The 69930-nt window shown below is 38.6% G+C and overlaps 8 protein-coding genes and 2 long non-coding RNA genes across 27 annotated transcripts in view; 8 read left to right on the top strand and 2 right to left on the bottom strand.

Annotated features, from left to right (window-relative positions):
• Window positions 1-947, top strand: part of LOC112195947 (5'-nucleotidase domain-containing protein 4) — a 6003-nt gene extending 5056 nt beyond the window's left edge. The window contains exons 15-17 of one of the 2 annotated variants that reach the window (XM_024336186.2): window positions 17-79; window positions 212-290; window positions 612-947. In XM_024336186.2, the coding sequence (XP_024191954.1) occupies window positions 17-79; window positions 212-290; window positions 612-695 (226 nt within the window). In that variant the 3' untranslated portion in view covers window positions 696-947. Of the gene's footprint in view, window positions 1-16; window positions 80-211; window positions 291-611 lie in introns of those variants that run through there. The other variant, XR_002934855.2, reaches the window with a different exon arrangement.
• Window positions 948-1370: 423 nt separating this feature from the next.
• Window positions 1371-4026, top strand: LOC112200393 (protein TRIGALACTOSYLDIACYLGLYCEROL 4, chloroplastic). The gene is made up of 5 exons (XM_024341424.2): window positions 1371-1714; window positions 1841-2090; window positions 2188-2542; window positions 3054-3394; window positions 3668-4026. The coding sequence occupies exons 1-5, from the start codon at window positions 1452-1454 to the stop codon at window positions 3863-3865; spliced, it is 1407 nt and encodes a 468-aa protein (XP_024197192.1). The 5' UTR covers window positions 1371-1451; the 3' UTR covers window positions 3866-4026.
• Window positions 4027-4122: 96 nt separating this feature from the next.
• On the bottom strand, window positions 4123-6394 carry LOC112200394 (tRNA pseudouridine synthase A 1). Of its 2 annotated transcripts, none has more exons than XM_024341426.2 (6): window positions 6126-6394; window positions 5953-6040; window positions 5301-5440; window positions 4852-5214; window positions 4596-4643; window positions 4123-4447 (listed from the first exon to the last, which is right to left on the bottom strand). In XM_024341426.2, the coding sequence occupies exons 1-6, from the start codon at window positions 6213-6215 to the stop codon at window positions 4211-4213; spliced, it is 966 nt and encodes a 321-aa protein (XP_024197194.1). In that variant the 5' UTR covers window positions 6216-6394; the 3' UTR covers window positions 4123-4210. The 2 variants fall into 2 exon arrangements, with proteins under 2 accessions (XP_024197194.1, XP_024197193.1); XM_024341425.2 differs by having other exon boundaries at window positions 4596-4658; window positions 6126-6391.
• A 19113-nt stretch (window positions 6395-25507) lies between these two features.
• On the top strand, window positions 25508-26833 carry LOC112199533 (zinc finger BED domain-containing protein RICESLEEPER 2). Its single transcript, XM_024340538.1, has 3 exons — window positions 25508-26152; window positions 26346-26655; window positions 26754-26833. Exons 1-3 carry the CDS (start codon window positions 25508-25510, stop codon window positions 26831-26833), a joined length of 1035 nt encoding a protein of 344 aa, XP_024196306.1.
• Window positions 26834-27841: 1008 nt separating this feature from the next.
• On the top strand, window positions 27842-29241 carry LOC112200743 ((R,S)-reticuline 7-O-methyltransferase). Its single transcript, XM_024341751.2, has 2 exons — window positions 27842-28683; window positions 28837-29241. Exons 1-2 carry the CDS (start codon window positions 27904-27906, stop codon window positions 29134-29136), a joined length of 1080 nt encoding a protein of 359 aa, XP_024197519.1. The 5' UTR covers window positions 27842-27903; the 3' UTR covers window positions 29137-29241.
• A 14065-nt stretch (window positions 29242-43306) lies between these two features.
• Window positions 43307-44689, top strand: LOC112200742 (xanthohumol 4-O-methyltransferase). The gene is made up of 2 exons (XM_024341750.2): window positions 43307-44152; window positions 44275-44689. Exons 1-2 carry the CDS (start codon window positions 43373-43375, stop codon window positions 44572-44574), a joined length of 1080 nt encoding a protein of 359 aa, XP_024197518.1. The 5' UTR covers window positions 43307-43372; the 3' UTR covers window positions 44575-44689.
• An 8598-nt stretch (window positions 44690-53287) lies between these two features.
• On the bottom strand, window positions 53288-54883 carry LOC121052449. The gene is made up of 3 exons (XR_005809093.1): window positions 54718-54883; window positions 54550-54633; window positions 53288-53604 (listed from the first exon to the last, which is right to left on the bottom strand). It is a non-coding gene; the product is annotated as an uncharacterized LOC121052449 (long non-coding RNA).
• Window positions 54884-59266: 4383 nt separating this feature from the next.
• On the top strand, window positions 59267-62663 carry LOC112197059. The gene is made up of 3 exons (XM_024337588.2): window positions 59267-59414; window positions 59840-60189; window positions 60486-62663. Exons 2-3 carry the CDS (start codon window positions 59843-59845, stop codon window positions 62428-62430), a joined length of 2292 nt encoding a protein of 763 aa, XP_024193356.1. The 5' UTR covers window positions 59267-59414; window positions 59840-59842; the 3' UTR covers window positions 62431-62663.
• A 351-nt stretch (window positions 62664-63014) lies between these two features.
• Window positions 63015-64498, top strand: LOC112197060 (uncharacterized protein ECU03_1610). The gene is made up of 2 exons (XM_024337589.2): window positions 63015-63452; window positions 63745-64498. Exons 1-2 carry the CDS (start codon window positions 63125-63127, stop codon window positions 64305-64307), a joined length of 891 nt encoding a protein of 296 aa, XP_024193357.1. The 5' UTR covers window positions 63015-63124; the 3' UTR covers window positions 64308-64498.
• A 122-nt stretch (window positions 64499-64620) lies between these two features.
• On the top strand, window positions 64621-69728 carry LOC112200308. Of its 16 annotated transcripts, none has more exons than XR_005809736.1 (11): window positions 64621-65074; window positions 65882-66212; window positions 66300-66359; window positions 66687-66795; window positions 66880-67008; window positions 67823-67931; window positions 68211-68310; window positions 68591-68691; window positions 68789-68958; window positions 69252-69332; window positions 69468-69728. It is a non-coding gene; the product is annotated as an uncharacterized LOC112200308 (long non-coding RNA). The 16 variants fall into 16 exon arrangements; XR_005809733.1 differs by having other exon boundaries at window positions 64621-65177; XR_005809743.1 differs by adding an exon at window positions 68414-68478 and having other exon boundaries at window positions 64621-66212; window positions 67823-67906; window positions 68238-68310.
• The last annotated feature ends 202 nt before the right edge of the window (window positions 69729-69930 follow it).

The following is a 69930-nucleotide window of genomic DNA, read 5'->3' as shown; positions in this document are numbered from 1 at the left end:
ATCTGTTGTGCATTAGGTGGGGGTTTCTTTCCCGTGCGGGATTCTGGGATAAAAGCCATTTGATGAGACAAATTGAGAAGTATGTACTTTTTTATTTTACATGTTCATATTTCGGTAATCAGATCCCTAGGCATGGTCGCATGGAAGTGACAGTAGTTAAACTTTAAATTTCCCATGTCCTTATACCCATCAATTCCTTTTCATCTTGCAGGTATGCTGATATATATACCTCGAGGGTGTCAAATTTCTTACATTATACACCTTTCATGTATTTCCGCTCACAGGAACAGGTAACTAGAGTATCATGACTTTCTCTATCCTGTTTTGCATTAGAGAACCATGCAACACAAAAAGTTTAATCTGCTAGATGATAGGTCAAACCATGCATGTCAAGCTGATACCCTTCCCTCACATGCAATCTTACACATTGAAAGATTAAAAGGGAAGAACAGGCATTCTGCATCATGTACTAAATGAGTGGAATGAGGATTTGAGATTTCAAAAAGACAGTATATTTGATAACAATATAAAAGAAAAGAAAGATTAGTATTGCATTTGGTTTCATTTCTGTGGAACGAAGACTAAATGTCTTGTGCCTTTTACCTCTGCAGACTCTTGCTCATGATTCATATTCATACTACTGTTCGAAGATTTATGGGTCTGCTGCGGATAACGAAGTCAATTCTATGTCGTAAACGTGCAATTCCATTGTAAATGTTGCTTGCTAATTCTTTAGAGTATCCCCTATGTCTATGATGACCCAGCGGGTTGCATGTTAGAAGGTTTTGAATGAATAATGTGTAATTTGAGTCATGAGTGCCTCTCCAGTCTCCAGTGATCTGTGGCTTGTTTATGCCCCCACGAACTATTTATCGTTCTCAGCAGAGTAGCTGTGTGAATTGCCTAATTAATGATATATTGGTCGCAGATTAACCACTTCCACTCAATTCAATGTGTTCACTAATGCCACATTATGAACCATTCGAAGCTAATCGCTCAAAAAAAAAAAAATTCTTTCGCTTTTCTCATGCAATGAAAACCACGTACGCGACATCATTTACCATTGTAGATGTAGTTGTAAGATACTTTACGACTAAACACTGAATTAGTCTACGTTAAAGATAATTTGTAAGATACTTTTAAGTTACTTTGGGACTAAACTGAATTAGTCCACATCAGCATGCATTAGTAGACTAGTTACATGTAGTTGTAAGATAAGCTGAATTAGTCCACATCAAAATGCAGTGGTAGACAGTAACAGGAGTCGATTCATCACTATAAATTACTTTGATTTACTTTTTTACGGAAAATTAATGCAACTAATTAGTAATTGGCACACAAGCTCTTAAACGACACTAACCACAGTCATCAACGACTTGTCGTTCATCCCTTTTCATTGGTTTAAGGAGAAGTACGCACCAGAGCAGAAGCTGAAAAAGTTCAATCTGAAAATGGAGATGAAGAAGCTGAGATGGGCAATGGACGGAGCCTTCTGGGACCTGGACATCTCGACGCCGAGGACCCTCGACGGCCTGGGCCGCCCCGTTCCCGGGGACCCACTTCCTCTGGGCCTTTCTCGAGGCGCCAGGCTCTCCCGGCCCAAACAAATTGACTTCATGCAGCGTTTCATGACCGCCCCCTTCGTCCCTCCCTACACCGCCGCCAGTGGCTTCACTCTCCAGCGCGTCCTCACCATCCCCTTCGCCGATAACTGGTACCCCCCCGCCGCAATTCCCTCCAAAGTTTCCCTCTTTTACCTTCTTTTTTGTTTTTGTTTTCGATGTGGGATTGTTCAAAGTTTGAGTCTTTTTGATGATTGGTGAGTTTTAAAGCTCTGTAGGCTTGGGTCTTTACTGGGTCAGTTCAATTTCGAGAGGTTTGTATCCTCTGTGAAAAACAGTGAGGGCCCACCACCGGACTCTGCTTCTTCATGGATGAAAACCCTGGGAAAGCACCTCCAGGACAAGTCCTTGTATGCCCTTTCGTTCTGTTCTGACTTGCTGTTGACACCTGATGACACATTGCTTCTGAGTGTGGAGAGGTATGGTGATGATAAGAAGCCTCGAAATAAAGCACTGTTTCAGCACAGGGTAGGTGTTTTGGTTATGAAATTGTTAATTATGTGCTTCTTGTTGTTGTTGTTGTGGAGTTTAGTAATGAAGGTCTGGTTGGAATGAGCTTTTGCAGTTGCCTCATCACAATTTGTCAGTAGAGGCAGTTTGGCCAGGGCTTTTTGTGGATAAGGCTGGTGATTATTGGGATGTGCCATTGTCAATGTCGGTTGATCTGGCTACGGTTGCTTCCGATTCTGGTGCCAGTTATCGTGTGTGCGTGCATCATAACTCGGGGGCACCCGACCGCCTTGATAGTGGTCAGAGTGAAGGAATACCTGCTGGTTTACTTCCTGGTTTGGCTGTCAAGGGTGCTATTTCCTATAGGAAGAATATTGACCTTTGGAGAAGTAATGCTCCGAAGCTGAAAATGGTGCAGCCCTTTGATATATTCCTTTCAAATCCTCATGTTTCGGCTTCAGGGATTATTGGTATGGCACTGCCATTTTCATTTGCTGAGTTTGTAAGAGATCCAAGCTAGAAATCATTGGAGATAGGGGATTTTTATATGAGCATTAGTTAGACACCCTTTGCCTTCCATGAAAGAGAAGTGCTTTGCTGGACATATTAGAAAAGAACCGTTCAATTTTGTCTTCGATTGTGTGATAAGCTAGATCCCCTGGTGGTAACAATAATAATCTCTAATGTTTGCACAGAAACTGGGATTAGGTATACTGAATTTCAGTGTGTGTGTGGGTTGTTTAGTGGAATGCATGCTTAAGTTATAAAGGAGTAGGGGATGAATATTGCAATGTTGTTGCATAAATTTGCTCATTCTTGTCTGGATTTCTTGTGCATTTTTTAGCAATCCCGGACAGTGGGAGTAAGGTTCATTTAGTTGAGTAGCTTTATTGTTTTAGCATACCGACCATTGTGGATGTATATGCTTAATATACGCAACTCTTATTGATTAATACTTCAAATTTATTCTTCCATAAATAGGTGCTGCCATGACTGCCTGTTTTGGTGAGGGTGCGGCTAGGTCACAAATTGAGGATGATGATCCTCAGGGTTTTAGAGGCTTTAGTCTTCAGGCTCCTGCAGTGAAATCTGCCTTTCTAGCAGATTTTTTTGGGTCTGCATCATTTTCAGCACAGCATGGAAACTTCCAAAGGCTATTTCTAGATCTTAGTCGTTTTCATGCTCGCCTGGATTTTCCTTCTGGAGCTAAATTTCTGTCGGGTGCCACACATCTAGCAGAAGATTATTTCAATTCTCAAAAGCCAAATTTGGAAGCTATTCAGGATATTTGCCCCAATGCCACCCTTTCTCTTCAGCAGCAGGTGACTATATATCTTATAAATCCTAATTTCAATTTCAGCAAAATACTTTCTATGACTTCAAGTTTGATTTCAGATGAAAGAAATACTTAGCTGATAAGTAACTAGTTTATTCAACTCTTGGAATATACTTTTCTCTCTTTGTTGAACTTGGACACTGCCATTGTTTTAAATTGTTTTGACAGTAACCTATCTCATGATTGTTTATTCTTTATACGGTGTTGGGATGAATGATAGCTTTATGCAACCTCTAACAAGTTCCAAATTTATGTGCAGATTGCTGGACCTTTCAGTTTCAGGGTTGATTCAAGAGTTGCGGTTGAACTAAGGAACCAAAACTGGAGTATACGTGTGGATGAGCCTATATTTGCCCTCGAGTATGCACTGCAAGTCCTTGGTTCAGCTAAAGCTGTTGCTTGGTATTCCCCAAAGCACCAAGAAGGGATGATAGAGCTTCGTTTTTACGAGACATAAAATCATGTAACTTTAGTCTTGTAGAGTTATATTTTTGGGTCACATTGGCTTCAATTCCAGAAAACTACTTTCACCATTTCAGAGGTGATGTGTTATTGGAGGTTTTATTACTTAGAAATGCCATGATAATACTGGCCATTACAAGTTTGTTCGGGCTTCAAGCATTGTTTTCCGAAAGCATCATTCACTAAAATCAATTGCCTAGTGTCAAGATTTAGAGTCGACTACAAATTTACCAAACCCAAAGAGGACTGAAATTGCAACAGAAATTAAAAGCACTCACCATTGCATGAATCTTCGTTTTATAATATTTGAATATTTTTTTGGGTACAAGTACTGCAATCTTTAGTAGAATGGAAGCTTACAAGATTTTATAGTATAATGCCTACCAAAACTGGGGTTAGGGGAACCAGGTGGAAGCCGTAGATGGTCCTCGTTATACTCCACTGCCATAAGACAAAGCCCTTGGGGTGGAGCCAACAAGGAATATTTAGCAAGCTCCCTTCGATTTCGTGTTGCCAATATCTTGGGTATGATGTCAGTGGGAACTGCTTCCCTTCCGATTTGAAGTAGCAGAGCGACCTGCAATAGTGTATAAACAGAAAAATGCTTGTAGATGCAAAAGAGCAAAAATGGTATATTGACAATCATTTTGATCAGATACAAATATATGATGACACGGTGCTAAAACAATAAGTTATGATGAAGTTGGTGGAGATGAATTACTCACCATGTTCCGGACTTGTCTATATAAGAATCCCGAGCCTTCAACTTCAAGCTGTAAAAGAGCCCCCTAACAATGATGGGGTGATAATCAGTTACAAAACATTTTGTTCATAAACAAACTGAAAGAAAGCACATATAGACAAGTCCAGTAAGATGATTAGAGAAATCGACAACATGGAAATGAATTATCAATCCGTGAACAGCTAATGAGCAAGTGCAACGCCTAAAATTCAACCACTGATTGAGGGTCCGAATATTACCATTTGGACAACATCAAAACGGAATATATCCTTTACTGGATCCCGCACTCGCTCCTTCTGGGATGCATTTACAAAAGCAGAGAAATCATGCTTTCCAATAAAATACTTCGCAGCTTCTCTCATAACAGCAGGGTTCAGCTTATGAGCACTATGGTAAGCATTGTGACGCTGAAATGGGTCCATGAATGTGTCATTATATATTCTGTAATGATACACCTTCCTTTGGGCTGAAAAACGAGCATGGAATTCAGGCACAGCAGGACTAATTTCCCTAACACGGATATCCTCCGGAAGAGTACCATTGAGAGCTGCATGAATGCTTTCTATTCTGTCATAGTTGAACGGTGTGACAAAGTGTGCAACCTGAAAGCTGAAATGATAGTGAGTCTGTGAAATGTGGGTGGCATATCCTTGTTGAAGCTTGAAGGGAGTAAGAAACCTAGTCAGACCTGACCCCATGCATGCACACCCTTATCTGTCCTACTTGCACCAACCAAATGAAGATCCTTCCTTTCCAGCTTCGTTGCTCCCATTAGAGCTTTCTCCACATAGCGCTGTATGGTAGGTGGTGAACTCTGATATTGCCATCCTGAAACATTCAACATTTCCTACACTATTTCACTAAAATATTCAAATGGGCATCTCCAAAACTCAAATTGAGAGCAAATAACAACCTCCATTGCTATAATCATTCATAGAGGCATTATATCAAACACAATTCAAGCACACACTACCTAGCAGAGCTAATATTCACCTGAAACATTCACAATTCAACTGGGCATCTAAACAACTCAAATTGAGAGCAAACAACAACCTCCAGTTGTATACTCATTCACGGAGGCATTATATCAAACACCATTCATGCACATTTCCTAGCAGAGCTAATTTCTAACACAACCCAGAAGGAAAAGAAACCCACTTTCCTTCAACATTACCAACTGGGTTCACCACTGTGAATCAGCAATTTGGTTTCAACTTCCAAGCAAACATCTTTATCAGCAAAACCCAAAGTAGCCATAGATAACAAAGCAAAGCACAGCAAAGTTTGACAGGAAAAGAAGGCAAAGCTCAGAGCTTTAATGGGAAGCAATGAGAAAGAACCTGCATAACGGGTGCCGTCGTAAGCTATAACCAAACGCCACTTAAACCCATCAACCTTCATTACCAAATTGTCTCCATCCTTTGCGTTCTGCTCAAAACTTTCACCCATTAATTTATATCATCAAAAATTCACCATCATTATCAAAATGTGAAAAACACAGAGAGGCATTTACTGATGTATTAGTTGGAGTTGGAGAAGAAAGAGTGGCGTTAAGGTTTGGATGACAGGGAAGGCCTGCAACTAATACACTAGTGCTACTCATCTTCTAAACTCTCCATTCAAAACCCACAAACGCTCGTTTTGCAAAATCAAAACAAAACGTTGCCAATGCTACTCTTTTTGAGATTTGAGAACAAAGTGGATCGAAGCGGTGCGTTTTGCTGCTTCTTCAGCTAAAGTAGACATCTTTCTCTTTGGTAAATGGGGGTGAAAACTGAAAACCCATAGGATGACGCTTTAGGTGTGATATCACTCATCGGTTGTGCAGTCGCGTCCGTATCACCAAAGTAGCCAGATAAAGGATTTTGCTCAGCAAAATATTATGTGATTTTTTTTTTATAATCAATTGTTATATTGTGTAGTGTGATAACTGTGATTCACTTCTTTTTTTTTTTTCTTTTTGGTCCTTGACCAATAAGGTTTAAAATAAGGACATTTTATCGATTCAAACATGTCCGACAATAAGGTTTAAAATAAGGACTTTTTTTTTTAACATTTTCTTAGGCATAAAATACTCCTACCTACATGTATATGGCTAGAACATTGCTAAAAACAATTCAATACTGAAATATAATAAAATTATTTGTCTGACAATAGTTAAGAATAAGAAGTCCTTATTGTCTGACAAAAAAAAAAAAAAACTTAAAGTATTTTTAGCAAACTCTCTATTTTAGCTCATTAAATATTTTGGAGATCATTTTTATTTTTTGAAAGAAGGCAGAGCCAATATATTAATAAAAAACCAGAATGACCATTACATACCATTCTGCTGTCATTTAAACAGACAAGAATATGTGTTAGTACTTAGTAGCTACGGTGGTACATAGAATAGGTCACTCATTTGACATTAAATACATCGAAATAACAAGAATCCTCCTTCGGTACTATTATTGAAATTAGGTCCCTAAGAAATTAGGGAATTATTGAAAATAAAAACATTACTAACATTGGGTTCCTTTAACAAAGGAAATAATAGAAAGTAAAGACTAACTAATTAAAGCCTAATTGGCCCAAAGAAACAACAGAACCCTAGGCCCAACAACTTACCCAGCCCAGTTCCACCTCCACCTCCCTATGCTGAAAACGACGCATGCAAGCCCCGAACAGCCACTGCTGCCATGTCATGCCGCAACCATATCGCCGCCGCCCCGCTTCAAGGAACACTGCCAACCCACGCCGGACCACTTAGAGAACATCAGCGAAGCCGAAAACACCAGATCTGATTCAAGGATCCCCGTGCCCCAAAAAACGCCAAACTGCACCCGTCAGTGATGCTGCACTGCCGCCGCCCCTTGGACCGGAAATCACACCTGTCCAAGCCACAGAGAGGCTTCAAACCAGAAATAGAGCCAGATCCACTGTCAAACTTTAAGTCACTGCAGATCCAAGAAGCCAGACAACTATAAGTCACCGTCACCCATCCGGCAGCCTCACAACGACGACGAGGCAAGCCCCATACCAAGGAGGAGCGCTGCCGGATGGGAAGCGCTCAGCTAACCCTCGACCAAAGCTATGCGCGTGTTGTATACTATAATAAAGAGTTCGTCCTATTTTGGAGATCATGTCTAGCTTTTTATCTATTTTAATAACTGCACCAAACTCTCCATTATAGCTTTTAGTTATCTCGCTCCTAAATATAGAAAACAAGATGAGGTTTTCTCTAATTTTTATTAATTTAAAACCTTTATTTTGAGTTTGTACCTACATGTGCCGGAACGAGCATAATTAGCTATAATGAGCCACGCTCATGGTACCGCCGGAGGTACCGACTCTCACCAAGGAGGTGACCTGCGAAGGCACGGCCAGGCGGGCTACCGCTCGAGCCCTGGACCGCCCCCATATCACCGCTGACGCGCCGCCACGCGTCGCGTCAAGATAGCATCAGAAGCTCCAGATGCTGGGAATCGAAGCACATCAGTCCCACATCGGAAACAAGAAGAGGATCAACATCTTCCTTACCTATAAAAGGTCCTCTCCTCTCTCCTCATTAATTACGCAATTACTACTCATTTATTGTTATGTTGCCCATATACAGTGACTGACTTAGGCATCAGAGAAGTGAAGACCGCCCAACGTGGTCTCCCTCTGACGCCCTGTCTCTCGTGTTGCAGTAAACGGAAGTCATCTAATCCTTGGAGTAGTGGTCTGCCCACCGGACCCGCGTTAAACAAAGAGTCGGCTACTGCCGGACTTGAGCATTAACAGAGTTATTTTATGTAGGGTTTTTGTCCATTTACCCCGTTTCTAGGGATTTTTTTCCCACTTACCACATTAAGTGGCACATTTATTTTGGCATTACCGAAAGAAGTTAGACGACTATCATTGTTTTGTATTAGCTAACATTTTGGATTAGATTTTCTTTGGTCAAAGAGACAATGATGTAACTCCGTTGGCTTATGAATAAAATTTCGAGTTCTTTTCATTATGACTCCATTATGAGCATATGACTTTATGACTACGATGGCTAGGCCATCAGTATTAATTCAAGGACATGGAATAGCCCAAGTTCCCCTTGCCAAAAGGCACCTTGATTACTGTCGCAAAAACTCTCTACACTCCTAGGGCAAATCACACCTATGAGTAGCCAACGGATTTCATGAGAAAACGCATGTAGAGAATGGAAATGACACTACTACAATAACTTCCTATAAGGACACCCTACAAGGACGTCTTTTAGTTAAAGTGTCCTAAAATCCTTTTAAGGACGAGCCGAAAAAACAACAGGGCAACAGAAGCCCTTTTTTGGCCAAAATTAAACTTTCCCACACAAAGGCACCCATTTTTTGGGCCAAAAGTTAAACTCCCTCTCTCTCTCTCTCTCTCTCTCTCTCTCTCTCTCTCTCTCTCTCTCTCTCTCTCTCTCTCTCTCTCTCTCTCTCTCTCTCTCTCATTTCTCTCATCTGCCATCTCCTCTTGTCGAAGAACCAAATTGTGGAGCTCAGATTCTTTAGCTCTGAGCAAAAAAAATTCACTCACCACGAATGGGTAATTTTCTCTCTCTTTCTCTCGTTCTCGTTGATTAAAACAGCCGCCGATCTATCTCTGTTAGGTTTTCCAGTCCTTCAATTCCAGTGATTCAAAATTTAGTTGTGTGTAGGTGTAAATTTGATTTAGAAATTTGAGGAGGAGTTGTTGGAGAAGAAGGTGACGAAGGCGGCGGAGTCACTGTCGTCTCGCACACTTAAGCCCACGAACCCAACACACCCATTTCTCCAGAACGCCCTCAACTCCTCCATCGTTGATTTGAAGACCGGTGTGTCATTTCTATCAGTCCTGGCAGGGACTCAGCGATTTTTGGGATTTGGGGTGATCCCTCTCTTATGGCAGTCCCTCATTCTTAAGGTTTTGTTTGCCCAGATCCCTTCGCCTCTTTGTCTGTTTATTTTTGATGTTATATCATTATGATGCATTATTGTTAAACTTTTAGGGATGATAATGTTGCCTCTTTACTTTTTGGCAGGAAAAGGATGTTTAGTGCTCCAAAAAGAAAAGATATATCCATGACCCAACAGTAATATATGAGATATCAGGTTGTGTATTTTGGTTGAGTTGTTCTTCAGTGCTAATTGTGTTATGCCACATAATGGTGGTGGGAGCTTTATACTAGCTCCATTTTCTCTTTTTGTTTAGTTTATAGTTCAGAGGAAAATAAAAAATACTTCTATATTCCAGATAGTTTGCATCTATAGTTGATGTTTTGCTATTTTGTATATTATTTTGCTAAAGTGCTTTGTCCTTGATCGCATGATATCTAATCCAGCAAAACAAGGAAATACAGTCCTGATTCCTGAACCATGTCCTTCCAGCTTCACAATTGGCAAATGGTAATGGGATCCAGCAAAACAAGGAAACACACTCCTGAACATTGATGTTTATGCATATGGTATCATATTTGTCTTCTCTCCTTCTAAATTTTGTTTCTTTTTGTTGGTGAATTTTTCAAAGTTGTATAGGATAAGCTACACTATCAGCTCAGTCACTCAGTGTGTAAAATAGTCAAATTTTGCTTGCTTATTAGTTGGTTGTATATAATATATGTGATTTCAGCTTGTGCTAACTATGCGCGTTATTAGAGAATGTCAATAGAAATCTGTTGTAGCTTTAGATTAGTTAAGTAATGTAATTGGTTAGCAGACCAAGAGCTGTATTTTAGTTAAGTAATATTTGGCTTAGAAATCACAACTTCATGACTAGGAGCTGTATTTTAGTGTCCTGATTAAATAGCAGGTTGGTTTTTGAATTCATTGTTTTCTGGTATCTTGTGTTGTTGACCTTCTTTGCTAACACTATATGCAATATTAGTTCTTAGAGAGAAATATTGAATTCATTTGGATTGAAATTGAACTTCTCTATCAAGGTGACAGACCTAGCTTCTTAGATATCTACTTGTGCTCTATTTCTAAACATTTGTTCTGCTTATAGGAGAGCAGAGAGCAGATCAGAATCAATGGTAGCTTTGCTACAACTTGTTTCTATATATAGAAAGGTACATATATACAATATGTTTGGCAGTAGCGTTATGTTTTCAACTTGTTTGGCAGTAGCGTTATGTTTTCAACTTTTTTTTTTTTTTTTTATCAGTAACGTTATGTTTTCAACTTGTTTGGCACGGGTATAATGGTTTGTTTTCAACTACCTCCATCTTAAATATAAGTGAATGTCACTCAAGTTTTAAATTCTGATTGTGATGATAATGGACGCATTTAACTATAATGGTTTGTTTTCTAATGGATCATATGAAATGAAATTTTTTCTTCCCCAAATTTCACCACTGGAACCAAAGGTGGTTGATCTTGCTCGATTCTTGACTAAAAGTGGGACCTGTATATAAGGAGCAGAAAGCTAAAGTTACTTAAACTCCACAGCTAAACTTACTTCAACTTCACTGAACAACATGTATTTGATCTTTTCTTTGTGGTTGAATCTCTGTAAATCAATTAGTAGGTCCTTTTGCACTCATAGATAGGATTCATACTAAATGTAATTTTCTGGTGATTGTTTAGCTGATCAAGATGGAGGCTGATATCCTGCTATCTCTGAAATTTGAAATGGGAAGTCTCAATCTTATCCCCGCCCTTTTATTAATGCATTTCTTCCATTGGACATGATTGTGTATTTCCGTTGTTGTTAAAGGATTGATTCAACTTTGGTATATGTTGTTAGAGGAGTTAATTGCAACTTCTATGTTAGGGTCTCTGTTATTGATCAATACATTTTATTTATATGCCAATATGAGAAGTACTGCATGTCTTAAGGCCATCCAAAGTATAATACTTTCTGAATATTTGAATTGAAGGTATGTGACTCTGTGTCTATTGGGCGAGGAACTTTGAAAGACTGTAACAATGCTCTTTCCTTTCTTTTGCATGCATCTAATCTGTTGTATGTCGAACAACCTATTGGTATGGGATTCAGTTATAGTTCTGACAGACGTGATATTTGTCACTTTGAAATTTGACAGATGGTGTTAGTAATGACCTCTATGACTTCTTACAGGTGTGTCATTTAGCCTTCATTGTTAAAAAAAATGAAGTTCAGTGTAATTTTGTTGAGTTACTGAATTTTTAGTTTCTAAACCACTGAACTGATAGTTAAGTACTTAAAGTTGTTTATGGTATATGTAATAAATCTAAAACTTGAAGGTAGCATCTTTTTGGGAAAATCTGCTTTTTCACCTTTAGAATTTCGGTGGAGGAAAGCAAAATTTTAAGTTTATTAGTATTGACATATTGCGATCTCTCTATGATATCAGGCCTTCTTTGCTAAGCATCCTGAGTTGGCAAAGAATGACGTACTTTTACATAACTGGAGAATCATATGCTGGGCACTATACCCATATGATATAATTGGAGGAAGATTTCCAGACATTGGTTTGCATACAGTCTTTTATTCTTTATGCACTGTCTTTGTAATTATCATGGAAAGTTACACTGTTTTACATCTTTTTTATTAATGTGGCCTCTTTTTTGCTTCCCCAGCCCTGCAATGTGGTTTGCAGTAGCTATTTTTATGCTGAAGGATGTGTATGGTAAGAATACTTATTTCTTCTTGTTGATCATTTCCTTTAGTTTGTTTCTTTGCCACTTTCAGATCTGTTATTGATGGTGGTATCTGTAGTTTGGTAATTGTCACGATAAATTTAAGCTATTTCTTCTGTTTGCAGTATAGTTTACATATTTTCGTGGTCTGGATTCCATCAATGTCTTTTGGAAACTTTTGCAATGATAGTTGTTCTCATATTTACTTACATTCAACTATTTCTTGAATTGGAAGCATATAACTTGACATGTTCTTGCTTCGCAGGTTTACTAAATATCCTTTCGTAAGCTTCATGGCAACCATCTTTCTCAAATGATTGTAAACCAACACAACCCTTCACATACCTGAGATGACTGTAACAGAAATAATCAAATTTTCAGCCTGCTATTAATGTCTTGGAAGCAGAGCTGGTACATTCCTCATCTCTTTTGATATTTTTTTTGGGTTAGTTCTTTATTTCCATCATCGAGATGTGAAGTCAGAGGTTGATTTGGTCATGCAGATATAATGCGACAGGCCAGCAGGAGGGAAAAGAAAGAAGGAATTGCTGCTGATCCAAACATTGACACTAAAATGAAGGCAACCATAAAATTGAATAGTATTGCCTTTGATAAATTTATATTTCTGTCAAACATATAGACATTAACATATATAATGCTGGCAGACAATCTGAGTTGAAGGACAAAAGAAAAACCTCCAGATTCACTACATTTTGAAGTAAATTTCTGTACTAAATATTGATTTTCATATAGATATTTAAGCCCTGAAAACAATTAGCTGTCATGATTTCTCTCTGCTTTTGATCTTTCAATATGTTGCATAAAGTAATCAAATCACTTTGTGTAAATAAGAATAGAACTTGTGATTCATAGAAACATCTCCTTCACATCAATCAGCACTTCTTTCTTCATTTCATTCATAATAGACAACACCGTAGCAACATGCGGGCAATCTTTCTAGTTTGGTTGATATCTGACTTCTTGTTTATATGTACACACAGATGGGTTCACAGTTCAAGGGTGAGATACTAGAAGATAACATGGCTGGCATTCAAAAGCAATGGCACGGTGATGTGAGGAGGAAAAGGAAGAAGGAAGATCAAGAATCACAATCTGCACACGTCTTCTTCCATGGAATGGAGCTCCATGAGGCAAAGCATATGTATATGCAGATTTCTTGCTTCTGCTATGAATCAAATTAGTTATATATATTTGAAGCCTACTTAGTGTAACAGCAACTTTGAAGAATTGGTCAAAACAGTAGAGTAGGACATTTTGGATCTTTATTTCCCTTTAATGAGATGGACTTTTGGTGTATTGTAGAGTACTTGTATTGGATGTTTTTCTATATCAGTTCTCATATTATAAGGACTTGTTGATGTGTAATATGTATGCAAATTTGATGGGAATGTACAGTAGATAGGACACAAAATGCATTCCAATGTGTCCTAGTATAGAAAAGAGGACATATGGGAATGTGTTTTTTGTGTGCTCCTATTGATTTAAGGACTCCATTTTCAAATCTTTGAGGACACAATTTGAGTGGCCTAGAATAGAAAAGAGGACACATGAGAGTTTATTTTCTCTGTCCTCTTATAGATATAAGGACTCCATTTTCAGAGTTTTTAGGACACAATTTGTGTGTCCTTGTGTAGAAAAGAGGACACATATTATATAATATGAGGATGTAATTTAGGTGTCCTCTTATGGATATAAGGACACCATGATTGCAGACACATTTCCAGTGTCCTTGTTTGGGACTTATGATGACACCCGGATAGAGGACTCTTTTCTAAAGAGTCCTTGTATGTATTTAAGGACACGGTTTCAGTGTCCTTAAATCATGTTATTGTAGTAGTGTGAGTTCCTTTGCAATACCTCTAATAATTGCGAACAAAAGCATCTTAGAGCAATTTATGTGTCTCTCTAGTGGACTCTATGTCACTATTCGAGCTATTAAATCCAATAAAGTCATGAGAGAAGATCTCTTGGATTAGACTCATATTGACTTTGTCACGACATGATAGATCATCATAGTCATGATATGATGATCCGTTTACTAAAGACTTCACATGGACATCATTTCTTTCGAGCGAAACGAAGCATGAATCAAAAGTTGATTTCTGGACTAAGTGTGACCGACGCTGCTGCCTAGGGCACCGCCTCCGTCCACCACCAGCCTAGGGCTGGCACAGTCCCTATCCATGATGCCATGGATGGCGTCCATCATGGTGATGACGCCCTAGGTGATGCTGAAATCACCAACTTGCTTCAAATAGCGTTTCAGATGCTCAGGCCCAACCAAAATTCTCATTGGTTGCTTCTAAAGCCTCTCGCTTGTTTTACAAAGCCCGTTCATTAGGGAAATTAGGACTGAGACCGTCCTATGCAAAGGATATGAAAATACTCATAATGTTCTTATATAGAATCGGTGAGAATTTTGTGGACTAGTTCAACCAACTTGCAGACGTTTAAATATCTCATGATATTGGTTGAAACGCAAACACGCTGGTCACATGTTGTGCCATTGTCCACTTGTAATGTTGCTTATGATACACTCCTAGCAAATATCATATGACAACGGGCTCATTCCCCGAATCATCCTATTCCGTCAATTGGACTTGATGATGCTAAAGAGTTTACATCGAAGACTTTCTATGGATATTGCAATGGGACTGATGTTGGACATCATATTCTCACGAACACACCCAAATGGTCTCGCAAAAACGACTATGATGGTAGTCAGGACATTGGTAATGCGCACTAATCTCCTTATATTCGCTTGGGGTGATGCAATATCGCATGCAGCTATGCTAATTCATCTACGACCCACCGCCACTCAATCTACCTTTGCGTTACAGCTAGTAACTGGGTACAAGTATTTTGTACTTACGCACATTTGAGTGAGCCATTTATGTGCCAATTGCGCCGCCACAATGCTTTATGATGGGTCCTTGGAGACAAATGGACAATTATGTTGGATTTGAGATTCCAACAATCGTCCGCCACTTGATGCACTTGCTAGGCGATCTCCTTACTGCTAGATTTGCGGATGTCACTTTGATGAGACAATCTTTCCATTGTTAGGGGGAGATAAGAACACGGATGTTCAACATGAACGACAGGAATTGTCGTGGCCTGTCCCCAATATGTCTCATCTCGATCCCCGTTAAAGTGATGAGATCACACAAATATGCTGCAAACATGCCTGCAAGGATGGACGTCCCTACGAGAGGACGTAGCGCCACCCTACACGGACGTAGGCATGGCGCCAACGCCAAAGAGAGTGGCACTCTGGCGTTACAGGCCATAGCCCCAGCTAGGATGTGTGTGAGGCCCGTGGGTTCGAAGGATACTTTGGCACATTCCAATCCTTTGATCATCAAGACTCAAAATCCGTCTCATGAGAATCATCCAGGTTATGGTTATCATTGGAGGATGCCTCAATGTCAGAACCTATTCCTGAGAATATAGAGCTCTATGAAAATTACACTAGTGTACATGAGACGTGGGATAGAAACTCCATCATAATGATGATGTAGTTGCGCATGCGCATGAGTTTGTTGAGTCCGATGATATCGAACCATGCTCCGTTGATGAATGAATGCCAATGTAGAGAAATTTGGCCTAAATGGAAAGATGTGATCCAGGTTAAGTTGGATTCTCTAACGAAGAGGAAGGTTTTTGAGCCAGTGATGCCAACACCTCCTAACATAAAACCTATTGACTAATGGGTGATACGAGTATTTTTATACGACGTTTTAATAATTATTTCCTCATATTTTACTTAGTTATTTCCTTAAATAAGTAAATTTTAATTTATTTTTTATTTTCTACGTACATTGGAATAAATGGAGAAGAAATGAGCTGAAATGAAAACACATGGCGAAAAGAGAGGAGTCCTGATGGCACTAGGAAACCACATGGCTTAAAGCTGACGTTGGAGATATTATTGGGGAATTAACTCTGATTTTGCCATGGGAAATTATAGAGTTAATGTCAAAAAACAAGAGAGGATCAAGGATAATGATGCCATGGAGAGATTTAAGGGAGAAAAGGCCCAAAACAAGTCCAGATTCATTCATATTTTCACTCAAGATTATTTTGACCGAAAATTAAGAAAAAAATCAGATAAAATCTTGGGAAATCAGCAATATTATATTTGGAAAGATTATGGAATTATTTTGGAGCTTTTTGATTGGTTGAGTGACATGACAGAGCTGACGTGGCATTAATTCATTGGTTGGAGCTGTGTGGTGCAACCAGAAAATTCCTTAGAAATTAAATTCATGAAGCCTTGCCTTCCCCTATATAAACCCCCCTATGCTTGACGTTTAGACACACCACCACAACACACCACAACACACCTATCTCCATTAGAAAATAAACATTAGAAAAATTCTCTCCATTCTCTAGTCTTCAGAAGCTCTGCGTCTCAACCAAAGAGGAGAAGAAGTCATGCAATACATCAAGATCCTATCCGCCATCCACCCTTGTGTCGTCCCTAGAAGATTGCTTGCTTTCAAAGATTTTCAAGTTCTTCGTCTTAAGGCTTCATCATTCATCCTTCACGGTGTATTTCATCTTTTTCTTTTGTTTCCTTTGTTTGATTCGTAGAGTTATGAATTCTAGTTAACATGACGTTAAGGGCAAAGTTTAAAGCCCGTTTATATGTTTTGAAATAAAATTGTGATTTTTTAAAGTTGATTTATATGTTGCTTATGTGAGATTGCTTGATTGATTTTGGATTACAGAAAACTTTTATATGTATGTGTTCTTTGGTGGCCAACTTAGGATATATGCATGTAATTGGAGCTAATTTAAGTAGTGAAGGCTTTGGACAAAAGTCGAAATCAATTAAGGGGGATTGCAAATAGGTGAACTTATTCATAACTAGGTTGTGCACTTTGGTTGACATCCTTTCTTTGTTCTTCATGCATTGAATGTGTTCTTGATTAGCTAGCTTTCTAGACTATGATTGCATGTTCAGTAGGATTGATTTAGGTGCTTTCACTTAGATTAATTATTGAAGGAAAGTAAAATATGGGAAATCGTTTGCTTTCTAACATTTCACATGGTCAACTTTTTTCTCATGACATAAAAAATCAACTATAGGAATAGTGATTGGATTTCATTCATATAATTGTGGTTTTGATCTTTGTTCCTTGCGTTCCACCCTTATATATATGTTTTTACTTTTATTTTATTTATTTTAATTTTCAATTTTATAATTCTAAAACCCCCCTTATTTGTGTTTACTTGTATATATGTTTATTCTTTGTTTTGTTTTTGTAAATAATAATTTTTACTTTTACTAATTAATAATTTGTTTTTGCAATTATAGGTGTACCCTCAATCCCCGGTTAGAATGATCCCTATTTACCATATACTAATGATGACATTTTCAGGGTTAAATTCTGCGCTTCCTTTTTAGCGTATCAATGGGTCTTCATTAGAAAGTGTGGTGAGAAAAAGAGATGGCAATCTCGCCTTATGGCGCAAGGCTTCTCACAAAACGCCTTAGAATTGACTACGATGAGACATATTCTCTCGTAATGGATGTCATTGCACTCCACTACCCTGTCAGTTTGGTAGTTTCCGAATAACTGAACATGTTGCTTACAAATGTGGTCACTACGAATCTCTATGGGGATCTAGATATGGAATACACATGAAGGTTCATGGTGAACTTCATTTACCCACGTCAAGTGGCTTTAGACCACGGAGCGCGTTTACAATAAGGTTGAAACGCTCACTAAGATGACTACTTGATTGGGAAGGGATATGCCCATGTGTTTCCATAACAAGTTTCGGATTCTATCGCAGTTCATGTTAGACATGATCTTCATTGGAAGCCCTTAAAGAGTTAAGGGAAACCACTGAATACTTGAAATCCGAGTTTGAGATAAAGGATTTTGGGAGAACACGATTATGCCTCGGTTTGGAACTTGAGCACTGTGTTGATAGATGCTTAGCCATTTTGACAAGATCAAGCCTTCAAGCACCCCTAATATCGTTCGTAGTCTTGATCCTGAAAAGGATCCTCTTCGTCCAAAGGATGATGACGAAGATGTGCTAGAGGCAGGAGTGCCTTACTTGAGTACAATAGGCACATTATTATACTTAGCTCAATGTACAAGACCAGACATCTCATTTGCAGTGAACTTGAGATATAGCTAAGGTATAGCTTTGCGCCAACGCGACGCCATTGGATAGGTGTAAAAGATATCTTTCGGTACTTACGATTGATATGAGCATGTTTTGTCCCTATAGAGAGATGATGGATTCAGACCCATCACACACCAGAAACGCCGCCAACACTGGCCTGCGTCCACTATCCCCATCCCAAAACGACATATGTTTTGGAAGGTTTTGTTGATGTTGGGTATCTCTCTGACCCACACAAAGGTCATTCCCAAAATGGTTAAGTGTTCACATGGGTAAAGACCGTGATATTTTGGAGGTCTACAGAATAGACCCTAGTTGCTATATCTTCGAACAATGCAGAGATTATTATTCTTCATGAAGTGGTTCATGAATGTATATGGATTGGATCCATAGTTACGCATGTTCGAACAGTTGTGGTTTGAAGGCTACTACAGATGAGCCTACAAGCATTTAGGATAATGTTGCTTGTTTTGAATAAATGAATCAAGGCTACATCAAAAGCGACAACACCAAGCATAATAAGCAATAGCAGACTCTCCTCAAGATTAAAGTGAACTAGGTTCAATTTGAGGACAGTGCGGCAGACTTGCTCACTAAGTCATTGCCTAAATTCCACTTTCGAGAAACATGTTGGTAGCATCGTTTGCGGAAGTTATCTGAACTCCCACGACCGTAGTCATCAGGGGGAGATGTAGACATCAAGGGGAGATGTCTTCATGTATGGTCTCGAAACGTGAAGGGTGTGTTGTGCTCTTTTTTCCCTTCGACCGAGGTTATTTTTGTCCCACTGGGTTTTTGTTACTCGGAAAGGTTTTTAGTGAGGCAACGAGAGAAGCACCGCGTTTGGGCGACACAAGGGAGAGTGTTCAAGTAAATCTTTATTTGTGTGTCTGGCCCAAACTGTAGGTTACTTGACCTAGTGGTAATAGGGTTTTAATTAGAGAGAATCTCGGAGAATATCTTAGAGATAGCCATTCATTGTATGATTACATTTCCTTATACAATTCAGATTCTATGCATTGTAATCCTCTATATAAAGAGGCCTCTATTATCAATGAGAACACACAACAATTTTCTCTCAATTCTCGTTTCCCTAAAACATAAATGTATTTAAACTATTAGTTTTTATTGAAAAAATAATATAAATTAAAAACTAGTTAGAGTAGAGAAAATTGATGCAAATGTACTTTAAAACTGGTTAGCCAAAATGAATTTTTTTTTTTTTTTTTTTTAGATAAAGAAAATTACAAAGAAAACCACGAGCACAACCACCCCTAAACTGATCAAATTGGAAGATGTTGCTCGAAGACAAAGGAAGCTGGAAGGACCAAAAGGAGGGGGAAGGAGTCGAATGACCCAGAGAAGCTAAACTATCGGCTAAAAAGTTGGCCTCCGACCAAATATGAGAGAAAGAAACAGAGGCAAACTTAGTTAAAAGTTCCTTGATGTCTTGAATGAGGAACTTAACACGTCAAGGCACAAAATAACTGCTATTAATGGCATCAATGAGCAACTTGGAATTAATCACCGTCCACCAAAATGGGTGGGGATGTGAGATGAGATAATGCTCCAAACCTTCTATGAGGGCAACAACTTCAGCTAAGAGAATATCCATATGCCCTAGTTTTTTACTCATTGGTCAATAGAGGTTTACCAAAAGAGTCGCGGACCACAAATCTAGCAACTGCTTGACCGGGAGCATGAACTGAACCATCAAAGTTAAGCTTCAAAGAAGAAGGCAGTGGGGGGTGCCATTTGATGTAGGCATGAGCAGCAGGCTGGGGAGGGTACTTTTTAGTTACTTTAGCTAAAATTTAACTAAAATATGGCTAACAAGTATTGCTAAGGATGCACTTAGACCTCGTTTAATTTGTTTGCAGAAAGGAAAGTAATTTTTTTGTCTTTCCCATTAGATGAGAAATTAAATTTCTCATGAACCTTCCATTTGGATAGTATCCTCTCTCTCTCTCTCTCTCTCTCTAAATGAAGAGCTGGTGCAGCTGCCCTCAAACATTGATTAATGAAACTGCCGAATACAAGAGGGGACATTAAGTCTAAACCCCTTATTACAATAAGCATCTAAAGAACATCTCGAAATGATATCAAGAGTCTCTACAAAATACATATATTCTAACAAGCACTAATTAGCAAAGAGTGCTCTACTGGCTACTTAATTTGCTTTGATATAATGGTGTCATACCGGAAAGATAACTCGATTACAACGAAGCATAATCATCAAATACATAGCTTTCCTACTATGTTGCCGCCGAAGAATAAATCCGACGACACTTAGTTTCATCATGCCACTAGGAGGTTGTGATAATTTAACAATGGATCGTTGTCTTTCTAGGCCAGACCAAGGATTAAAATATTTGTATCTACATATCTATTGGAACTTTGAAAAATAGAGATATCGGAAATATCGGGAATATAGGAGAAAATATATCGTTTTTGAAAGAATCAATTTATTGGAATTACATATAAATACATATGAATGTCAACTTCATCTACATCTAAAAAGAAACTCTAGGTGGTTGAAAAACCGCTCGCTGGCCTACGAAAATTCAATAATCAGACCAAAACATATGACCCATATAGTGCGAATTGTAGTGATGAACATGATAGTTATCGTTGAAGCCAATCCCATATAATTGAGAAAGATGAAGTGAATGAGTTACTTTTTGAAATTGCTTCATCATGAATTCTCCTTGTCCAGGTTCGTTTTCAGGGAATTTCTCCTCACTTAGATTCCACTCCTCACTCGGATTTCCCTCAAAGGGAATACTCGTCACCCAAATTCTCTTTGAGGAGATCTCTCCTTACACAGAATTGCATTTAGAGAATTACTCCTCACACATAATCACCTTCAGGATATTTCTCCTCACCTAGATTCGTCTTGAGGGGATTTCTCCTCAGCCAGATTTCCCTTGAGGAGATCTCTCTTTATACACATTTGCATTTAGAGAATTACTATGTTTTTTCTATTTTTTATTTTTTTTCATCAGATTTTACAGATATTTCTTCACTTTATTGGAGATATATCCTAAATATCTAATATATCAAGGATATTTGACGATGTCGGAGAAATTTCGGGGGATACGGTAGAAGATAAGAAAATAACCCCTTAAGATATATCGGTCTGTCAAAAAAGGGATATATCGAGGGATATATCAAAAATATCGCAGATATTTCAATCCTTGCCAGATAAGGCACTTAGAGTGTACACACAAGCATTTAGCCCAATTAGCCCTACAAGATACATGTCGGGACTTATTACACTCCAAAGGCGAGACAACACTAACCAACTAAGACAGCTAAAGCTAAAAACAGAAATAAAAAACCAGCCAAAGACACACCAGGACAAGACTAGGGCTAGCATTAGACTTAGGCCAATAGGGCCCTAACCTTGATCCCAGCCCAAGACCGTTGCGACACATTCAGCCTAACCACTATCACACTTCCAAGACCGTCACGTCGCTGCCTCTTTCGGAGCCTTACCGCTATTGAATCACTGTCACTGGCAGAGAACCAGCAGATAACATCCTCCACCACCACAATCCCAAACCTGTATGTTGCATGATCCAAACCCATGTTACAGCCAAACCAATGAATCTGGAGCGAGATATGATTGGATCCACCCATAAACCCATGCTCAAGATTGGATGCGAACACCCCGGCCACACAACCGGTCGACCCCGTATACCATGAACTCTCATTCTGTGTCGCCGCCACCTTCATCTGGAACCTAGGCAAGAGTAATCCTCTAAGCCCCAATATCTAATCACCAACACAAACAACCAGTCCGGCTGCACTCGACGCATGCTGGTGAGGCCAGAGACGCCTAGATTACACAAGTGCTTAGTTCCTTAAAAACAAGTAGAGAAATTTATTAAAAATAGAAATAACTAAAACTTAGTTAAATAGAAGCCCAAGGCCCAAAAGATAATTAAACCCTAGACCCAAAACAGTTGACCTAGCCCAATTTCCTTCACTGCTGCAGACAAGATGTGAATGAACCTTGAGTGACACAACTCGCCGACACAAGCGCACAGTGATCAGTTGCACCATCACTGCCACGAACCCAGGGACCAGCTGAACCACTGCCACGGAACATGGAAACAACAGCACCGTAACGCCTCCAAGAAGAATTCGAAGTTCCAGCCCTGTCAACGTAGTCTGGAAAGGAGATGGATTCTGATCCAGTCTCACTCAGCACCAAACTCGTCCTCTAGAACCGGAGTCCATGGATGCCCTGCCTCGATCCGAGCCAGATCCGAAAAAACCACGTCGATCAAAATTTGTCAAAACATCAAGCCAAACCGCCTCCCAGATCGATAGGTATTCATTCCCCTCTGGCAGCATCATAATGATGGCGAGAAGCCATCAGAGATGCCACCGGATGAGGGATGAAAGATATTTGCGCTGCCTCCCCTAGCTGGTTAGAGAGAGAAACCCTTGAGTTAAGCCTTTAAAAAAAAAAAATTGTAATTAATGTAATAAAATAAAGGGATATGAGTAATAAATACAAGGAAATAAGAGGAAAAGTGAATTTATTGGGGGTGTGGAATGAACAATTTTCTTCCTTATCTTCCCTTTTTCTTTTCCTATTGTATAGTTTTTTTGTCTAATTACAATAATTTTCCTTGTATTAAGAACCTAGATCTCTAGCGCTTCCGGCGTAGTACCAATAGAGGATTCCCACTACCTCTACATATTTGATTGTATAATGAGTATGACTATTTCTATGTACTACTGTAGGTAGGCCTGGCAATTCAGCCCATGACCCGTTAACCGCCAGCTAAAAACCCATTTATTTCCGCCCAATAACTTAACGTGTTAATGGGCTGCCAACCCGTTAGTTAACGGGCGGAAACGGGCTACACGATGGAACCCATGGAGCCCAGTTAGAAGAAAAAAAACAGTCTAATAGTCTAACCCTCGCTTCTTTCGCAGTCGCAGCTCACTCTCCTCTTCTCCACTATAGCCTCCCGAACCCTCTACCTATCTCTACGCCGCCACTCTCAGCCTGCGTTGCCAAAGAGTTCGCCGATGAGCTCGACTTCTTTCACTTCTCGCAACTCTTCATCTTCAGCTTTGGGGTGGCTCCATGGTGAGTCATGCTTGTTCTGTTTCATTTATGTTTTCTTAGCTTTCTTTCTATCGATCTCTATATTGTTTGTTTTCTGGGATTTACGAATTGTTGGGTGTTTGTATTTTCTGGGATTTGCGAACTGGGTTATGTGTCCTTGACCTTATATATATAAAAAGTTTTAATCTTTTGCAAATTGCAAGCTGGCTTTGGAGTTTGGAGGTCGAATCAGAAGAATATTCATAACTTGTCTGATCTCTCCGCTGTTGATATAAATCTTTTACTATTTGGATCTGGGTTTTTTTATTTTTCTGATGTGCAATATATATGGATTTAAATATATATATGGATTTTTCTCAGGTTTGCATATTTTTCTGTATTGTTCGAATCTCATCCTACAATTGTTGTTCAAAGTTTTGGTAATCATCTCATTCATTACTTTCTGGCTTTTTTGGTTTTTTCCTCATAGTTGTAGGCATTTCCTGAATTTTGTGATAGCCAAAAAAAGTCTGCCCCGTGATAGATTAATTTCTGGAGGCTGCAGCTGTTTCTACCTTTTCATTCTGGATAAATTGTTTTTTCTTGTCTGTCTTTGGTTTCTTTGTGTTTTTGGCAGCCTATTTGGTATGTGCTTGCTCTCTCTGCAGCTTAGAAGGTTTATTCAATTTGGTTCCTTTGGTATGTTCTTGTTAGTTTGATTTATGCCTATGGATGAAACCCCATCGGTTTGTAAAGAATGCTCTTAGTTAGCAAAATGACAACATCGACCAATTCCAATGCTACCTTGGCAAAACAATAGGGTGAACTCTACAAAGTTCTTTTATCAATAGTCTGTATGTGCATGGCTTGTTTTGAAAAATATGTATATACATTCCACTGTAGGAATTGGGTTATTTAAAGTTTGGTTCTTGAATATTTTGCTAATCATGGTTTTTTTTTTTTGCTTTTTTCTTTTGGGTGTTCAAAGTTTCGATCTTGTTTGTTGTTTAGGATTGGGGTTTCTGATATATGCAATTTCTCTTGTGATTTTGTCAACTGGATTGTGATATTGCCCAATTGGGCTTTGATTTATGTTATTGATTGTGTTCAGACAAGTATGAATGATGAGACAATTAATACAATGGAAGAAAGAGGAGAAGCTGTGGCAGAAAGTGGACATGGAACGAGTAGAAGACTTCACGCTAGAGGTGTTCCGGTTAGGAAGTGAAAGAAGACTTCTCGTTGTTGGATATCATTTAAAGAGTTGCCTGTGACTGAGGATCAAATAGAGTGTGCAGAATACATAAAGTGTGGAGCTGTGTATAAGTATGATTCTATTATGGGAACAGGTAGCCTTTTATGTCATCATGACACTTGTTATAGTTCAAGTAATGTAGTGTCACCTCAGTCTTTTACACGTTCTTCAAAATTTCAATATGAAAAATTTTCTGAATTGTTAATCGAGGCCATTGTTAAGCATGACTTGCCATTTAGTTTTGTGGAGTACGAGGGAATCAGAGCTGTCTTTCAATATATTTCTCCTTCACTTAAGTTGCCTTGTAGAAATACCGTTAAAGGCCATGTTTTGAAGCTATTTGATAGTGAAAAGTTGAAACTTCAGAACCTGTTAAGTTCAGTTAAAGGGAGAATTTGTTTAACTTCTGATTTGTGGAGTTCTCAAGCAACTAATGGTTATACACTCACATCAAATTTCATTGATTCGGAATGGAAATTGCATAAGAGGATACTTAGTTTTTGTCATATGCCTCCACCACATAATGGTATTGCCCTCTAGCTGAAAAGATCAATTCATTGATATGTGAGTGGGAGATTGATAAGTGATTGTTTTCGATTACATTGGATAATGCATCTGCTAATGATTCATTTGTTGAGAAATTAAGAACTCAATTGAACTTTAGAGGGCTTCTTTTGTTAAATGGAAAATTTTTCCATGTTCGATGTTGTGCTCACATCTTGAATTTAATAGTTCAAGATGGATTGAAATAAATTGATCATTCAGTTATAAAAGTAAGTGATTGCATCAAGTACATTAAAGGTTCTATGGCAAGGAAGCAAAGATTTTTGGAGTGTATTGTACAAGTGGGAATGAGAGGTACTAGAAGAGGCTTGAGACAAGATGTGCCCACTAGATGGAACTCCACCTATCTTATGCTCTATAGTGCAATTTACTATCGTCGTGCATTGATTAACTTTGCATTAAGTGACATTGATTTTAAGTGTTGTCCATCTCCTGATGAATGGGACAAAATAGAGAAGATTTCTAAATTTCTTGGATATTTCTATGAGGTCACTCTCTTATTTTCTGGAACCAAGTATCCTACTTCAAATTTGTTTTTTCCCAAGGTATTTGTTATCCAGCACAACATTCAACAAGCCATGAGACACCAAGATGGCTTCATGAGACAAATGGGATTAGAGACGAATATGAAGTTTGAAAAATATTGGTCGGATTACAGCTTGATCCTTGGAATTGCAATTGTGATGGATCCTCGGTACAAAATGGAATTTGTAGAGTGGGCCTATAGCAAGCTCTATGGTGTGAACTCTGAGCAGTTGAAGCAATTCATTGATACTTTGTTTTCTGTATTTGATGTATATGTGGAGAAGTGGTCTAATCCCGATAATTCAAGTGGTTTCATGAGTGAGAGTTGTTCTCAAACTGAAGGTGAAGACACCATTTTGGAGGTAAACACCATTATTAGTCATCTACTTTCCATTATTAGACATCAAATTGTTTTTATTAAATTATGCCTATGAATTATATATTATCAAACTGAATGTGAGTAGCTTACTGTTTGATATTTGGACAACATGACCTAGCTTGCTTCATTGTGATTTAAGAGCATGTTTGGTTTTTTTTTTTTTTTTTTTTGTCTAGGAATTTGATGCTAACTACAAGAATGGTTCAACTTCGAATATGAAGAATGAATTTCACAAGTATCTTGATGAAGAAAGGTTGGAAAGAAAGAAAGAGTTGGATGTTCTTTCTTGGTGGAAAATGGAACAATTTCGGTATCCTATACTTTTCCATATGGCTTGTGATGTGCTAACGATTCCTATTTCTACAGTTGCATCTGAATCCGCGTTTAATATTGCTGGTAGAGTACTAGATCAATATCGTAGCTCATTATTGCTTGATATTGTTCAAGCATTGCTATGTACTCGAGATTGGATTTTCGGTAAAAAAGGTAAATTCTATATCACTTGGTTATAGTATTAGCTTCTTATCTTTTCATCATGTGAATATTTATTTTAATTTGCCTCTCTTTCTTTTTGTGTAATTTAGATCAAGACCAAACTGATTTGGAGCAACTTACTGAAGATGTGTTGGATTTGACATTGAACAGACAAGACCACACCAACTAAAGACTTTTTTAGTTTCATGTAATGGTTTTCTTTGAATTTGTAATATTTTAGTTTCAAGTAACATTGGATTTAACCTACAATAGTGAGTCTAATATGTATTTAACTTTTGATAGTTTGATTTAATGATTTTCTTTGAGTTTGTTGATTTTCAAAGCAATAACGAAAAAGAGTTTCAATGGGTAATGGGTTGGAAAAGGATTTTTAAATTTTTTTTAAAAAAAGGTAATTAAAATTTTTTTAAAAAATTTAAAATTTAAAAAAAGGGTAATTGATTAGAAAAGAATTTTTAAATTTTTTTTTTTAAAAGGGTAATTGATTAGGAATTTTTTTTTTATAAAAAAATGGTAATTGTTTAGAAAAAAATGAAAAAATGAAAAAAAAAAAAAAAAAAAAACTTTAGCGGTCTTAACGGGTTTCAACAGGTAACCGGCGAACCCGTTATTTTAACGGGTTATAACGGGTTGAACCCATTAAGCCCGCCCGTAACCCGTCCGTGACCGTACTGTTGCCAGGCCTAAATGTAGGTCCTACCACTACCTCTACGTATTTGATTCGCTCCCAGAGCTTGACTTAAAAACAAAAAAATTGTGTCCTAAACATAAGAAAGCATGCATTAAGTTTCAGTCCCCATGCTTAATTTCACAAATCAAAAGAGGTTTTAATGGAAATATGACTTGATTATGAATTTTACTTATTTTTCTTATATCCCCAATCCACCCACCCACACCCACCAGTAAAAATTTAATTAATATTCAGACTTTCAGAGTGGTAGGTAACACGTGTCTCATTTAACCAGTCAATTAATATTCACCAATAATTTGATTAACACGCGTTACCTACCTGTCGCAGCCACAATGCAACTTGCAACCATTGCAACCACATTATTCCCCATACAATTATTTTACAATAATGAAGTTGGGCTATGCAGTTGATCCAACAACTTTTCCATGTTACACATGTGATAATTAATTTATTTTAAGTGATTAATATATTGGCTTCTTACACATGCATAAGAAAGCATTAAGTTTCAGCATTAAGAATTTCTCTCTCTACATGAAGTAGACTTAAAAATGGAAGCAGTTACAGAATTGGATGAAGCATCTCTAAGAGGCCAAGCAGATGTATGGAAGTACATGCTCCGCTTTGCAGATTCCATGGCTTTAAAATCTGCTGTGGAGCTCCGGATACCAGATATCATACACTCTCATGGTCATGCATTGACTTTGTCTGAAATAACCTGCTCCTTCGACTCTGCATCACCCTCTCCAGACATCACATGCCTCTCTCGCATCATGCGGTTGCTGGTTCGCAGGAACATCTTCACCGCACAGCCTGACGGTGGAGATTCCGGAGAAACCCTCTACGGGTTGACTCACTCGTCTAGATGGCTTTTACATGACTCGGAGTTCACTCTAGCTCCGATGGTTCTCATGGAGACAAACTCTACTCTAATGGAGCCATGGCACTGTTTCAGCCAATGTGTCAAGCAAGGCACCCCATGCGCCTTTGAGAAAGCGCATGGCCGCGACATTTGGCAATTCTTCTCCGAAAAACCCGAGTTCAACCGATTGTTCAATGATGGCATGTCGTGCACTGCTAAGATTACAATGAAAGCGATGCTCACAGGATATAAGGGTGGGTTTGATAACGTGGCAACACTGGTGGATGTTGGTGGTGGGACTGGAAGCGCAGTGGCGGAGATTGTGAAGTTGTATCCCAGCATTAAGGGCATTAACTTTGACCTACCACATGTAGTTGCAATAGCGCCGGAGTACCATGGGGTGTCACATGTTGGAGGTGACATGTTTGATGGAGGCAATATTCCGAACACTGATGCAATTTTCATGAAGGTAATTCAAAAGCCAAAGTATGACCTTGCCAAAAAAAAGAAGCCAAAGTATGAATTATGGTTCTTGTAGTTTACATTGCAATAGAACTCACTACATGGAACCAGTATCTGTTTATCAAATTAACGTCATGTTACTTTTGGATTAAAATTGCAGTGGATTATGCACGATTGGAGCGACAACGATTGCGTCAAGATATTGAAAAACTGTCGAAAGGCGATACCGGAGAGAAGTGGCAAGGTGATTATTGTGGACGTTGTTCTAGAGCCAAATGGTGATGGCATGTTCGACGACACAGGCTTGGTGTTTGATTTGCTAATGATTGCACACGCCTCAGGTGGAAAGGAGAGGACTGAGAGTGAATGGAAGAAGATGTTGGAACTTGCAGGCTTCCCTCGTTACAAAATCATCAAAATTCCAGCTTTATCGTCCATTATTGAGGCCTACCCTGTGTGAAAAATTAAATCTTATCATAGCGAGCAGTATTAATAAGATGAAGCGAGCAGTTATTAATAAGATGTGTGGTGATGTTACAGTGTTTGCGCAACATCAATTAGGCAACTTGTGGGGCACTTGTTCTTCTAATTAGCTTCATGACAAATTCCCAAATCTAATAGGTGTCTAGGTCGGCTGGAAACATGCGCACAAAATTGGACTCATCGGTTTGGGGTTTTCCACATCAAATTCATTCATTGTGCTAGATTCATTTAAGCACTCTAACTAATATTTACAAGTCATATCGAAAATCTTTAAGGTAGTTAACTAAAATCCAACAAATTAATTAAGGAACACAATTGTTGTTCAGTTATTACTAGTTACTAAGCCCGCGCGTTGCTGCGGTGTAGGTTTTTTGCCTGAATTTTATCAATCATATTGCTGAACTTAACAAAATAGTATGTAAAAACAACATTGAATATAATATATTCACTGAAAATATATATTATTGTTTTACAGGTTGCAAAATTGAGAAAATATCACCAGAGTGTAAACTGAGTAAAAGAAAGTATCACCATCGTCCACTTGGTCCAAATAAATTGAGGAACAAAGACAGCCAAAGAAAATAGAAACTCAACCAAGTCCTTCTCATTAAGCAGTATGAAAAAATGATCAGTGAAAAAATTGTACCCTGTGTCACAATACATATATGAAATAGAGAGAGCGGTTGAAAATAGAAACTCAACTAAGCCCTTCTCACGGGATTTAATCTTTTTGGATAGGTAAACTATATTCTCGGTTTCAATCTGTTTCCTATGTGCATATCTGGCATGAGGCTAACTTTCTGGCTGATTCCCTTGCTCACTTGGGACACTCCTATTCCTCCATGTCTCTTTGGTCTAATCACATTCCCGCAACTGCTTGCTCTGCTGACCAGTTTCATTTGTTTGGTGATGGCTGTGGTCCGGGTGCTAGTTTGCGGTGTTTTTATTTGGTTGTTGTTTTTCTTTCTGTATCGAAAAAAAAAGGGTTGAAATTTTAGACTTTGTACCTCATTGTGACATGTGCCCTGTATGTGTTTGGCAAAAAAAAAAAAAAATACAGAGTGACATGTACGCTAACATGCCTCTCTGTACCTCATTGTGAAATGTGTTCATACTGTGCTTTAGTTCCCACAAATAGCATTTAACAGAGTGACATGTACCCTGCATGTGTTTGGCATCAAATTCTCATGGAACATTTAAGTATTTAACTATGCAGGTCAAGCAGGACAACTGTATCTGAAGTAGTGGTTCCTGTTGCTGAGCAGCTTGGGCTTGTTGATGCACCAGTTGATAACTTGATAGTAGCATTGCCACCACTGCTTTCGTGAGAGGCATCTTGCTGAGAAACATAACGAGGACTTAAAGGGACAATTTTCTCATGAGGGAAGACGGCTTTTGATTAGTGATTTTTATTCTGCTGCTTGCATGGGTACCTAAACTGGAGGACTTCCAGCGTAGTGATGGGAACGTAAAAAGTATTTCACCTGATGCGTACGACTGGGTTGTACAAAGTGGACCAGAGCACTGGGCTAATGCATGCATTCTCTTTAGGAGCGAGCAGGTACAGCCACATGACTTCAAACTTTGGATAGTCGGGTATCAGGGGCACAAGTTCTCCTCTGCAATTTTGGTCTTATTTTTTGGTTTCTGAATCTAGCGTGGGGAAAATTTTGGGCCTTTTGGAACTTCGAAAAATTCAAGCCATACATTATTGGATTTACTGTGTGCATGTGTGTATTGACTACGATTGCTAATCTGTGTACTTTTTCATTGATGGTGTCCTATGTTTTCTTCTGTACACTTCTAAGTCATCAATTTCAAATACGAGGTAATACATGAATGTGATTAAGAGGAATTGTCGATGTCTAATCTCCTTGTCTTTTTCTTCGATTAAAGTTTTATTTATCTAATTTTAAAGAGAGTAATAAACTTTTATTGAGGGTCAATAAATCTCCTAAAACTTTCAAAATCAAGAATATTTTTATTTTTCACTGATTATTGACCCTCAATAAAAATACAACTTAATAAAACTTTTATTGGGAGGCAATAGTATTTTATTGGGGTCAATAAACCTCCTAAAAGGCTAAAACATTTATGAGATATTCGACGACCTCCCCGTGGATCTCTGGCAATCTCTCTGGTGACCCGCGATTTCTGGCAAGATCTCCGGTGATGTTCTGGCAAATTCTGACAAGGTTCTGGCAAACTCTCCAGTGACCTCACTCTCGCTCTCTCTCTCTCTCTCTCTCTCTCTCTCTCTCTCTCTCTCTCTCTCTCTCTCTCTCTCTCTCTCTCTCTCTCTCTCTCTCTCTCTCATTGTATGTCTATGTTGTAATCTTAAACTTAAGGATTACTCAACTAAAGACAATCACATATATATATATATAAACACATTTACTGAAGGCATACCAGAATAATTAGAAAAACAAAATACATACCTGAAGCTGTAAATGAGTTGAATGCCATGACGAACAGGTCCGGTCTTCTGCAACTGCTATAGTTTCAAGTTCTCTGTATATGGGGCTGAGATCTAAAGACTTGCGTGTAGAGAGTGCAGCGACCTGAACCTATATATAGAGGATGAGATCAGAAACTTCCCATAACAGTTTTCCTAAATCAATTAGGTCCTCTATATATAAATCATGTACCAATATACATTACTTGATTACAAGCACATTAAGTTTCCCAATACAATTTGGATTTCAGATACAAATTCCTTATTGTTCCAGGGATAGAATCATCTATGCAATCCCGGTTATTTCATTCAACAGTAATCATATACAATTGTTAAAGTCATAATGTGATTAATGTAAGTCCAACTCTTACATTCTCTCACTTGGACTACATTACTCACTCAATTGTACACAATTAGAACAATGTAATAACCACTGAAGTGTGCACATGAAATTGCATAAAATTCTCAAACTTAATCACAAACTTGGTCAAGTTATGGAATCTGGCAGAGCTAAGGAAAAATAATGCTTTCAAAAGCACACCACTCCAAAACTACAAAACCATAACCATAACCCACATAAGTTCAATTGATACAACCAAAGATAAAACATACATATGCAGTATGTATCTGTCATCATCTGCAGTGCATATGTAAATGGTCCAAACTGAAGGATTTTGACTATCAAAATCTCAAACACAACCAAAAGGAATAGATTGTAATTGAAAGTGTCTGCACTGAAGTGTTGATCATAATCAACTCAATCTATCCAACAGAAATCAAATAGCTATTTGCCAAAACAAAATACAGAAATATTCATAATCACCAAATGCTGCAGCAAAATAAAAACTTCTGAATAATACCATGGATTTATTACTGAATAATGAAGACAAAGTCATTACAAAACTTCAAATTTCAGAAAAACAAGAACTGAAATTAAACAACACTGAAGATAAAACTTTTAACAAAAATAATGCTCCCACTGATCCTAAGCATCTAAGGTAGGAAGGACTCCCATATCAGCTACATGTTTCTGAAAAGCTGCTACAGATAATGCCTTAGTGAATGGATCAGCTAACTGTAAGTGTGTATTAACCTGAGCTATTTCAATTTCCTGATGCTTCACTCTTTCTCTCACACTATAATATTTCAGGTCTATGTGCTTAGAGTTATTAGACCTCTTATTATTCTTAGTGAAGCAAACAGTTGCAGAATTATCACTATAAACTCTCAAAGGTCTGGTATTGATGGAATCCAACAACCTAGTCTGAATTAGAAAATTTCTAAGCCATAACCCTTGACATGCACCATCGTATATTGCTATAAACTCTGCCTGCATAGTCGAAGTGGCTGTCAATGTTTGCTTAATGCTCCTCCAAGCTATGGCACCTCCAGCCATCATATAAACATATCCAGAAGTAGACTTAGTCGAATCCGGATATTTACCTGCAAAGTCCGCATCAGTGTATCCAACTACTTCTAGCTTCTCAACTTTCTTGTACACCAGCAAATAATCTTTGGTTTTCTGCAAATATCTAAGGACCTTCTTTGCTGCAACCCAATGCTTATGTCCAGGGTTTGACTGAAATCTCGATAATATACCCACTGCATATGCTAAATCAGGCCTAGTGCACACTTGTGCATACATCAAGCTGCCAATTAGTCTAGCATAAGGTCTGCACTTCATATCTTCTCTTTCTAATTCATTTCTAGGGCACTGACCTTTGTTCAGTTTATCTCCTTTTGAGATAGGAGCCTCTCCTGGTGCACACTTCTGCATATCAAACCTATTCAAGACTCTGGAAATATAACTTTGCTGAGATAGACCCAGCAACCCCCTCTTTCTGTCTCTTTTAACCTCAATCCCCAGCACAAAAGATGCCTCACCAAGATTTTTCATATCGAAATTCTTAGATAGAAAGTTCTTAGTCGATTGCAACAAGTTCACATCACTGCTGGCAAGTAGTATATCATCCACATACAGAATCAAGAAAATAAAGTGTTTGCCTACAGTCTTTAAATAAACACACTCATCAACTATATTCTCAGTAAAACCAAAGGTAGTGACAACTGAATCGAATTTCTTATACCACTGTCTAGATGCCTGTTTTAGACCATAAATGGATTTCTTCAGTTTACAGACCATGTGTTCTCTTCCTGGTTTAATGAATCCCTCGGGCTGTTTCATGTAGATATTTTCTTCAAGTTCCCCATTTAGGAATGCAGTCTTCACATCCATTTGGTGTAGCTCTAGATTAAAGTGCGCTACTAAAGCCATAATCATCCTAAAGGAATCTTTTGTTGAAACTGGAGAGAAGGTTTCAGTAAAATCAATGCCTTCTTGCTGCGTAAAACCCTTAGCTACTAACCTCGCTTTATACCTCTCTATACTGCCATCAACATGTCTTTTGGTTTTGTAAATCCACTTACAACCTACAGGTTTTTGATTTTCTATAGGTTCAACTAACTCTCAAACTCCATTGTCATACATACTATGCAATTCAGCTTCCATAGCCTCACTCCATTGCTTAGAAAATTCACTCTCAGTGGCTTGTTTATAACTAATGGGATCATTGTCTTCCCCAAAATCAAAGTCTGGTTCCTGAAGATATACTTCATACTCAGTTGGATCTATGGTGGGTTTTCTAACTCTGTTTGATCTTCTTACTGGTTGAGGTACTTCAACGTTTTCGTTTTGAGGCATCACAACATTATCCTGAGGTTGTAGATTTTCTTGTGCTTCTTGGACAGCCTCTGCGGGTTCTAAAATTGGCTGCTGAGGTACAATGATGGGCGGTGCAAGAGCAAAAGGTAAAACCTGAGCTAGTGTTTCGGTTTCAAGGATTTCTTCAAACTCAAACTGTAAGTCTTCGGGTTCTCTATTGTAAAACACTTCATCTAGAAAGTTTGCTTTATTTGTCTCGATGATTCTGGTATTATGGTGAGGGGAATAGAACTTGTAGCCCTTGGATTTTTCCGGATACCCTATGAAGAATGCACTAACGGTTTTGGGGTCTAATTTCTGAATGTGAGGGTTATAAACTTTAGCCTCAGCCTTACAACCCCAAACATGAACATGGTGTAAGCTTGGCTTTCTGCCATTCCAAAGCTCAAAAGGTGTCTTAGACACAGCTTTGCTAGGTGCCCTATTGCAGAGATAGTTGGCTGTTTTGAGAGCCTCGCCCCACAGATACCTAGGTAGTCCAGAAGTACACATCATACTTCTAACCATGTTCAGTAAAGTCCTATTCTTCCTTTCTGCGACACCGTTTTGCTCTGGTGTCCCTGGCGTGGTATATTGAGCCTTAATACCGTGCTTTTCAAGATACAAAGCAAAAGGGCCTTTGCTTTGTCCAGCCTCCGTATATTTCCCATAAAACTCTCCCCCTCTATCAGACCTGACCACCTTAATTTGTTTCCCCAATTGTTTTTCTACTTCTGCATGAAAGATCTTAAAGGTTTCGACAGCTTGGGATTTTTCTGAAATTAGAAAAATATGACAAAACCTAGAAAAGTCATCAATGAAAGTTATAAAATAGGAGTTTCCACAAATGGTTTGATGTTTAAAAGGTCCACAAATGTCAGTATGGATGAGTTCTAAGAGTCCTAGGCTTCTGGTGGCATTTTTCTTTCTAGAATTAGTCATTTTTCCTTTAATGCATTCTACACAGTCTCCTAAATCGTCAAAGTTTAGCTCAGGCAGAATGTTTTGCTTAACTAGGATCTGTAGTCTTTCTTTTGATATGTGTCCTAATCTCCTATGCCAAAGGGCTGCTGAGTTTTCCTTAGAGTTGTGTCTTTTAACACCAATAATGGAATTGCCATCTACACTGTTTTCAATAGATAATATCTCCTTAGGAACTGAACAATGTAACTGTAAATAATCATTTACAATGGCACCAGAAGCAATAGGAAGAAAATTCTTCAAATTTTTTATTCCATTACTGTCAATAAGAAAACTACAACCATTTTTAACCAAAAGGGAGACACTAATCAAATTCCTTCTCATAGAAGGTACAAAATATAGTGACAAGCGTAATCTTGACCGGGTTATGCATTTCTTTGATGAGTATGGTCGTGCTTCAGGGCAGTTCATTAATAAATCCAAATCTCAAGTATTTATTAGCAAGCATCTACACCATCGGCGTCATTCTATTGCTTCAACTCTGGGAATTTCTCTTGGATCAGACTCTTTCACCTATTTGGGTGTTCCTATCTTTCGGGGTAAGCCTAGAGCCTTGTACTTTCAGCTGATTGTTGACAAAATTCGATTGCGGTTTTCTAGCTGGATGGGCTCTCTTTTATCAATGGCAGGAAGACTTCAGCTGATCAAGACTGTAATTTATAGTATGTTTGTTTATAGCTTCCAGGTGTATGAGTTGCCGGTTTCTTTGCTGCGTCGGATAGAGGTTTGGTGTCGGAATTTCTTATGGTCAGGTTCAATTGACAAACATGGAGTTCCTTTAGTTTCATGGAAATCTTGTTGTGCTTCAGTAGATGAAGGAGGGTTGGGGCTCAAGCAACTAGTTCTGCTTAATCGCTCTCTACTTCTAAAAAGGTGTTGGGAAATTTACTCTTCTTCTGCCGTGAGTTGTTTGTTCATTCGGAATAGATTTTGGCGTGGCGGTTTGATGAGACGTTCTTATGTTCCTTCATCCATATGGCCTGGGGTGAAGAAATTTTGGCCAGTGGTTATGGAGAATGCGCAATGGTTGATTGGTCAGGGTACAAGTATCTCTTTTTGGAGGGATAATTTTATGGGAAGGCCTATTATTGACTTCTTTGGACCTCATGCTATTGTGGACAATCTTCATGATTATGTGGCTGATTATATTAGTAATGGCTCTTGGGTCATTCCTGATCTCCTTCATTTGCATTACCCTGCGTTGTGTGAATTGATTGAACAAGTCCCTTTAGCTATGGATCCTTCGATGGTGGATAAGGTAATTTGGTCTTCTGCTGCATCAGGGGAGCTCACGGCAAAGAATGCTTTTCAGTTTCTACGCCAACCTCTTCCAACTATGTTTTGGGGTAAGTGTATATGGTCTAAATTTATTACTCCTAGAATGTCTTTACTTGCCTGGAAGGTGCTACGGGGTAGGATACTATCAGATGACTTTTTACAAAGAAGAGGAGTGGCTTTGGCATCAAGGTGTGGTCTATGCTGTAGGAACTCTGAATCATTAGCTCATATTTTTCTAGAATGTTCTTATTCCAACCAGATTTGGTGTTGCATGTTTTCAAACTTTGAGTTAGGTACTGTACCTAGTTCATTAATTGACGTGTGGCAAGTGGGTTTGGTTAATCGTAGTCCCCAGTTGAAGGAGTTGTGGTGGGCATGTTTTACCACTGTTCTATTGTTTTTATGGCAAGCAAGGAATAAAATAAGGCATGAGGGTCAAGGTTTCCATGTGACAACAATTTGCCGTTTAATTATTGGGCATGTTCAAGTTGCAAGTCGCATTGCTTCCGGCTATATGAACAACTCTCTTCTTGACCTTCAAGTGCTTAAGCGTTTCGGAGTTCAATGCAAGCCGCGCCGTACTCCGTCAGTTATTGAGGTTAATTGGTTCCGCCTCTTTTTGGGTGGGTTAAAATTAATACTGATGGTGCTTGGAAGCAAGATTCAGGCCGCTGTGGTTATGGAGCTGTTTTTCGTGACTATAGAGGAGAATTCCTTGGTGCCTTTGCTTCTAATCTTAACATTCCTAGCTCAATAGCAGCAGATGTAATGGCTGTCATTAAGGCCATTGAACTAGCTTGGGTAAGGGACTGGAAACATATTTGGCTAGAGGTTGATTCTTCCCTAGTTCTAAATTTTCTGCAGTCCCCTGACTTAGTGTCTTGGCAGCTTCGCGTTGAGTGGGGCAATTGCTTGTATCGTATTTCTCAAATGCAATTTCGATCTTCGCATATCTTTCGGGAAGGGAATCAAGTTGCAGATGCCTTGGCGAATTATGGTGCAGCCTCTAGTGATTTGATTTGGTGGGACCTAGCTCCTCCTTTCATTGACAGACAGTTTCAGAGAGACTGTTCAGGAATGCCGAATTTTCGTTTTCGTTAGTCTGTCTTTTCTTTAGCTTATTACTGCTTTTATATGGGAGGTTTTGGTTTTGGTCCCCCTCCCCATGTATTTTTTTTTCTCCTTCTTTTTGTTTTTTTTTCTTCAATAAAATCTCAAAGGTTAAGGTGGCTCTTTGCCTCTCTTAACCTTTGACTTCAGCCAAAAAACAAAAAAATAGACATTGTCTAAGATAAGAAAATTTCCATATCCTACTTCTAGCCTAACAGACCCAATTGCCTTACTGCTACCCTTGATCCATTGCCAACACACACGTTTTGTTCCTCACTTCTGGGATTTCTCTTCCTTATGTATCCCTGCAGTGAATTAGTTATGTGAATAGGAGACCCTGAATCAATCCACCAGTTGCTAGAACTACTTTGAACTAAATTTATTTCAATGGAAAAACTAGGAATTAAGTCAAGATTACCTTTTTTAGTTAACCAAGCTTTGAAACCAGTACAATCTCTCTTAAGGTGGCCAGATTTTCTGCAGAAGTAACACTTTGTCTGATAGGGTTTCTGAATTTTAGAATCAGGGGCTGGAGCTAGGGCGGTTTTAGGGCTGAACTTCTTTCCCTTCTGATTATTCCCCTTCTGGTTTTTCCATTTTGGTTTGCCTACCAGATTCACACTTTTCTCATTTTTCTCCTTCTTAATTCTTTCATTGACTTGCACACATATCGAAATCAGCTCATTTATGTCCCATTTATCCTTTTGAGCTAGGTAAGTGGTGTTGAGATGTTCAAAGCTCGCTGGCAGTGAGTTTAGGGTGTGATGAATAAGCATCTCATCAGAAATAGGGTTCTTCAAGGTTTTCAGCTTAGCGGCATAATCAACAAGTTTCAAGATGTGTTCTCTAATGGTTCCTGATCCTGTGTATTTGGTGTTCAACAATTTGTTCAGTAGGTTTGCAATCTGAGCCTTATCACTCTCCTTGAATCTTTCACCAATTGATTCTAGAAATTCTGTAGCTAACTCCTTTTCTTCAATACTCCCACTAACAGAATCAGACATGGTTCTTTTCATTACATTCTTGCATACTCGATTTAGCCTATGCCACTCATCAAAATATTTCTGATGTTCACTAGTGCTAGCTATAGTCAGGGCTTCTGGAGGTGTCTTATAGATAGGCAAATCTAAGTGGTTGACACTTAGGTAGATTTCTATGTCTGCTTTCCATCTCTTAAAGTTTGAACCAGTAAGAGGTTCAATGTTCATGAAGTTCAAAGGTACAGAACCTATAGGAAGCACTAAATTTTGTAAGTTTTATGCATAAAATTTTTATTAAAGACTTAAAGAAAAGAAAAAATTATTTTCTGCTCAATAGCTATATTCATACAAAACTTAGTAATCAAACAATCACAGAAGATATCAAGAATTCAAAACATAAGGCTGAGCAAAAATAAAACAATATAATGCAATAAGAAACCAGAAAATTGCATTAAGCCCCAAAACAATATATACTGAATTCATGCCAAAACATCACTTGTGAGCAGAAGTTAAGGCATCACTTAATCACATGGCCAAAACAAAAATCACATTGGCATTTAAAAACCAGTCAACACCTGTATGGCAGAAGAAAAGGTCTTTATATCTGAATATGTATCATTTGAATTGCAATGTGCTATTCCTGTATCTTAAGACTATGTAAAGTAAAATTAAGGACCTTCTGTGGAAGCTACAGTCATAGTTCTAGAATACAGAATACAAGGTTTGTCTGTTAAAAAAAAAACTGATGGCTTATCAAGAACACTGAGGAAAAAGTGCTATGGCTCCCTCTCCCTCAATGCACCGAATAAGTCACAGACAATATTACTAGTTAATATATATATAATTCAACTAGCTTTATTCATTTTAAACAACAAGATTCATAGGGAGAAGGTCTGTAGCTTGTTGTTTGATAGTCAAAGTAACAATAGGCCAACAATTTTGCAACGAGATATTTATTCACACATGTAGACAACATCCATCACAATTATAAAACAAGTTTCATAATATACTAAAGGATGAAAGCTATCTAATAGTGCAATTCCGATACAAAATTATCAACAATCTGTTCATGAAGAAGTTTTAAAAATTTACCCGAGCAAAACTTCAATCCTGACTGCATAGAAACACAAGGCGGAAGCAATCCTTCTATGCAGTCCCTTTAGCGAGCCTTTCTGACCACAAAACAAGAAGCAAAATTGCTTCTTACACCTAGAATCGAACAACCCCAAATTGGGATTACGATGAACTGAAGACGCATACTCGGCGAGGAACAGAAAATACCCGTTATGAGACAACGGTCAATTAACGTCCTGATATTGTGAATATATCTAATAGGCCGAGTATGGGTCTTAAGTTGTGTTGGATCAAAAACTGGAGGCAGGCCTTCGGCCTACTTGCTCGATGTAATTTGTAGCTCCTTCAATCAATTTTTTTTTTTCCCTTCATAACACGTTTTAATTTTACTAAACTTCTAGCATGCATGATTTCCGAAGTGGTTTATACAATTTGTGAACCTGGCTTTGATACCACATGTAATCTTAAACTTAAGGATTACTCAACTAAAGACAATCACATATATATATATATATATATATATATATATATAAACACATTTACTGAAGGCATACCAGAATAATTAGAAAAACAAAATACATACTTAAAGTTGTAAATGAGTTGAATGCCATGACGAACAAGTCCGGTCTTCTGCAACTGCTCTAGTTTCAAGTTCTCTGTTTATGGGGCTGAGATCTAAAGACTTGCGTGTAGAGAGTGCAGGGACCTGAACCTATATATAGAGGATATATAAGATCAGAAACTTCCCATAACAGTTTTCCTAAATCAATTAGGTCCTCTATATATAAATCATGTACCAATATACATTACTTGATTACAAGCACATTAAGTTTCCCAATACAATATGGATTTCAGATACAAATTCCTTATTGTTCCAAGGATAGAATTATGATAGGAGCATTTTAATGCGACGTTTTAATTGTTATTTCCTCATATTTACTTAGTTATTTCCTTTAATGAATCTTTCTTGTTTAGGAAAGTTACTATTTTTAGAAAGTTTCCATTTTTAGTACTAGTTTCTATTTTCAGGTCCTTGGAGCAAACAAGCTGGAATAAGCTCAAAAAGGGAAAGAAAAACTGGAGAACGTTGGAGGGAGCTCCAGGACTGCATAAATGAGCTGAAACGAAGAAATGAAGTTTTCCTGGTCCAACCAGGAAAACCTGTTTCAACCAGGAAACCCTGTTCAGAAAAGGAAACTTTGTCAAAGCAAGACTCCTGAGCAAACAAGGAAGCATGAGCAGAAAAATAAAGGAAATTGATGTTGGAGGAAGATTCCTGGAGGCACTAGGAGACATCATGGCTTGAAGATGACATGGAGGCCCAAGAATCTTCTAGATTAATGTGGATTTTCGGCAAATGAAGAAAGCCCATTGGATTTTGGGTTTGTGACGCATGAGAGATATTTTTGGAGGATTTATATGTGTTTGCCGTGAAATACAAAGAGGAAAAGAAGGAAGTAACGTGAAAAATCAAGGAGATTGGCGCCACACAAGGAATGATATGCCTTGGAGGAAATCAAGGGAGAACTTTAAGGAAAGGAGGAGTGTGTGCAACAAATAAAAGATATTCTTGGAGAATTAAAACTGATTTTGCAGTGGAAATAAGGAAGTTAACGTGAAATTCTCAAGAGGAAATCAAGGGTGACGTTGGAGATAAGGTTTGGAGAGTTTTAAGGAAGGGTGAATGCTCAAAACAAGTCTAGGTTCATCCCTACATTCCCTAAAGGAATTTTGGCCGAAAATAAGGAAATAAATCAGATTTAATTCATAGATATTTCGGCAAATATATATTAAGGGATTATAAACTTATTTTGGAGAGTTTTGATTGGATGGATGACACACCAAAGGTGACATGGCACTCTATGATTGGTCGAAGCTATGTGGAATTTTCTGAATGCTTGGAGAGCCTTGGTTGTCCCCTATATGTACTCCCCTATTCTTGACGTTAAGAGTTCCACACGTTCCACACTCCATAATTTTCATAATACTCTCTCCCATAACGTCCTCCTCTCTCCATTCTCTAGTCATCTTTGGCGTTTCAAGCAAGGCAAGGAAGAAGGAAGAAGAAGCAGTGAGAAATCCTCCACCATCCACCTTGGAGCCGTGAAGCTTGGAGATTTGCTTTCAAAGTTCAAGTTCAACGTTCAAGTCCTTCATTCTCATCTCCATTCACGGTGTAATTCAACCTTGGCCCTTGTAATCTTTTGATTTTCCTTGCTTGAATTCGTTGATTATGTTCTAGTTAACCTTAACGTTTATTCTTCCAGATTTTTATGATTGAATAAATTTCAGATTCTTATTATTGTGATTCTTAAGTTGCTTATGTGAGAATGTTTAATTAAATGTGTTTGATCGAAATATTTTATGTATTTTTCTTATGTGGTTCGAAACACATATGATTGATATATAATTGTTGCTAGATTTAAGAATATGATTCAACTTATTGTTTTGTGAACTTAAAATCAAAAGTAGTGAAGGTTTTGGACAAAAACCGAATTTAATTAAAAAGGATTGCAATTAGGTTGACTTTTTCATACTAAGTTGCACACTTGAGTTGATAGCCTTTCTATGTGTTTCATGCGTTAAACGTGTTATGATTGTCTAGCTTTCTAGAGCTTGAATGCATGTTTGATAGGATTAGTCTTTGTGCTTTCACTTAGGTTAATTAGCATTGAAAAGTAAAATATGGGAAATTATTTGCTTTGAATATTTCACATGATCAACTTCTTTCTCATGACTTAAGATGAACAATATTAGGGTTGAGTCGAATTTGATTATGAATTTGGTTTTGATTTTTGTTTCATATGTTCCATTCTTGTATTTGTGTTTATACATTTTCTTTATTTTGTTTCTTTTAATTTTCGAAAACCAAAATCCAAAAACCCCCCTTAATTTGTAAATATGTTCATACTTTGTTTTAATTTTGTAAATAATTTACTTTGTACTTATTTTAATTCTTTATTTGTCCTACAATGACAGGTGTACCCTCAATCCCCGGAATAGAACGATCCCTACTTGCTTATACTACTAATGATATTTATAGGGTTAAATTATATGCTTGTTTTGAGCGTATCAAATCATCTATGCAATCCCGGTTATTTCATTCAACAGTAATCATATACAATTGTTAAAGTCATAATGTGATTAATGTAAGTCCAACTCTTACATATGTGACAAAAGAAGAGAGGGCAAAATAAATTTTTTTTTAAAAAAAACTTAATTAAAAAACAAAAGACATTTTCTCATAAATTAATATTCACCAATAATTTGATCAACACGTTTTACCTACAAAGGTCGTTGCCTCAATCCAACTACATTCCACCCCTGCAAATCTGCAATAATATTACGTGACGGATAAATAAATGCAGTTGTGGGGTTAACTGCACTGTTTTCTTATCCCTTTGTCAACTTTATGGATTTGTCTGAGTGCCCCACTAGATTTCTTCTTCTTCTTTTTTGTGATTTGAAGATTTCTTCTTATTATGCTTTTTTGTTTTTAATTAATTTCCCATGTTACACGTGATAATTAATTTTGGTCAGTGATTAATATATTGGCTGCTTCGCTCAGGGCACCATTTCTCTCTTTACTTTAAATGTTAGAACACTTGGTTCTAACAGAGATCGAAAACTTAAAATGGAAGCAGTTACAGAATTGGATGAAGCAGCTCTAAGAGGCCAAGCAGACGTATGGAAGTACATGCTCGGCTTTGCAGATTCCATGGCTTTGAAATGCGCTGTGGAGCTCCGGATACCAGATATTATACACACTCATGGTCATGCATTGACCTTGTCTGAAATAACCTCGTCCTTCGACTCTGCATCACCCTCTCCAGACATCACATGCCTCTCTCGCATCATGCGGTTGCTGGTTCGCATGAACATTTTCACCGCACATCATGACTGTGGAGATTCTGGAGAAACCCTCTACGGCTTGACTCACTCGTCTAGATGGCTCTTACATGATTCGGAGCTCACTCTAACTCCGATGGTTCTCATGGAGACAAATCCTACTTTAATGGCGCCATGGCACTGTTTCAGCCAATGCGTCAAGCAAGGCGCCCCATGCGCCTTTGAGAAAGCGCATGGCCGCGACATTTGGCAATTCTTCGCCGAAAAACCCGAGTTCAACCGATTGTTCAACGATGGCATGTCGTGCACCGCTAAGATTACAATGAAAACGATGCTCACAGGATATAAGGGTGGGTTTGAAGATGTGGCAACACTGGTGGATGTTGGCGGTGGGACTGGAAGCGCAGTGGCGGAGATTGTGAAGTTGTATCCCAGCATTAGGGGCATCAACTTTGATCTACCACATGTAGTTGCAACAGCGCCGGTGTACCATGGAGTGTCACATGTTGGAGGTGACATGTTTGATGAGGGAAATATTCCAAACACTGATGCAATTTTCATGAAGGTAATTCAAAAGCCAAAGGATGAAAATGGTTCTTGTAGTTTACATTGCAATAGAACTCACTACATGGAACCAGTATCTGTTTATTACATTAACATCATGTTACTCTTGAATTAAAATTGCAGTGGATTATGCACGACTGGAGCGACAGCGATTGCGTCAAGATATTGAAAAACTGTCGAAAGGCGATACCGGAAAGAAGTGGCAAGGTGATTATTGTGGACGTTGTTCTAGAGCCAAATGGTGATGGCATGTTCGACGACACAGGCTTGGTGTTTGATTTGCTAATGATTGCACACGCCTCAGGTGGAAAGGAGAGGACTGAGAGTGAATGGAAGAAGATGTTGGAACAAGCAGGCTTCCCTCGTTACAAAATCATCAAAATTCCAGCTTTATTGTCCATTATTGAGGCCTTCCCTGTGTGAAAAATTAAATCTGATAATAGCGAGCAGTGTTAATAAGATGTGTGGCTATGTTAGTGTTTGATGACTTGATCAACATAAATTATTCAGTAGTAAATTGGTCGCTAGTTGTGGGGCACTTTTTCTTCTAATTAGCTTCATAAAAAATACCCAAATCGGATAGATGCCTAGGCCGGCCGGAAAGATGCGCACAAAACTGTACTCATCAGTTTAGGGTTTTTCAGCATCGATGTAATCAGGTATCAGGTAACCAAAAAATAGTACAAAATTCATTGTGTAGCTAGATTCATTTAAGCACTCTGCCCTATGTAAACATCATTCAAATCTAAAATCTTTATAGTTAACTGGAATCCAACAAATAATTAAGAAACACAATTATTGTTTAGTTAGTACTAGTTGCTAAGCTCGCACGTTGATGCGGGTTGTTTTTTGCCTGAATCTTATCAAGAGTGGTTCTAGTTAGACCTCCAAATTTGATATTTGGACCTCCATTTTTTTTTAATTGTCATTAGACTTGTCACCTTCTATGAAAAGACAAATAAGAATAAAGAGAAAAAAAAACAAATATATATATATATAATACACTTCTTACCTCCCCCATTATATATATATATATATATATAATACACTTCTTACCTCCCCCATTAATTTTTTTTTTTGGACGACCACATTAATATAACATTCAATTAAACTTTGTTTTTCCTTCAGAATTTCTTTATATTACCTATATAATTTTTAATTTACCTAAAAAAATATAGTAAAAATAATTAATCTCTATACATGGCCCCATCGTTTAATACAAAAGTAAATTTAAAACAATTTGATTTTGAATTTTCTCATACTAAATTCGTTGAATATTTTGGTGTTGTTATTACTAAGATTTAAGGTCAACTCCTTTTAATTATATTTAATCGATATATATTATTTATTTGAGAATCAAAGTCTTTTCTAGAACGCTCTGCTAGGGTTTTCTCCCTAGCAGCGTTTTGGTAGCGCCGTCAAAGGCACGCAGCGGTGCCTGGACACCGAGACCAACTCGAGCAAGAGCGTGGGCGGCGAGGAAACCAAGGCTGATCGGTGTTGTGTGAGGAGGCTGGTGGAATCGGATCTGGCCTGAAGGGTAGCGAATCCATTGGTGGGTCGTTGTAGTGAGCGGTTCTTTGTTTCTGCTAGCACTGCGACCTCTGATGGCGGCGAAGCGTCTAACAGCGGCGACGTCTTTGATGGCGGCAACGTTTTTGATGACGGCTATTTGGTCGACGTTGGAGGTGATGATGGCGGTAACTCATGTTTGGGTGCCTAGCGTTTGGGTGTCCAGATCAGAAAACTTGGTGATATGGCTGGGCTGCCTCTGGGTCTATTGTGGAGTCCATTTAGGCTTGAGTTCTCCAACGATTTGGGACCCATGAGGTATTTTTGATATCTGCTTGGTCAATTGTGTTATCCGTATTATTTCGGGTGTACTGTGTTTATGTGCAGGTGGATTGCTCATCTCTATATTCTATAAGAAATCTCAGTATAATATTGATGTGAGTACCACAATTGCGTGCCTGGAAAACAGTGCTACTAGTGCTGGGACGAATATAGTTTTGATTGGTCTATCGATCTCTTGTATACCCGAATTGCAGATTCTGAAGGTTTCGTCTCCAAATCTCAAGGTCGTGGCAATGGTCTCATTGTTGGTAATTATCTTGAGGAGGCTGGGAATTTACCCTCAGTTGTTTGCTAGTTTCTCTATAAGTGATTCAGAACAGTATTTTATTGTACATGAACAACTTGTTGGTGTAGTACACCGTCTAGTTTGTTCTAGCTTAGCTCTAGCTTTAAGTCATTTGTGGCTTGTGTCTGCTCCCAAGATTTTTTGGGATGTCATTCTAAACTATTGTAATCGTTAAAGTTTCAATGAATTCACTTTTTTAAAAAAAAAAAGTCTTTTCTAGAACCATCCATATTGCAAAACAAAAAAAAACAAAAAAGTTAGAGTGCTTCTATTCATACCTCCACATTTAGCATGTAGACCTCCTCAAATTTTTGTAAATATCTATATCCCATTATGCCCCTCTGAAAAATTGAAAGAGAAAAATAAAAACTATTGAGCTGTTTTCCATATTGCAAAACAAAAAAAAACAAAAAAGTTAGAGTGCTTCTATTCATACCTCCACATTTAGCATGTAGACCTCCTCAAATTTTTGTAAATATCTATATCCCATTATGCCCCTCTGAAAAATTGAAAGAGAAAAATAAAAACTATTGAGCTGTCTTCTGTCTTATCTTCTTCTCTGATTCTCCTACTCCTTCTCTCTCTTTTTCTCATTCTCTCTCTCTTTGTTTCTTCTCTCACTGTTTGTGTCTTGTTGTGATTATGGAAAGCTTGTATTTAATTGTTTATGCCAATTATATTTCCAAGTTTTTTTTTTTGGCGGTTAATAGAGTTTTATTCAATCACAAATACAAACTTACAGACAAAGACCCAAACATGGGCCAAAGGTACATAAGCAAGGAAGTAAATAACAAAACCCAACAACAAACAAGCCCAATGAGAATCAGCCCACTAGCAAACCCAGCAGAAGGGGAGAGCGATCTTGTCGTCGTCGCCGACAAGCGATCCACCGCGTGACTCAGAAACGTCACGGGAGTTGCAGCCAAGGACTTAGAAGTCAACCAAATCTTTCCAGCACATGAATACCAAACCAGATCCCAACAAAACTCTACAATCCAAATCCCAAATCCATACAAAACATCAACAAAACCCATCAGCAGATCGCCAGGCAAGCAATTGCTAGGCATGAGGGTAACCAAAAGAAATAGAAAAAAGAAAGAGGAATAGAGATAAGCAGCAGCGGATTCGCCAACGTGCCTATGTAAGACATCCGATACAACGCTGTATTCAGAGAATCGAATCGGCGAACATTCATTTAAAACACTGATGGGTTTGAAGTATGTGCACCTGAAACGTGAAGAATCTAGGATTTGAAAAGCAGACGGAGAGGAAGAAGAATGGGGGGACATGAGAGGGATAAGAATCGAAGAGAATGAAGAAGGAAAAGGGGATAGATGGGGTGGGTAATCTGGGCTCTAAAGATGAATAAGATTTGGGTTATGGGGGAATTGGGGAAATGAAGGAAACCGAAAGCTGACGATAAGCAAAACTGCCACCGCCGGGGCAGAGAACTACCACAAAGGGTAGGGGAAAAACAAGGAAAATTGGAGACTCCCCCAACTCTAAAGCCGAAGGTCCAGATCAGAAGGATCTAGATCTGGCAAGAGAAGGGGGAGAAAAAGAAAACTTAGTCTGGTGGGTTTCTTAGAGAGAAGGGAGACTTTCTCACTCTAAAAACATCCAATTTACTCTAGCTACACATTATATTTCCAAGTTTGGAGGATGCTTCATTGCAGACTTGAATTATATGACAATTGCAGGATTGCAATTTGCAATTGCTAAAACCACATAGCGTGAGACGTATGGTATAAAACTTGATAAAGTACAAAAGGATCGAGCTTTACCCTTTCTAATCGCAACATATAAATATAGACCCCTGCAACAAAATTTACCCTTTCTATACAGGAAGAAAGGGAGAATTTCCCAAATCTAAAACAAAAACCCCATCCTTAAATCTCCAATCTCAACTAAAATTAATTGGAACAATAACTCTTCAACTAAAGAGAGTGAGAGAAACAAAAAGAGAAAGAGTGATGAGAAAGTCTGTAAGTGTAGGGAAGAAAAAGAGATGGAAAACGACAATCATGGTTGTGGTTTTTTTTTTTTAACTCTTTTTTTTTTTTTCTAGAGGAGCAAAATGGGATAAAACAAGTTACAAAAATTTGTGGAGGTCTATATACTAAGGGAAAATGATCATTTACCCAATTTTAGCTTAAAAATTGCCCACTTACCCAAACACTCTAAGAGATTACCCACTTACCCAAACACTCTAAGAGATTATTTCCCTAATACCGAATTAAGTTTTTTTTAATTCATTTTTATTTATTTTTGGGACAATTTTGCCCTCTCCTTCTTTGTCACTTAGAGAAAGAAATCATTGGAGACCTTGCTTGACTCCGGTGGCAGTCCGGAGACCCGACTCCGGCGACCGGTGACTTGAATCCGGAGACCGGTCACCGGATTCCGATGTCTGAATTTATTGCCCCCTAATAATACCCAGTAACCATATTATTGCCCCCTAGTAATCATATTATTGCCCTCCAATAATCATATTATTGCCCCCCAATACTCATATTATTGTCTCCCAATAATATTGCCCTCCAGTGAATTGTATAAACTCCCAAAACCAAAATGAATACACTACAGTCACAATTGATCAATTTATATGCATATTATTGCCCCCCAATACTCATATTACTGCTTCCCAATAATCATATTATTGCCCCGCAATAGACATGTATAACTATTCAATAAAACTTTTTTTTTTTTCATTCTTCTTTCTTCTTTCCTTATAAGCCTTTTGCCAAATTTACCAAAAAAAAAGAACTACGCCGTCCGAGCCCTGCTAGCGAAGCCCAGACCCTATTCCAGCGTGGAGCTTTGAGCTTCCGGGACCTCTGACAAAAAAAAAAAAAAAGGTCCTCTGGGCACCAGATCGGATCAACCGGGGACGATGACACAGGAGGCGTCAGAGAACAGCGACAGTGCTGTGAACGAGAAAGAAGAAGACCCAATCTGTTGGTGAACGAGAACGGCGACGGTGCTGTTAACGAGAAAGAAGAAGACCCGATCTTCTCCTTCAACTACGACGACGGCGTTGTGAACAAGAAAGAAGAAGACCCGATCCAGGAACTCACTCTCGTCCATCGCTGCCCTACACGACTTCATCTCCTCCATCGGACCCTCCGTCGCAGCCCCTCCCTAAGGCGCCCCATGGCCGTCTCGACTGCATTGACTCAAGCGCCGACCTATGTGGCCTTCTTCCTTATCGAGTCTGCCTTCTTCCTAGTACTTCGATCGGTTCAAAATGTTAACTAGATAAATGGGCCGCCGGAGCTGCCATGGCTGAGAGAGAGAGAGAGAGAGAGAGAGAGAGAGGACCGTGCATATCGGAATTGGAGGATGAGAGTGGGAGAAAACATAGCTTGGAGGGATGAGAGAGAGATAGATATGAGTGTAATTTATAAATTAAAATGAGGACAATACTGTCAAACACTGTTGGATTGGGTAAATGGGGTTAAAAAAAATTCTTAGTGGAGTAAGCGGGCAATTTTTAAGCTAAAATTGGATAAGTGGTCACGGCCCCATATACTAAATATGGAGGTATGAATAGAAGCACTCAAAAAGTTATGATTTGGATTAACAAAAAAATCTTTATAATTATCCACTTGTTCGGCCTCTCCAAGAATTATTTTATGGTTTCATCACTGAAAGTACACTAACGATGTAGACAGCTTCTCACAAAATTCTAAAAAAAAAAAACAACAAATTGTTGAAGATATAGATTTAATTGTTCAAAGGTATTTTGTAAAATTAAGGATGTGTACTTAGCCTTTTAAGTATGGGTGATTCTAGTTTGACCTCCAAATTTGATATTTGGACCTCCAATTTTTTCAATTATTAATAGATTTTGTCAAGTCATATGAAAAGACAAATAAAGACAAAGTTAGAAAAATGAAAAAAAATAATAATAATAATTTACCTTATTTTCCTAAATTTCCTTATATTGTCATATAGTTTTATAATTTACCTAAAACAATTAAGTAAAAATAATAATTTCCATTCGAAGAAGATCTCAATAAAGTGAAACCCTTCGAAGACAATCCAAACGGAGAGAGATCTCCTTGAAGAACGATTTCAGTAAGGAGAGATCTTCTCAAGGAGGAGTCTTCTCCAAATGGATCAGGATAAGGTGGAACCAGTCGGCAGAGTTAGTTAGCTCATCTGAATCCGTAGCAAGCAGAAAGCACTCCTCAGGTCGTCTTGAGAGTGGCATCATAAACCCACTAACATGTGACTTGCAGACCAAGCACACCACTATATGCACTAGTCGAAATATTCGCTCCACCTCGCCTATAAATACTTGGTGAACTTCATGTAAGCAACATATCCCATCTACACTGACTGCAGGTCAAATTATTAATGATTTAGGCATAGGAGTATCTGCAAACCGACTGCAGCTCAAATTATTAAGGACTAAATACTGTTTAGTCCTTGAGGTTTCGACCAAAAAACACTTCAGTCCTTGGCCTTCTAATTTCACACGTTTAGTCCTTGTACTTACTAATTTTGGACCAATCCTTTCCGTCACTCTCTGTCCAAAATCTCCATTAAATTGCTGACGTGGCAGTCATTCTGCTGTAAAATGTCTATTATACCCTTCACTTCCTTTTAAAAAAAAAAAAAAAAATTTCTCTGTTTATTTTTTCTTCCTCCTCTCTCTCCTCTTTCACCTACTCAATCTTCCTCACTTCCTCCTCCCTCCGAGACTCCTCAATGTCGTGCCTTTTTCTTCCTCCTCTCTCTTCTTGTTGTCCTCTACACCCAGATCAAAGGGATTTGATTTCATATACAACATATATGTTAGCTGTTTGGAGCTTGATTCGGACCTGAAATTGAGGCCGAGAGAGAAGATGATCCGATTTGGGGCCTTTTTTTTGTCAATCTGTTTATCTCTTCTTCTTCCTTCTTCCTTCTTCCTTCTTCCTTCTTCCTTCTTCCTTCTTCCTTCTTCCAGCTCCAGCCCCTATGCCGTCCTCTCCTCCACCCTCTACGACCTCCTCTGCGGCGTTTCCAACACCGCCCTCCCCATTCGCCACCTGCTTCAGCACCTCCCATAAACAAAGAAAATAGAGGCAAGCCATATACCCAAATCACTGAGTTTCAGAAAACAGAGAATCAAAGGCAAGCCATATACCCAAAATCAAAGGCAAGCCATATACCCAAAACATAAACACCATTACTCCAAACTCAAATCGAGACCCAATCCAAAAGAACCCGAATTGACCCAAAAAAAAAATAATCCAAAAGAACCCGAATTGAAACCCTAAATCCCCAAATCAACCACAAAAGAATCAAACTTTGGGAATCAGCAGCGATTTAGATCAAGAAATGGATTTTCGGGTGAAGATTCAGAGGACCCATTTGTATGATTCCAATTCCAAATTGGAATTACGGAGGTTGTGGTGTTTTGGGCTCCCGAATCCTTTTCGCCAGCGGCTTATAAGTTTGAGGAGGAGTGGTGAGGTTGTCGGAGCTCATGATCTTCCGAAGCTCGGCCTAGACCTTGAAGAAGACTTGACGCCAGCTGCCTCTGTTGTCGGAGCTAAGAATCTTGTCTCCTTCTCGTTCATCTCCAGATCTTGAGCAAAGATGGGCTTTCTGGAGAGGACCCAAGTTCAGCCCCAGTCCCACCATCTCTTAATGGTGGCTTACTCGCCCATGGCGGAGACTGACTTGGACCGCTGCAGGGCCCAGGTGGTGGTCGGGGAGGAGATGGGCTGGAACTTGAAGGAGAGGGACGAGAGCCTTCATCGGAGAGTCGAAGCCTGATCGAGGCTGGAGCCTTGGGAGATGGGTAGGTGCCCTGGTTTGCGGGTATTCTCTTCTGGAGGCTCTCAACAATGGAGCCCATAATGAAGATGGAGGTGGAGGAGAAGAGAGAGAATGAAGGAAGGAAAATGGGTAAGCAGAAGATAAAAAAGAGAGAAACGAAAATAAAAAAGAGCAAAATTAAAAATTAAAGAAAAAAGAAACAAATTAATAAATTAAGGAAAAAAAAAAAGTGAGGGTATAATAGACATTTTGCCACGGAATGACTGCCACGTCAGTAATTTAACGGAGCTTTTGGACGGAGAGTGACGGAAAGGACCTATTGGTCCAAAATTTATAAGTACAAGGACTAAACGTGTGAAATTAGAAGGCCAATGACTGAAGTGTTTTTCTGTCGAAACCTTAAGGACTAAACAGTATTTAGTCCAATTATTAATGACTTGGTGTTGAAACACAAAAAATTCGCACATCTAATTACAACGAGGCTCGTCCATATCAGGAAAATATGAGTGCTTTATTTAAATAAAATTAAAAGCCTCTCATGAAAACAAGGGTGGACAAAGTTGATAGGTTTTAAAACTCTAAGCAAAAGGAAAAAGCACAAGAGTCATTAAGCTGGTCTATTGGATTTTTACAAGACGTCAGACTTCTTGTTTTGTCAAAATCTAGATTACAAAGCAATTACAAAATACAAGAGATGTAGTCTTCACGGAATACAAGTTCCCCAAGTAGTTCACTCCAAGTTGAACTCTAAAACTCTATGTTTTATACAAACCAAACTCAAGATCGGTGCAATATAAAAGCACTACATGAAAAGAAAAAAGGGGGGACGAAGGACAATAGCATATAGCAGCATCAGGAGACCGGGAAGAAGCAGAGGGAGAGCAGCGGAGGAGAGGAAGAAAGCAAGAAAGAAGGGTGAGACTTTCACCAATCTGTACCTTTTCCTTTGCTGTTCTCAAAATGATGTAGGCTTCAAGCGATACTGTAGGGTATCAATATCATGCTCTGACATGGCGTGCCTTAGGGTGCTGATACTGTCATTGAGCTCTAGCACGGCGTGCCTTAGGGTGCCGAAACTACTATCAAAGCTCCGGTGGTGGTGCCTTACGGTATCAACACTGTTAGAGCTCTGACACGGCGCGCCTTCGGGTGCCGATATCATTCTCACGTCTCAAGTTTCGGTTAATACACCCTGAAACTAGCAGAGGACCTCACGAATCATCATCTGGGCCATGCTTTCATAAGAGGTCTTGGTTCAAATTAAAAATTATGATAAAAATAAGGGAACTCTGTCAATTTCACTTAAACACTACACGTGATCCCCCTGCGTTCTTTCAAAACAACTATAGCCAAAAATAAGCCAGTCCCGACCTTCTGATTCAAAGGAAGGAGACGAAGAAAGGCTGTCAAAATAAATACAGTTCTACAGCAAACGAGATGAAACCAGAACTGGCACTTGGAAGAAGATGCTCACCCTTAAAATAAAGCGTCAAGACTTTGACATTGCTGTGACTATAATCACCTAGTCCTTCTTGAACCTGCACAACAAGCAAATTTGTTAAAATTGAAGACAAGCTTTGAAGCATCCAATTGAGAACAAATTTGGTGCACAAGCCTTTATGTTTGCAAAAGGCCAAAATAGTCAGAGGCGGTCTGAGGCCTTTAACACCAAAAGATGACAGGCAAGAAAGAAAGCTGTGTAGTGGAATTGCAAGGCGAGTCTCAAGTTGTCAAAATTAAACATACACTTTGTCACAGCCAATTCCAAGACAAATCTGATCCACAGGTTCTTATATTTGTAAAAGGTCGAGACAATCAAATGAAACAGTCTAAACTTGATTTCAAGAGGTGACAAGTATGTGTTCGTGGGTGCAGCGTGTCAAGGGAAGAAAGAAAGATGAGAATTTGCAGCGAAAGTGACAAAGCAAACTTCAAAGTTCAATGCAGTAGCTTTGAAATATTTGCGTCCCAAAAAGCTTCGAAGCGGTGCCAATATAAAAGCCAAATGAGAAAAGTCTTGGCGGTTGCACTTTTATCTGGGCATGGACCTTTGATTTAAGTATGGTCAATGTGATGCAAATCATCCCAGAACTTGACAAAGCATAAAAGCAATATATATATATATATGTGTGTGTGTGTGTGTGTGTGTAAAGAAAAAAACAAAGAACGAGTACTCTGGTGATGTGCAGGCCATGAGATAGATTAATTAAGCTATGCATAAAACAAAAGGGCTTAATTAACAAAGTGTCCAACACAATTGCAGAAGCTGACAAAGTGGCATTGCAGACCATCAATTCATGCACAAGACAAAAACTCTTAATTAAGCTATGCATAAGACAAGAGGTTTAATTAAGTGCAACAATAAGATTGATGTAGAGCTGGGCTTGTGAACACAAAGGAAGGAGATCCAGACAATCACAATTTTCAATTCACAATTGATTTGGCTGGTGATAAAAGGGAATTTGGCCTCACCTACCACTTACCCAGAATACGACGGAGTCTTTGAATTGAGTGCCTACCCAATGCACGCTAAGGCTAAGCTCTAGCTAATACTTCTGTCACAAACACTGTCAAATGCAATACAAAGGGGAGATTAGCACCTGGGTCCTTGAGTCACGAAGCCGGAAGAACTGAGTGGGGAGTATTCTTACCCAATTTCTCACAGGGAAGCACAACAGTAAATTTCAAGCTTCTAAGTGTTGAGAGATTTCCTCTAGTCGAAGACCCATGCGTGCTCCCATCTCCAAATCACAGTCCATCTTCAGACCCATCTCCAATTCGACTTGGCAGTAGCGCCGAGCTCATGTTCTATCTGGGTTTTGGGTAAAGACGGTGGAAAGAAAGAAAGAAATATAAGTAAGTGAAAAAAGGAGGTGATGAAAAAGGATATTAGGAAAATATAGCAGCTGGGCCTCCGTATCACTTTAGGCCTCTATGGAGCTTCTGATGGTGACCCATAATAAATCCGGGTGTCCAAAAGAGAAAAAGAAAAGCTCGATGGGTGCCTCCAATCTTCAGGCAAAAATTAAAAAGTGCGACTCGGAGTTTACTCGATGCTATGGGCGTCCAAATCAAAAATACTCAAACATCGATTTCGTAAAAGTGCTTTGAAACCCAAAAATGAAATTTCTCTTGGTACAAAACCAAGAAAGCTCAAAAACCCACAAATGTTTGAACTACAATGGTTTGATCCCTTCACAGGGTATGTAGGCAATCTAGCAACCCACTAGATGCAACCACAAATTCAAATCGAATCCCTGACTCCACCAGTCAAATTCACCCAAACACCAGAAAAATAAAATCATTTCCAAATTATCCAAAAGCAAATGCAAGGGCTCTAAACCCTCACAAATATCCCAAACACAAATCCAAAAATAAATGGGTCATCTACCCATTTAAATCCCAAATGCTGGAACTACATGTGGTTTGATCCCGCAGGGGTATGTAGGCAATCTGGAATCATAATCTAGATGCAACCGCATCCTAAACACTATTCCTATTCCAAAATCCAAGCCTTCCAATGGGTCATTCACTCATTGGAACTCTTGAACTACGAGTGGCTTGATCCCCTCCCGGGAATGTAGGCAACCCATTCCAAAATTAGGGTGTAGTCGCAAAAACAAACAACCAAACGTTGGTTTCTTTATAAGTGGAATCAAAGGGTGTTTCCCTTGTAACAAGGGGTTGTAATTAAGAGACACATTCTGTCTTGAATGGGTCGAACCTGAAATAATTAAAACTCTATTTTGTTAATGAATACAAGTGAAATTACGTTGGGTGACATTTTACACTGTGTGCAATTTTTGCTCAACACTTGGGCATCAGAGTATCTTTTGCAGATACTCCCTCTTCTTCTTCAAACTTGATTTGCCTATACCGACCTAAATTTGGGGACGAGAGGACGGTGAAGACATTGACTGCGACACTTTCACTCTCACTCTAGTCAGAAAAGTGGGTGGTGAAATCTTCTGCTGAATTTTTCCGCACCAACACTAAACCCAACAAAATTGACCGCAAAGTTTACGTAGAAAAGTTATCTTTACCTTGAAAGTGAAATAGAAATTCACAAAGTGGGAACAGTCTAAAATTGAGGGAGGGATTAAGCTCAAATCGGGACAACAAGGTTTGGATGATGCGTAGGACTCAAGTCGGTTTCGTAAACAAATATCCTTTCTTCCGGCCTCTCTACAATTTCCTTGAGCAAATCTTCTTCTTCTTCTGATTGCTGGCGAAAGGCTAGGTCCCCTTCCTCCATGAGTATATCCTTCTTTCTCTTCCGCCCATGAGTACATCCTTCCTCCATGAGTACATCCTTCTCTCTCTTCTGATTGCTGGCGAAAGGCTAGGTCCCCTTCCTCCATAAGTACATCCTTCTTCTTCTTCTGATTGTTGGCGAAAGGCTAGGTCCCCTTCCTCCATGAGTACATCCTTCTCTCTCTTCCGCCCATCGATCCTCCTTCTCCCTCTCTCTTCTTTTCTCTCGCATGCTCTGCCTTACCAGCGTTTGACACTGTTCTTAAGCAAAACACCATTTATAAGAATGTTTGAACTTTAGAATAGAGAATATCCTTGTGCCATTTCGTCCGATGTTTTTGTTAGTTTGTACTCGTTGTATCTATCAACTATACTTGGATGCATTTTCAGATTGTTGTTTCAAGGGTATCTCGGGGACGAGACTAATCCTAAAAGGCCTTGGAAACGAATTTTGGCAAAAACGTTTGTACACGAAGTACCACTTGTTAAATGTTTCCCAAAACATTTTCATACTCTTAACACTACAAAACTAAATCCTTGGTTGTTCACGTCCAAAAAAATAAAAATAAAGGGGAAATGATCATTTACCCAATTTTAGCTTAAAAATATTGCTCACTTACCCAAACACTCTAAGTGATCATTTCCCTAATACCCAATTAAGTATTTTTTTATTCCTTTTTATTTATTTTTAGGACAATTTTGCCCTCTCCTTCTTTGTCATTTAGAGAGAGAAGTCATTGGAGTCCTTGCCGGACTCCGGACTCCTGCCACCAGTGACCAGACTCCTGCTACTGGTGACCGTCCTCCTGCGACCGGTCACTGGAATCCTGAATCAGGCTACCGGACCGGTGACCAGATTCCGGCGTCTGATTTTATTACCCCCCAATAATACCCAGTAATCATATTATTGCCCCCCAATAAACATATTATTGCCCCCAATAACAAGTTTATTGTGGATCAATAATTAGTGAAAAATGAAGATGTTTTGAATTTTGAAAGCTTTCGGAGGTTTATTCAAATAAATAATCTTATTATTGCCCCCCAATAATCTTATTATTGCCCAACAAACATTTTACTACCCCTCAGTAATCTTATTATTACCTCCCAATAATCTTATTATTACCAACCAAATCATAATAAAAAAAACAATCACTATTGGCAAAATCTATTCTAGTAAACATTGAACCATACACCACCCAATAATCATTTGTTTATACATTTATACCAACTGAAATCATAATTGCCAAGTCAATTTTGAAAAAGTTTGCTGGGCAAAAGTCAAAAAATCACCAAACCAAGCATATAATATGTACTAGAGAAACATAACACCAATGATCTTCTACCATGTATGACTCAATGGCCCTTTGAGTTTTCTTCTTTGTTAATTTCCAACTCCATTGTCTTCATCCCACCAAAATTTGCAGAGCCCAGTACTACGGAACAAGTATCATCATCATCATCGTGCTCTACAGCTGGCTTCAACTTCAGCACACTCGTACCTAATGTCCTTCTTCTTTTTCTTCTTCTTTAACATCTAACTCACAGACTTGCTCCTTTACCCACTCAGAAATGGATCCGACCGGCACTCCTCACCGGACATGAACTATCTAGCCAAAACCCGACCTCTACTCCACCGTAGTCGTCCACAACGATGATGATTCCAACTCTGAATCCGAGTGAGACCAAAAACAACAGCGATGCGACAATTTCAAGATCTCCACGGACAAAGAACCCGACCCGTATGCTCGCGACGAAGACGACGACTCCTCCACCCTCCCTCTACTCCTCAAACGCCTCCCAAGGACTTCGGCAGCGGCGCCTCCCTCAACTACTTCGACGACAACGACGGCGATTTCTGCTCTGTGATCGTCAAGAGCGACCGCAATCGGACCACGAGGAGGTTGCGTGACTAGGGAGCTGGCGGCGGAGGAGCAGATCTATCGCTAACTAGGATGATGAGGAGGACCAACGGCTGTGGCGAGTGTGCAGACCTCCAACAACGGGCTCGGGAAGCAGATGAAAGAGAGAGTGTGGCATGGTTTTAATTTTATAATGAGAGTTTGTCCAAAATAGTCTTTTTACTTTTAAATGGGGTAAGTGGACACACTAATCTCTTACTAGAGTAAGTGGGTTCATATTGGCTTAAATTTGGGTATTTGGTCAGGGTCCCAAAAATAAATACCTTGGTTGTTTATTAAAGTTATTTTATTTTAGATCATTTCCATATCAAACCGGCTATAAAATACACTAAGAAATTCTTTTGATACCATTGAGAAAAAAAGGGGTAACGAAGAGATTTGCAGGAAATGTATTAAATCATAGTATCATACACATTTTGTCAACTTTTTTATACAACATACTTTTCCTTAATGACATTTTACTTACCTACAGGAAAGATGAGATGAATATAAATAAATTCTTGAAAGTATTGGATTTCTTAAGACCTACCTCTCACAATCTGATTTTTAAAAGAATACAAGAAATTAATTATTTTTGGTAACTTACGGTCTTACATTAAACACTTACATTCCGATTCACTTTGTACCAATAAATGCAGAAAAAGTCCTGTATCGAAATCATTATCATCATTCTCAAATCCATTCCAAATTAGTAAAGTATTTTTGTTCAATGCCCTTCAAGATCAAACTCTAGAAGTTTGTGCCATAATCATCACTAGTGCAGGGTCAAAACTGAAATTTACTCTCCCCAAAAACGCGAGGCCCACGTTGATTTCATAGGGGTCCACATCACCTGATTGGACAACCAGTTTATCTAATCTACACCGTACAAATACTCATCGGCTCATCGCTCCACTAATTACCGTACAGATCAATCAAATTCACAATGCCCTAACTACATCCTCAGCCGTTGAAAAAGTGAAACGAAATAATCAACGGATTAAAGACACGGATGCACCTTAACTAGGGTACACTCGCACGCACACTGACGAAGTCAAAAGGTAGTGCAAAATCTTTAGCGTCCGTCTCTGGGTGTGCGCCAAACACCTCTCTCGCTCTGTAAACAGAAAAACTGAAACGAACTGAAGGGCCTCGTCTAGATTGACCAATCAAATTCATCTCAGTCTGGCTTCAAGGTTAGATTTTGCGCTTCCCCCAATAAAATCTAGGGTTTCTATCTATACTACTTTGCCTTGTTTCCTCTTTTGGATTAGGGTTCTTGTGTTTATTGCCTTGTGGTTTTTTCTATTGGCACAATACAAAAGGATTGATTTTGACAATTGGGAATTGCTTAAATTACACGGATGGATTTAGAATTCAGGGTTGTTTGTTATTGTGATTACGTCTGGAGATGGAAAATTTGATGTTGTGGGTGCTAATTAGGAATTGGGTTCGTGTGATTATGGAATTGGGGAGCTAAAGGTTGGAACTTTAGGATTAGTGTCGTGAATGTAGCTGGAATTTTGGTCTGTTATTAACTGTGGAATTCAGCTTGCTTGTGTAAATTTGGTTTCGTTGTGTTTTTGGGGTTTTATCAACATTGTGTGTTTTGGTTGGGTAGGCCATGGCTGCAAAGAAAGTTATAGCAATATGTCAATCCGGAGGGGACTTCGTGACGGATAAGGATGGGAGTTTATCGTACAGTGGCGGAGACGCGTATGCTGTCGACATTGATCAGCAAACTCTGCTGAGTGATTTCAAGTCTGAAATAGCGGAGATGTTTAGCTGTAGTGCTGATACAATGTCGCTCAAGTATTTCCTTCCGGGCAATAAGAAGACGCTCATTACAATCTCTAAAGATAAGGACCTGCAGCGGATGGTCAATTTCCTGGGGGATTCAGTCAGTGTGGATGTCTTTGTCATCTCGGAGGAAACTGCTGCTCGAAATACATCCAACATGCCTGCTAGTAGGTAGTTCTTGTTTTGTTCATCTAATTTGTTGCTCTTTTGATATTTCCATTTCTGTTTGTTTCACCGGATGCATGACCTTTTATGGTTCGATTTGGTAACAATCGCCGCCATCACAATGTGGAACAGAGGCCATGCATATGCTTCTGTGTCATTGTTGTTATTAGCCAATTGTTACACTTACATGCCTTTCTGTACCATTGTGAAATGAGATCATATGGTGCTTGTGTTCCCAACAGAGTGACATGTACCCTGCATGTGTTTGGCATAAAATTCTCATGGAACATTTAACTATGCAGGTCAAGCCGGACAACTGTATCTGAAGCAGTAGTTCCTGTTGCTGAGCAGCTTGGCCTTGTTGATGTGCCAGTTGATACTAGCATTGCCATTGATCAAATTGATACAAAACCTCCACATGAAATTCCTATGTGTTCTGTTTTCCCAAGTTCTTCTCATGATGATAAGCATCATAAAGCTGCACAACAGTGGGAAAACACCATCACCGGAGTGGACCAACGGTTTAATAGTTTCAGTGAATTCAGAGAAGCATTGCATAAGTATTCAATTGCGCATGGGTTTGCTTATAGATATAAGAAAAATGACAGTCATCGGGTCACAGTGAAATGCAAATCCCAAGGTTGCCCATGGAGGATATATGCATCAAGGTTGGCCACTACACAGTTAATTTGTATCAAGAAAATGAACACAGATCATACATGTGAAGGGGCTGCAGTAAAAGCTGGGTATCGGGCAACTAGAGGTTGGGTGGGAAGTATCATAAAGGAGAAATTGAAAGTTTCCCCAAACTACAAGCCAAAGGATATAGCAGATGACATCAAGCGAGAGTATGGCATTCAATTGAACTACTCTCAGGCATGGCGAGCGAAAGAGATTGCGAGGGAGCAGCTTCAAGGTTCCTATAAAGAGGCCTATAATCAGTTGCCTTATTTTTGTGAGAAGATAAAGGAAACTAATCCAGGGAGTGTTGCTACATTTGCCACTAAGGAGGACTCGAGCTTCCATCGCTTCTTTGTATCTTTCCATGCATCAATTTCAGGTTTCCAACAAGGTTGCCGCCCTCTCCTTTTCCTTGATAGCACTCCTTTGAACTCTAAATATCAAGGAGATTTATTGTCTGCAACAGCTGCAGATGGTGATGATGGTATCTTTCCTGTAGCATTTGCTGTCGTGGATGCTGAGACTAGTGAAAACTGGCATTGGTTCTTATTAGAACTGAAATCTGCAGTGTCAACATCTCAGTCAATTACATTTGTTGCAGATTTTCAGAATGGTTTGAAAGAGTCATTGGCTGAGGTATTTGATAAATGCTACCACTGCTTTTGTTTGAGGCATCTTGCTGAGAAACTAAACAAGGACTTGAAGGGGCAATTTTCTCATGAGGCAAGACGGTTTTTAATTAATGATTTTTATTCTGCTGCTTATGCACCTAAACTGGAGGATTTCCAGCGTAGTGCTGGGAACATAAAAAGTATTTCACCTGACGCGTACGACTGGGTTGTACAAAGTGGACCAGAGCACTGGGCTAATGCATTCTCTTTAGGAGCCAGGTACAACCACATGACTTCAAACTTTGGACAGCAATTCTATAGTTGGGTATCAGAGGCACATGAGTTACCGATTACACAGATGATTGATGTGTTACGAGGTAAGATGATGGAAACCATATATTCTCGGAGAGTGGAGTCCAACCAATGGGTGACAAGATTAACACCATCTAAGGAGGAAAAGCTTCAACAAGAAATGGAATCTGCTCGATCACTTCAAGTGTTACTCTCACACGGTAGCACATTTGAGGTTCGTGGAGACTCTGTTGATACTGTTGACATCGACCATTGGAATTGTTCCTGTAAGGGATGGCAACTTACTGGTCTGCCTTGTTGCCATGCTATTGCTGTCTTTGAATGCATTGGTAGGAGCTCATATGATTACTGCTCCAGATACTTCACCCTCGAGAGTTACCGTTTAACATATGCAGAATCAATCAACCCTGTTCCGAATGTAGACAGACCACTAGCAATCCCAGGCGGTGAATCAAGCCAGGCAGTAGCAGGAGTTACCGTTACCCCTCCACCTACCAAACGGCCGCCAGGGCGGCCAAAGCTGAAGTCAGCCGAAACAATAGACATAATAAAACGCCAGCTCCAGTGCAGCAAGTGCAAGGGCCTTGGCCACAATAAGAAGACATGTAAAGATCCTAATGTTATTTTAGAACTTCCGGGGTAGGTTGCTTCAGCTTTCAACCTGTGTATATTTTTGACATTTTTTGATCGACAGTTTAGGATTTGTGATTTTCAAGCTTAAGATAGTTCGGGAACTTCATTTTATTGGTAGAACAATCCCGTATTAATTTTGCAGTTACGCCATTAGTATCATTATCACAGTTGATCTATACATACTTTTTGAATTGTTCTTGAGCTCTCGTACTACGTTTCTGTGAGGTCTCGTCAATTTCTTTACTTGTTGCAGGGGTTATTAGTTTACTGCTCAGTAAATTTGCGTCTCAGTAACCCTACTTGGTAAAGTTAAATCCAACATTGGTCGGCATACTTGATAAGATTATAGACCTATAGGCAAGAATAAGCGATCTGAGTACAGATTGGGAAGTGCAAAAGCAGAGATTGGTGTTCCATAGAGGAAGAGACACGATAACACGGAATTTTGAAACCCAGAAACCAACTTTAACAAACTGACAGCTGTGATGCTTTACACTACACGTGGCAAACTCATCGATCCTAAGTCATTCTGCTTTTGCCACCTTGTGTTCCACCTGTCCTTGGTTCTGTACCATGCACCCTCTTTTCTTCTTAAAACCCAACTCCATCATCCACATTCCTCTCACCATTTTCCAGTTTAATCTTCTGTTTCCAGGAAAGAAACACTTCCATATTTGAATCTCTACACTAAATAGTTGGTGATCATGGCTTCAAATAGATCTTATTACATAGTGCTCTTAGTTATAGCGGTTGCTATTATGCTGGCCAACCTCTGCAGCGGTTCTGGGGTTGGCCACATACCGTCGACGGAGGAGGAAGGCCGAGACTTTGAGGATTTTAATGACAAGACGGGGAAGGCGAAGGTGGTGGAGGTAGAGGAGAAAGGTGGTAAAGAAGGTTCAGAGTCATGGAGTGAATGGGCCAAGGAGAAAATTGGGTTGAAGCACGATGAGCGTGACGGGGATAGTACCATTAAGAAAGCTTCTGATGCTACGTATGATGCTGCCAAGAAGACCAAGGACACCGCATCTGGTTAGTACTCTCTGCATTGCTTATATAATTGCTTGCTGTCTTGAGAAAATTACTATGGTCAATTCATGTTCAATTGGTAATGCTAATTAGAGTTTTATATCTGTAATATGTGTTTTATAACCAAGATAACTCTGAGGTAATATTTTGAGATTATACTAAGGAAGACATTTTCAATTTTCATTTTGTTGTCGAATCAATGTAGGTACATATTAGAATGATGTGATACTGTTTAACAATGTTGATTCAAAATGTTTTGTACCTATGACTTTAACATCTACATAACAATGGTCAGGAACTGGTCAATACGCAACGGAAAAGGCTAGAGAGGCGGCAGAGAATGCGAACGAGATGAAAGATACGGCTGCAGAGAAAGCTGGTAAGACAGTTGGTACAGTGAAGGAGAAGGCAGGTGAGACGATTGGGTATGCAAAAGACAAGGCTTATGATATCACAAATGCAGCGATAGATAAAACCTATGAAACTGCGAATGCAGCAAAGGAGATGGCCTATGATGCTGCAAAGGCGGCAAAGGACAAGACTTTCCAGACTACAAGTTCAGCTAAAGAAAAGGCCGCCAAGGCTGCCAAGAAGACTAATGAGGCAGAGGAAAAAGGGAAGAAAGAGGCAGAGGAGTTGAAGGAGAAGGCCTATGAAACCACTTCTCAAACCAAAAATGCAGCAAAAGATAAGGCCTCAAAGGCTGCAGAGAAGGCCAGTGAGGCAACGGAAGAGGTAAAGGGAAAGGCTTATGAGACCGCAAATACAGCTAAAGACACCATTTCTGAAGCTACCGGGCAGCAGTCAGAGAAGATCAAAAAGACAATGTCTGGTCGAGGACGCGATGAAGAGCTCTGATATGGTCACATTATAGCTACTTCACACTTTTGTTTGGAGTCCGATTCCTTATTTTACAAGTTGTGGTTTGATGTATAGCACCGTAGTAAATTTGTGTTTTTATGTACTGCTTTTTATGTTTGTATGATCACAATGTACTTGAATTCGAAACAACTTTTTCAGTCAGTGAGACTATATCATTACAACAGTTATATTTGCAGTGTTTTTATTGTACTAGAGTTTTACCTTTGCTTGTCATCTAAATTTGTTGTCAGGCCACTAGCCCAATATCTGTTCTAAACAATAAAGAGTACATTTACTATATCCTAAGCACTGTTCATCACTGTTCACCTCTAAATGACGGTTTTGCCTTCATTCTAAATTGTTTTACGGCTCTGCCATCGACCTTCTAGACGCTTCCGTCGGTTTCTTCTTTCTTCTTCAGCCGTATAACTAAGATTGCTCTCTCAATTTGGATCTCCGCTGTGAATCCGACTCTCAGCTCTCCCATATCAATATCATCGACGAACAGGTAATTCGCGCCTTCAATTGCTCCAAAATCTTCCATCAATTTTCAGTTTGGACATATTTCCATTTGAACTTTTCAGAAAGTGATAGAGATAGATTGCGAGAGAGAGAGAGAGAGGCGGAGGTTTTCTGTGTCTTTTGGGTCTTCTTACTCTTCTACGCGAGAGAGAGAGGAAGTGAAGGCTAATTCCAGGGAGAGGAAGAACAGGAAACAGGAAGAGGAAGAAGAATTTGATACACCAAGTTCATGCTGGGAATATGTGAGAATTGGATTTCAGAATTTGCTTTTTTTTTTTTCTCTGTTTGATGAAAGCTCTGTGGGTTTTGAAGAAGAAAGCTTGAAATTCTTCACTGATTGGTAAGGTTGGTAATTCAATTCCATTTGTTTCCCATAATTGGAAGAGCTGAAGTCATTTGATTGGTAATATATGAAATTAACGGTTGAAGAAGGTAGATAACTCAGAGAAAAGGAAGAGGGGGACGGGAACAATCGGTTTTTTTTTTTTTTTTTTTTTTTCAGAATCACTGCTCTATCTGTGTTCTAGGTGTTGGTGGCTGTGATCTTAATTTCAGAGCCAATTTGGACTCTAGAGCTTGGAATATCATCTGGGTTTTATCTATTTTGAGTGTTTGAGTGTTTAATTTTGAGATGGGGTGTAATGATCTTCATAGTCTCTGCAAGCCAGATCACTGGGACAGTTAGCAATGAATTTCTTGACTGCTCTGTTGTGTGCAATGTTGGGAGCATATTTTTATTATTTGTTGACTGATTTTGTTCCTCCCATGTTTTTTTTTTAATATTATTATTCTGTTCAATCTTCTTTTTCTTTAGAACATACTCAACATACTAAACAAATACCCAAGCTAACAGATGATGTGCCCTGCGCTTGGGGTCTTCTTATGTTTCCTGTGATATCAATAATTCAGATGCTAAAGTGTTTAATCCTAGATACTTAAACCCAAAAAAAGAATTGATGATACTTCTAATGTGTACAGAACATTTACATGACTTTGTAGTCAACTTTGGCCTTCACTTATTAACATCTAAATTTGTTTTGTTGATGCAGCTTTGGCATTGGCTGTATTTGAAGTTTGATCATGTGTAGCTCATAATTGTTGTATTGAATTGTATATCCCAGTTTCAACTGTACCAATGATAGCACAGTCCTATACTGTTCATAAGCACTGTTCATTTCACTGTTCATACCAGCAGTGGAATGGCGGTTTTGCCCTCGAGCTGTATACTAAAGGCCTGAGTTTTGTATTGTGTTCTAGAAGCTTTACATTGACTGCACAGCCAGGTACAAACGCTTCGTTCTATTTTCGGTTTGGTCTCGGATACAGACGCAGCATGAAACGGAGGTATCAACTGTATCGATCAAGCTCTCAGATATAAAGGTTAGGCTGAAATTCTGAAAACAAATAGGAGTTAGTGTTTGGTATTGAATTTTTGATTTGATGTTACATTTTTGATTTTGATCGTAGGTCGCTGGGGTGGGAAAGAGAAGACGAGAGATCCTGATTGTGGTTGACTTCCAGAGGAAGGTTTGGGTTTGTTTTGTGAATTTGGATTTGGTTTCTTCTTTTCTGCTTATCTCTGATTGTCTGCTTTTTGTGTAAAGAATTTCTCAGTTCGTGTAGAGGGGGCTGGGTTATTGGGTTTTTGCTTTTTTATTTTTTACTAATCGATTGGAATCTAAGTGAATGTCTTTTTGTATGTCTTTAGATACTGTAATAGGGTTTAGGTTGAAATTTTTTGATTTTTAAACTTGAAATCTTTTGACTCAATTGTTCGTAGGTTGAATTTGGTTTTATTTTTTATTTTTGTAGTGTGCGCTTAATCTAGAGGTTGTACAAAATTTTTTTTTACAGTAATTAATGTAGGAATGGTCTTGGATTCCAATTGGGGGGTCATTACTGAATACAGAGCAAAAGAATTTGGCATTTGGTGCTGCTGCTAGCATGGTACATCCAGCCACAGGTAATATCTAAACCAATTAATCATTAAGGTTATTCCAATTGTTCAGTTTAGATGGCTAAATATAGTTCTACCATCTTCAAGCAGGGTACTCAGTAGTGAGATCTTTGTCGGAGGCTCCAAAATATGCTTCTGTGACTGCAAAGATTTTGAAGCAAGATTGTCCTAAGGCCAGTCTTAGCCGTCAAATAAGAAATCAGAATATCTCAATGCAAGGTATATATCGTTTGGACTTCATACTTGAATCTCCATTGCTGCTTTCCGATGATAATTTTTTTAGAAAGGAAGCTTACATGTTAACATCTGTTTGCTTCTCCACATTTTGTAATTTAGGATTGATGACTATAAATCATTCGAATTATGCTTCTTATGTTTTCCATACTTGGCTGTCAGACTACCCTTTAGTGAATCAATTGTTTTGATTTATACCAACTTAAGAAATCTGTTTCAATCTTTGGACTTGGTTTTTTTTTACAACAAAACATATTAAAGCTAAATGTTGTTGTTAAAATCAAACTGGTTAGAGAACCACATGTAAAATCAGTTGAGAAGTTTTTAAAACTCAGTGAATTGTGAAATTATTAAATCTTAGTCGTGCTAATTACATTTTTGTTTCATAATGGTCTGTTTTTTTTTTTTTGCTTTGGCTCTAAATATTTCATTACTTTCCTTTGGCTCTAAATATTTCATTACTTTGCGTTCATATTACAATGGTAGAAGTTAGCTGCACTGTTTTTGGACTGGCTACTAGGTTCACTCCAAGAAATTTGCTTTTGGCTTGAAATAAAATTTACAGCTTTTTAAAAAAAGTTTAAAAAGTTTATGTAGTATGTTTAAGTCCATGAAACTTCAGCTCATACATTTAAAAAAGTTTATACAGATGTAGAAGTGCCCATTTGAGTTCTTTGTCTGATCGAAAGTAAAACTTTGTGTGTTTAGATCAATGTTGTGAATGCTGTTTAATAATGTTGTGGTCATATCTCTAACATAGACATTCAGTTTTTGACTAAATTGAAATGTTGCATTGCAGGCAAAGCCATGGCCTTTTGCTGAGTGGAAGTTTTATAGCATTTTCTTTATTTCGTAGCGCATCAATTTATGCAGAACAGGCCAAGTAATTTCAGATATGTTCCAATAAAGTAAAGCTATAACTTCTAATAGAATTATTTGTTACCTTTTCTTTGCTCTGGACACCACACATAGAATCATTCTCTTTTCTAATTTGAAAGGCTATAGAAAATATTAAATGCTTACGAGAACATCTTTTCTATGTATGTAGTATTTATTATTATTATTTTTCTGAGTCATAATGAACTTAAAAATATTTTAATATATATTATCACACACACACACACTTGCAGAACAAAGGTGAAGGTGGTTCATCTAATTCTATACTTCATGCTGCCTTTCCTTAACAGAGAAAATGTGCTACCTTTATTTAACAGAGAGGAAGTGAAGGACCCAAAGCGTGTGTCACCAAGAGCTTCAACTGAGGAACGGTGTGAAGGCAAGGAACAAGTAAGCCATTGGAATTTGTTTTACGATTAAGTAATATTCCTGCAATCTACAGTCTATCTCTAAGCTTATATTTGACATAAGAAACTGATATCTTTATTTTTAGGCCCTACACTGTTATGAAAAAAGAAAGTATTTGTTTGAACATTTAGAAGCACACTACTAATACAAGTAAGAGGTTGTTATAATTAGATTTAGTTACCAACTTTGTTTACCCTACGATAGTCTCTTTGTCACCCTATGATCAACTCTATTTTTAACAATCAGTCTCTTTGTCAAACAGGTGTTAAGAAGCTTCACATCAAAGGCATTGACAACTTCCTGATTGCAAAGAGCAAGAACAACTTGCAAATGTTGAATATGTTGGTTTGATTAATTATGCAGGTGCAGTTCTTATAATTTTCTGATATATGATCACATTTATAATTTCCACATCATTGGGTGGGTATTGTTTGAATATCTAGCCAATCTGTTTTCTCAGGCAAGACTGCAGTTCGTTAATCCTTTTTCTCACGCTGAGGATAACTAAGAAGTTTCCAAAGAGGAGTACAACTTAAATCAGAAACTGGCAAAGAAATATGAAAATGACAGAGGATCAAGAAGAAGCCGATCAAGATAAGGAGGAAAAGGATCATGCCCATGACTAATATGGTACATACTGAACATCCTTTGATATTGTTATCTCATCTAATAACTTTAGAGGTGTACCAACTTTGTTCTTTCAATTTCATTCTATCACAGGACTTAACAATATTGGTTGCTAGATAGACAGTAATCACATATACATTTAATAATTAAAATATTCATATTGAAAGACATTCAATATGTCTGCTTTCAGTTAAGATAGGAGGCTCCTCCCCTGTCTCTCCTACTCACTTTTTATTTTTATTTTTATTCTTTTTTACCAATTTTCTGACCCGACTATACAAAAAATTTTCTTTTAGGCATTAGAAACATTCAGAGGCAGTAGGCAGTACACCCTCATTAAAATTGGGCACTTATACTCAAAATATGTCATCCATATGGTAGGTGTTACAAGAATTTGCTGCTTTTGTTTTTAGACACCGAGTCTCCTCAACTTATTTCAAAATCATGTTGAATTAGAACCTTTTTGAGTAAAGTCTCGCACTTGTGTTGCTGGTGTCTTCTATTATGTGCAGGAGGAATGTGTTAAATGATTAGAACATGGAGAAGACTGTAAAAGTACTTGGGCTCTCTCCCTCTGTGAACTAGAGAACTTTATTTTATTGCTATTAGTTGTTGGTTCAGTTAGAAAGCAATTGATAATAGTTATACAACTTGAATGAAGTTATACTACCCGCAGCAAAGTGCGGGATCTCTAACTAGTGTTTATCAAAATATGGAGAAACCAACATGTTTTTTAACTTTCAAGTATTATATGATCTGCATTCTTCACTTCAGTTTGAAGCAACTTGGTCCATCATATATTCTTAATTTCTTTTCATACCCAATTGTTTTGGGCCAAGCCCTAGTTATGTTTTTAACTTCTGCAATTTGGGCTCATTTGCTCCAGATATTGAAAATGGGTTAGTGGTGGTGTGAACTTGTGATTAGACAGATTAGTAAGTAAAGGACAACAAAATAATGACATTTTTGGAGTAA

This window comes from Rosa chinensis, chromosome 4, assembly GCF_002994745.2.
Source record: "Rosa chinensis cultivar Old Blush chromosome 4, RchiOBHm-V2, whole genome shotgun sequence".
Lineage (NCBI taxonomy): Eukaryota > Viridiplantae > Streptophyta > Magnoliopsida > Rosales > Rosaceae > Rosa > Rosa chinensis.
The sequence above is the reverse complement of the archived record's forward strand: the minus strand, read 5'-3'. Positions and strand labels throughout refer to the sequence as shown.

Coding starts and splice junctions, on each gene's coding strand:
- LOC112197059 (XM_024337588.2), top strand. CDS start 59,843: ATGGCTGCAAAGAAAGTTATAGCAATATGTCAATCCGGAGGGGACTTC. Junction 60,190..60,485: donor TCCAACATGCCTGCTAGTAG/GTAGTTCTTGTT, acceptor TTAACTATGCAG/GTCAAGCCGGACAACTGTAT.
- LOC112197060 (XM_024337589.2), top strand. CDS start 63,125: ATGGCTTCAAATAGATCTTATTACATAGTGCTCTTAGTTATAGCGGTT. Junction 63,453..63,744: donor GACCAAGGACACCGCATCTG/GTTAGTACTCTC, acceptor AACAATGGTCAG/GAACTGGTCAATACGCAACG.
- LOC112200743 (XM_024341751.2), top strand. CDS start 27,904: ATGGAAGCAGTTACAGAATTGGATGAAGCATCTCTAAGAGGCCAAGCA. Junction 28,684..28,836: donor CTGATGCAATTTTCATGAAG/GTAATTCAAAAG, acceptor TTAAAATTGCAG/TGGATTATGCACGATTGGAG.
- LOC112200742 (XM_024341750.2), top strand. CDS start 43,373: ATGGAAGCAGTTACAGAATTGGATGAAGCAGCTCTAAGAGGCCAAGCA. Junction 44,153..44,274: donor CTGATGCAATTTTCATGAAG/GTAATTCAAAAG, acceptor TTAAAATTGCAG/TGGATTATGCACGACTGGAG.
- LOC112200394 (XM_024341425.2), bottom strand. CDS start 6,215: ATGAGTAGCACTAGTGTATTAGTTGCAGGCCTTCCCTGTCATCCAAAC. Junction 4,659..4,851: donor GTTTTGATGTTGTCCAAATG/GTAATATTCGGA, acceptor CATCATTGTTAG/GGGGCTCTTTTACAGCTTGA. Junction 4,448..4,595: donor ATAGACAAGTCCGGAACATG/GTGAGTAATTCA, acceptor ACACTATTGCAG/GTCGCTCTGCTACTTCAAAT.
- LOC112199533 (XM_024340538.1), top strand. CDS start 25,508: ATGGCAAGGAAGCAAAGATTTTTGGAGTGTATTGTACAAGTGGGAATG. Junction 26,153..26,345: donor GTGAAGACACCATTTTGGAG/GTAAACACCATT, acceptor TTTTTTGTCTAG/GAATTTGATGCTAACTACAA. Junction 26,656..26,753: donor TTGGATTTTCGGTAAAAAAG/GTAAATTCTATA, acceptor TGTGTAATTTAG/ATCAAGACCAAACTGATTTG.
- LOC112200393 (XM_024341424.2), top strand. CDS start 1,452: ATGGAGATGAAGAAGCTGAGATGGGCAATGGACGGAGCCTTCTGGGAC. Junction 1,715..1,840: donor ATCCCCTTCGCCGATAACTG/GTACCCCCCCGC, acceptor AAAGCTCTGTAG/GCTTGGGTCTTTACTGGGTC. Junction 3,395..3,667: donor CCCTTTCTCTTCAGCAGCAG/GTGACTATATAT, acceptor ATTTATGTGCAG/ATTGCTGGACCTTTCAGTTT.